Below are 56,556 nucleotides of genomic sequence, written 5' to 3'. Positions count from 1 at the left end.
TACTTGGTTTTGACGCATTAGATGAGAGTTAGAATGAGTTCTTCAGAACTAGCCACACACACACACACACACACAGAGACACACACACACTCCTTTAAACGCCCGACACTGTAATATCGATATGTTTATTTAATTCCCCATATTCTAGGATACATCACTTTAGAAAGAACAAGCTTGCGGACTGACATTACCACGGACAGAACTGCAAATTTAATGATCCCACTTTCCAACTGTGTTTTCAGATGTGAGCAAAACGATGACACGGCCATCGCCGATATAGAATTATAACGACTCCTTTCACCTCTCGCCAGGAGCTCTCCGCTTTATCTGCTCCCTCCCTCTCCTCCTTTGTCCTTCACTCTTCATATTCCTTCCTCCACCCCTCTGCTTGTTCTGCCCGTCTCCGATTCTCTCTGTAACCTTGTGAGTTTGTCTTTAATATTCATGGTGATTGAACCTGAGGGGAATTCCGCATGTCTCTCTAATTTATGTGGGAGAGGCTTCATTATTCAACCGCCGATTTAATATGCATCATAGGACTGGTGGGTGAACATGTGAGAGAGGAAGACGCTCTCAGACTCGCTGCGCTCCGAGGAGTTCAAACTTCTGAGGAGCTGACTGATGCTCTCGCCCCGAGGCACAGGACTCTATCCTCCTCTTTTGTCATCGCTGGCCCTTCCGCTGTCTCTCACTCTCTTTCATCCGCTCACACATCCACACATGTCGGATTGGTTATCAGGACATTCTGTGCAAACGTTGATGGTCCCGGGAGGATGCATCACACCAACTTTGAACCTGCTGACTGCAGGGAGTTACTCGTCCAAACAAATTATCATGTACAAAACCTCCCGTTAAACAGATTATCACTTTTGCCAATTGAGGTATTTTTTTACCTCTGCACAGTGGAAGTCTAGAGTTGGATGTTTCAGTGACTGTGAATCAGGGGGATGTTTCCTCTTTCATTCCAACACCTCAACATGAACATCTGCTCTATGTAACTTTAGGTGAATGGGTTCGATCTCCTGTGAGAGGAACTGACAGAGAGTCGCAGCTTCAACCGTCAGAATCAGGTCCAGCAAGTTGAAGAGTGAAGCTGAACTGTAGATCAGGTAAAAAGACTCAGAAGTTAGAATTCTAAACAGTTTGGTGGATTTGTTCTAGGGATCATGGGTAATATCCACCGTCCAGTCTTGTATGAGTTCAATGCATGGAACCCAACATGAATAATCACCACACGTGACTCTAGGGGGCGCTGTGGCAAACACAAGATCTTCTAGTCAAACCATATTCCACAAACTTTACCTTCAGCCGAACCAATTTGACGACATAAAATATCACACTTTGACTAAAGTTTGTCTTCAAAAACCTTCTCCGGTGATCTCGGGACACAAGGACACTTAATGCAGGGGCTGCAGCCAAAAGAGAAAGTAAAGATTTGTGCCTTAGAAAATGTCTTTGCTGGTTTTCTTTAGATCATAAAAGAACTTCTTTGAATTTGCACTTTGCAGATAACGCTGGCTGAAAACTTCTATTCAGCAAAATGCCAAAAATCTCTCTCTCTCTCTCTCTCTGTCTCTCTCTCTCTCTCTCTCTCTCTCTCTCCACATATCGTCTCGTACCTTTCGTCTTTCGTTGCCATATGGTTCATATTCACGCTCCCTCTCCCCGATGACACGTTCCCTCTGCGTTATCGCTCCCTTTTCACCTCCCGCTGCTCAAAAGGTCATTTGTATTCCTTCGTCAGGTCGGCAGGGCGAGCTTATCTCTTCTGAGGGGCCTTTGAAAAGACACCGATTCTGCATGGAAAGAAGATTCCAAAGGCAAACCTCAGTGACACCACCTGACACGCCGACAGACGGGGTTCAGAGCGAGGGCCAACTCGACAGCTGCCGGCGGCGCTTCCATCCAGGTTACGACGGGAGATGAAGTCTTCGGCGCTGCATCAAACAAAACCCGCTGCTCCCCAGTGGGCGAGGGGAGAGTCGGGAATTCCTAGAACACCGGGTCCTGCTTCCAAACATGTTAGAACACGGTGTAGCTTCTTGACATCCTCAGATACAGATGTTGAACTGTGTGAGGAGGAAGTATTTACTACACATGTCACCCATTATAGGATGTGTTAACAAAGAATGGCATACTGTGAGTCAATTAAGCAGCAGGGGGATTAAACCATGGAGTGTAAATAAAGAGGGAGGCTTCCTCCCACTATCAAGAAATGAGGCCAAATATCCCAGATACCAAATTTCCATTTTTCCACCAATGACGACACTTGAAAACGTCCCAACACAAACACTTGCATGTCAGATTTAGTTCCTTCTCATCCATTAATGTGACATGTGAAAATATATAGGTTGTAATTGACTAAGAGAAGAATACATCAAGGTGTAAAATGACTGATGCTATTTACTTGGAGGCAGCGCTCTCACTGTCACAGCAAGAATTTATGTTGCTTGATCTCATCATGAGTCATGTTATTGTAACATTGGGACAGAACAAGGATTGTAAATAAAGATGGACGACGTGTTTCCACTTCCTCTCTTTCTCCAGAAATGAATTGAAGGTCAACCTCAGCTGTCAATCACAACGTTCCACAATTACACAATTATTATGGCATGGGATGACTAATTAAAACCAAACTTGAGAGAGAAAAACAAACAAACATCCGTGTGATAAGAACTATGTGTGTTTGTAGTTTGCTCAATGTCTCATCCACTAACATGGAGAACGTGGGGTTTATAACCTATACTGCAGCCAGCCACTAGGGCACGATAAAGACACGTGTACAGAATAAAATGTCTTCCCAATGATGTGGTGTCATGTACAATCCTCAGTTAATTATAGTTATAAATTAGATTTTTTAATTACAAAAACAAATACGGGAGTCGTATCTTCCTGGAAGTAGAATAAGCAGCTCCTGTTAATGCATTTTGATTGTTTCTCAAGTGAAATCTGAGGATATTAAATACAAGCGTTATTAGTCACAGGCGTTATTTCTCTGCGTTGTTGCCTCCAACGCAACTTGTGTACAGGCGGCGGTGCAGGTAGGAAGAGCCGGGCGCTCAATCAGATGAAGGGTGTGAAGAAGATGGTATCTGGAGGAGGAGGAGGAGGAGGAGGAGGAGGAGGAGGAGGAGGAGGAGGAGGAGGAGAGGTGTCACTCACCCGTCTCCTCTGCGAAACATATAAATCACCGTCAGCAGCTTCCCTCAGATGTCAGACAGACTGAGGGAAGGTGGGGGGTGGGGGGGCGGGTTATATGTGCTGATAAAGAAACCCTCACAATCCCCTCGAATGATATTTTGCACAGTCACGTTTAAAAGTGTCTGTTTCTGTTTGGACGAGAACACCGACGTGTTTCCCTCTGGAGCAGAGGTCCCATCTCCTCTGAAACGTGGGGAAGCAATTTGTGCAAATCTTTTCTCCTCCTTCTCGTTGCACAGCCAATTATCTGCACAAACAGAATGTAGGTTATTACTTCTGTCGCCTCCATAGGTCCTGCCAGGGTCTGGGGGGTGTTGGATGTTGTTTTTTTTCATATACAATAGAGAAAATACAATTTACAGAAGAATCACATAAAAAGCAGCTGTGCCATTTCCATGAATAATAAAAAGGAAAAACCCATCTCAAACAACAAGTGTTCATTTTATAGCTGTTCCTTCCACCACAGAAAAGTGATGGAAGTGTGAGTGAAACCCACCGAGTGCGACCTGCGACTGCAAAACATCACAGGAACCTGTGGAAAGGTTAGAAGAGAAATGAAACCAGCACATGTTCCATGAATTTACCTTCAACTTGTGTGGAGCAGCTGGCACCGTTCTGTTGTGTTGCTGTAAAATCTACAAGGAGTCGAGAGGATCTTGACAACATTTGGTATTTGGAAGGAAAAGGGCAGAGCTGGAAACATGTTCTTTAATATATTTAACCCACGGAAACATTGTGCAGGACTCATTCACCCAAAAGATGTTTAAAGCACAGTCGATGTCTAGGAGCAATGGAATGTGTCCTTACTCATTCCAACATTCATAAACTGTGAATGTCCATTTCTGGTTAATATGAAGAATGGCTGAATTTAGGAAAGAACTCAGGATTGACGAAATGGGCGCGGAACTACTAGGGATAAAGTAAACTAAACAAACCCTTTAACAAACCATTATATTGGATTTTAGAAGAAGAAGAAGTGATGCACAAATGTAAAAAAGTGATGAGGACAACATTAGGTACAAATTGTGACACAGAATATACTTGCATTTTTGTGTGTAAACTGCCAATAGCTGAATCCAGAAATTGAATAAAGAACACATAAAAAAAAAGGAAAACATTAGCAACAAGATTTGCAAAACCAGATTAGGTCAACAATTCCCCTATTTGACCAACTCATGGTCTGACTAAGCTTTGCCTCAAGTTTAAATGGCTTCTCCCTCATGTTGTTCCCTGATATTAACACCACATAGATTTCTTACAGCAGAAAGTTCAGGTAACTCCATCACGTTGAGCCACAGGAACAAGAATCTCTCTTTTTTTTGACTGACCTCCATCAACCTGACTTCCCTGTGCCAGGAGAACCTCAGCGTATTCTTTGAGTTACCTAATTGAGGCTTGTTAAATTAAATAAATTAAAGAGGCGAAAGGAGGTTTGTTCGTTTTCATCAGTGGGAGGGGAAGAGGAGCTCTGGGAGTCGTGGACATGATGTCAGGAACCCGACAGCTCCTCAGTGCAGCCGAGTTATTGCTTTCAGCGCTTCAACTCAGGTCGAGTCCACAACTAACACGGAGCTGCAGAAATGAGCCTCTGTATCTGTCCTCGGTGTCATTTACTGAATGTGTGGAGACGATTAGTCCTGTCAGGTGCCGAGACAATTTGGGTGATAGACTAGTAATTTTGTTATCGTGTGAGCGAAGCTGAATTGGCCTGAGGATATTTATTCCCGTCTCTCTTGCGGAGTGATTAGTCGCCTCACGCCCTTCTTCTCCAGCACCAGTCGAGGAAAACCACCTCCGGGACGGCAGCGAGGAAAATTGCAGCGAATTAAAAGATGAATGTTGAACAAGAGCTATTTTCACTTTGACACATCCAAGGTTTCCAAGCTGAAATTTGAAAAAAAAAAATCAATTAAAGCCTTTTTGTAGGAACACAAGGTCTTTTTGTTGAGAAGAAAATACTAGATAAATATTTAATAGCTTAATATATTTTATAGCCTGTGTGTTCCCCACATATTCTTCCTCTTTTATTCAATCGTTCATATTAAGCAGCAAATGACAACTTCTACAGCAATTAATTGGTTTACAGATACAAGACGTTTAGTGAAGGAACAACACAACATTCTGCAGAACATGCAAAAACCTATAGCCACCACCTCTAAAGGTTTTTTTTAAACTTTATATCTAGGTCTTCTAGTCTCAGTGAAAGCCAATAAACATATTTCCAAAAGTGCTATAATGTGAAATAGCCCAAACTCTCTTCCTCGTGCGTTTATCATATCTTTTGTGACTATTTGACAAACTGAAGGTCTCACAGCTTAAATAATGAAAACATCAGTGCATAGATCAGACATAATTCATCCTGTAATATATTCAGATCACATCACAGGGATTTATTTGTGTAAACACTGATATGCTGATGAGCTTTTTGATGGCTATGCCTATTTTATTCTCTCTCTCACACACACACACACACACACACACACACACACACTTGACCTTTAACCTTTGACCTCCACCATCATCCCTCTGAATTAAGACACCACAGCAGCCGTTAGGGACCTGTACCACTTCCTGTCCCTTGGCGCGACCCCCAGATATGAAGTGTCCTTGTCACTTCACTGTCGCCTCCAAACAGAGCCACAGGGGGGAGGGCACCACTCGTTATGTTATCAGCAGCCATTGCACTGAAACAATACCATCTACCAACCACTATCAACCAGCATTATTGCATTGACACATCTGATGAATGCAGGACAGACTGATCTATAGAGAATATTGATCGATACACAGTTTACTTTGGTTATTTCAATGTAACGTTAGTCCTGTCTGAACTGAAAACCATATAACATGAGCCAGGAAGTTATTTTCAAATCATTAATGTTACCCGTTACTCTCACTCAGACTGTTTACAGGCTTGTGTTGACGGCGTGAATAGCAATATCCCTGAAATGCTTGTCACAGCGACTCAATGACATTTTAATTTGCTATTGGATTAAAGTACTGGAAGAGATTCTGTTGGATTTGCAAACAAATTCATGGTTATTTTGCTAGATTTCATATATTTATCGGCATTTTAGCCTCAACGGCCGCCATCTTGATTTGCTTCATCCATTAGTAAAGCATCTGTGAACTCCTGTCTCTCCCTCGTTTTTAGAAGTTCCAGAATACACTACTGTTGAAGAAGTGGAGGGGGCCTACCCATGCATCACATAGAGAAATTGGAACAACGAAGGGTTCAGGCCAAGTGGTCGGGCTAAAGGTTGAAACGTGTATCCAACCTTCACTCACAGGCGCTTATTCCCTTTCTTCTGCTACAGGTAGTAATGTGGTAGCACCCTGGATGCCTCGTGTCTGAAGGAGTTCCCCCTCAGACTCTGCAGCGTGAGCGACCATTACCATGCACTGACAGGTTCTGTGATAAAGAGCCACCAGTGTCGCCTGCATATGATGCAGAGGCCTCAGCAGCAGCCTGGACACGGACACATTGATTTATTGACTCACTCACGGACCAATCAGGGCTGAATTGTTTGTGTGGTGCATTGTTTGTTTAGATAATCGTGAGAGGGACAGAACTCGAAAGCTATATTTTATAATAAGCACTGAAAACAAGTGGAATGGTTGAAAAAAGCTTTGGGACAATTTAGGACATTTAAGTGTTTTTCAGATATTTGTTTGTTTAAACCGGTCCAATCCAGGAACTGGTCACTGCAAACCTTTCACTCATCAACTTAGCTGACTCAGCAGTTGTGTCTCCTGCGTTGATGACAGCAGTGCATGCTGGGTAGTGGGCTTACGGTATTATATGTGATGCCTCAGCACTGGAGCCTCCTGTACCTGGTTGAGGCTCCACTGGAAGCAGCCGTCACCTCTCAGGGAAAAGATGATTTACTTTCTTCTTCGGGGCGTGAAGACCAGTCTCAGGTTTTATCACCAACATTTCTGAAACATGCTGCGGCCACAACAACATATATTTACTCTCAGTCAGACTCAGTACCTCTCACACGATCTGAGCAAATCCCAAAGATAATTTGCGGGTACAGATTCCTGGATGCGAGCGCTCATTAATAATTTCCACTGCCGCCCCATTAAGTTTGATTTATGCTCGTGTGTCCTGTTGCACCAAAGCTGCGACATAGCCGCCTCCAGTGTGGGAACTGATTTATCTGCAGATCTCACACGGAGACGGCACAATGACGGAACCAGATGGATGTGTCGCACATCACCGACCCGGAGCGTGCTTTAATTACATGTACAGTTATATTCCTGCAACCATTAGCAGGTTAAATAACAGTTTAAATTGTTCGAGACCACAAAATGTGTGTAATGCTCCTGAAAAGGAAGATTAATGAGCTGCTCTTTAACTTTTCATTTGTTGGTTTCACCTTCAACAATCTCCACGAGCAGAGGAATCTAATATCTGGTAGTGATATTATGAGAAAATTAAATGAAAGATTAAAGTCTGCATTATAGGAGACATGTCCTTTTAGAGGAGGAATATCAGAAGATCAGCTTCTTTGCGTGTGTTGAGTTTAGGAACGTGTTGTTTAATTGCACTTTAGTTCAGGTTTCACAAATAATTCATCTTTTGTCACATTAGCATCACACAAAAATAAATATATTTTAAAAGATTCTGCAAGAAACTGTCTAATCGACATTATTCTTGATATCTTCTGTGCATATTGTATAAACCAAGCTCCAACTTCATCGATTTCTTCTTTTTTGTTTCTCGCTGCAGAACAGAACACGACGTGGATCCTTCTCCATGTTTGTTTCTCTTCAGATGTCGTGTTCCATCGTGTGAGTTTCTGTCAGATCCCAAGTCTCTGGAGCCGCCACCGAGAAACCGTTTCCCACAAACACCAGGTGTGTTCGGGCCAAATCCTCGGGTGTGTGCGTTCTGACGATGAGATTATTAAAAAGGCTTTAAATCTCTCATTATGTCTGTGAGCTCCCATGTTTTTTATTAGTCGGTTACAAGGTTAAATTCCTGTAGTGTCCACCAGGTCTTAAACACGGTCAGCTTTGAATTCCCGAGTGACCTCTGCATTTATTACACATCACAACAGCAACACTGGTTTTGTGCAAGAAGGATTTCATCATTTTGAAAAACACGGACACGCTTGCTGTGTCCCTGCATTACTCATTACTGCTGACCGAAGGTTGCTGACTCATGGATTAGAGGAAACACTGAGGAAATCCCTTTTCACGGAACCTTCCGGGTTTTAGATTTCTTCCATTTTCCTCCTCTCGGGGGGGAAAGAAGATTATTCGAACATTTACAACTGCTCTGTTTTCCAACATCGGTTCTGCTGTGATGTTTCCAGAATACACACACACACAGTGGAACGCCGCGGCACCCTTCCTCACAGACGTGGGAATTACCCTCACGCTGCTGCTCGGGCAGATAATGCAACGCAAATACGATCAGCCGCTGCCAATGAGCAAGAATTAGCATTTGCACATGCTAATTAGAAACGGCGATAAGGACGGGGAAAAGGAAACCGGGAGCGGTGAGGAAGTGGGTCGTGAACAAAGCTGACATTCTGATGGCGATAACCACAGCGATCCATTGATCCCTGATGGAGCCACTGATGAAGAAAGTGATGCAACTGGAAACCACTGGATTATTTAAATGCCAATATGCAGCTCATCCTCCACTCTGATGAGCATGTACCAGTGCAGTGGTGGGATTATGCAAATGGGAAAAAGAAAAAATTGAAGAAGCTGGCGGTTTCCCTGGCAGTCGACTTCAAAGCGGCCGGGACGGGAGATGGAATTAGTGCTCTGCCTAATCCCACTGGAGGAGGGTGGGAGGGGGAGCTGCACTTTATTAATGCACCGGCAAGCTTAATCAGAGACAGAGAGGAAGAGGAGGGAGTGGTTGGTCAAAAAAGAAGAAGAAGATAAGGTATAGGATGGTGACAGCATGAGAAAAGGGGGGATGTAAAGGAGGTGAGGAAGAGTGGGAGGGCAAGGAGGAGAATAAGGAGATTCAGACCGGAGGAGAGGATGTGTGTTTGTGAGGAAGAGGAGGAGGAGGAGGCGAGGAGGAAGAAGAAGAAGAGCAGCACAACGACAAGTGCATCAAAGAGAATTTTGATGACAGAGTCGGGAACCTGTGATTTCCCCAACACGTGTTCGTCTTCCTGCCAAAGCAGCACACCTGATCTCCTGTGCAGCAGCAGGAGGAGAACACAACCTCAAGGGCAGATCAATACGCTCACTGCAGAGGCTGCATGTTAGCAAGTTGTTGTCAATGTATCAGCAGCAACACACACACACACAAACACACAAAGAGACACAACATTTCCACTCATTCCTCCCTGAATCAAACAGCATGACTTTTACTATCAGCGATGTCACTGAAGATTATTATTGTTGTCGCTCGTCTCCTCGTGTTCAGAGCATGTTTTTTTGATGAGCCCTTATTGAACTGGCCTCTGTGAAATTATTCATGTGCTGGTGACCTTTGCTGACCATGTGATGAACTGGGAATTACTGACGCTGCACAGGATCATCTCTCTTCTTCTTCTTCTTCTGCTTCTTCTTCGGCTTGCTCATCGCTTCAAGTGTCACAGGATCACAAAGTCATCGGATCCATCGATCTGACACAGGAAAGATAACATGGTCACTAATGGCAGCATTAACATGTGGAGGTTCATGCTCCTAAGAGGATCAATCCTAATTATTCTTGGTGACCCCTGACCTTTGCTCCAGAATCACTATCAGACCAACATTACCCTCTGATTAGGGCCGTTTCACACCTGAAACCAAGGTTCATGACTGTGTTAGGTTGTTTACATTGGATCTGGTTGGTTCTGGTCTCAGATTGTAATTTAGGGAGCGCACTAAAGAATCGTGTGATACGTCAAACTCAAACAAACATGGCTGACCGTGAGAAGCTGATGTTTATTTGGCTTGTGATGTCACAACTAGTCCCAGTCACCCACTGGGACCAGTGCAGCCTCTGTGGAGGGAAAACGAAGCCATTACACATTTTATTTTACAGCCCTTTTACACCTGGAAACACATTACGACACATGAGAGGAGGGAAACACAAACAAGGAAACAGGAGTCAAGAGAAACCGAGGAAGCAGCTGCTGATGGACGTGAATGTGTCCAGTCTGGTCACTCTCTTGAAAAGGCAGCAACGCGAACGCTTCTGTAATTAAACACAAACAATAACTCAGTTATCAAAAGTGACAAGTTAATTTTTCACGTCAGCTGACTGAACCCGTGAATCGATTAATTGTTTCAGCACTAATTGCCTCCTGAGCTCATGCCGCTGACTGGTGGAGCTACGAGAGCGTGAGAATCCAATCAGTTATTTCAACATCGTCGTTTTTTTAAATTCAAGCAAATTCAGTTTATCATGCGGCGTGAAGCCATGTGCTCTTTATCCTGCTGGTGGACTGTCAGCAAACACCAGAGGAGAAACTAATTAGAGAAGACGGACGTGCCTCAGAGAATGAACATGTATCTGCTGTATTTATAAAAAACCCTCGGCTCATAGATCAGCTCCAGTTGGACTCACATATCGACACATAAATCAGGCCGCTGTGCCGCTGACTGTTTGATACACACGCAGTTTGATTCATGAATTTGCTGCCTTGAACGTCTGTATCACATTTTATCTGCTTGGGAGCCCCAGAGAGCTCAGGAGCAAGGAGCAGCCGCCTGCAGCTCCAGCTCAATCAATCAGACAGAGTCGGTGAATTTAACATAATTAGAAGCTGCACATGTATGAAATCTGCGCTGGATTTTTTTTCCTGCTTCTTGGCATGAAAATTGATTATCTTTGAAAATAAGAAAATCGATTCCACGTGGAAAGACGATGGTGCTCCCCTGCATTCTGAAGAGGCCCGTGGAAAACAAGCACATTAGCATTTAGCTTGAGTGGATGTGTCAGTTTTTTACATTGACAGAAAACAGAAGGGTCAGGACAGAGAGTGTTGTGTTTAACTGTCGGGCTGCAGACTCATCCTCGTGTTGCAGGACTCACACGTGTGCTGCAGGACCAGGTACAGCAGGACGATGCAGTGGACTGAGGGGGGGGGGGGGGGGGTGATGAAGTAGAGTTGCACACCAGCGCCTCCACATGGTCGTTTGGTTGAACTGCTTCACCGACTGCAGTCCATCTTGTCCACATCTCCTCAAGGTGAAATTAAAATTACACTTTGTCATAGAAGGTGACTTTGTTCATATATTTTCTTTCTGAATGAATCAGCTTTTGGCTCAAAGCTTTTTGGTTGCTCGTGATGAATATAAAGAGATGAGCTACACACTCACAGAGTGATGTCATCAGCCCAACATACACACATACACACACACACACACACACATACACACACACACATACACACACGGGTAAGGACTGCATTGCCTTACATTCATTTCCAAAACAAATTACCTGAATATTCTTCTCTTATTGTTAATTTCATTTATTATTGCTGTTATTATGATAGATTATCATATTTAAAATGACTCATTATCTTAATTTAACAGTCAGGGAAGAGGCCTGATTCTTTTATGTTGTCATGTAAACCAATCAATAACGGTTTTAATGAGGGACTTGGTGAATTTTAACATTCACAGGTTCCAGGTTCGTGTTTCAAATCACAATTTACATCTCAATCCATAATCTGGACCTGAGAAATGAGGTTTGGCCTCAGCAGGAACATGTAAACACACATTTCAAACCTGTATTAATGTATTTTTGCCTCAAACAAAAATTGGCATACAGAATAGATTCTTTATGAAATGGTTCCGGTGAATGCATTATAAGATATTTATCTATTTGGACATAACCATTCAGATATTTAGCTCTTGAACAACCCCTCAGAAAATGATCTGACTCTTTAGCCACTAAACTCTCGACCCTGTTCACAAGTTAAAGTCTCTAACTCAGAAACAACAGTGGAACCAAAACTCAAGTCCCTGAATGAAAGTGCAGCTCCTCTAATAACATCTCTCAGCTCATTGTTAAAGTTTTTTTCTCACTTTGTGTTCAGTCTTGTGTGAAGTTTTCCTCTGAGAGGATTACAGGGGGGGGGGGGGGGGGGGGGGGGGGGGTAAGTGGGGCCACGGGCCACAGCCTCTGTTTGAAGCTCCCTTCTTGGTGAAAGTCAATCAAACCCGCCACCAACACACATAAAAGAAAGAAACGACTACAAAGAAATGCAAAGTGACAACAAACAGGCACAAAATGACCTTCCATGTTTTTTTTACTGTCGCTGCAGCCTCGCTTCTCGACAGCTGGTTCCACGGTTCACCGCCCGTCAGAGGGAGCAGTGGACCTAGATTCATTAGCTGGACACTGACACAACGACAGGGGAATGATAATGTCGGTCTGTAGCTTCTGGGGGACAAATGGGCGACTGTTTGCTAATACAGTTAACATCACTGTATCATATACATATATTCATATGACTGGAACAGCAAAGAAAAAATTATAATATGAGGTTTTTGATCATCCAAACAGACGTCTTTTATTTATCATAGAAGAACTAGAATGTCCCTCAGTAGAACTCGAACCTCCACCAGGGTCCAGCACTCACTTGAATCAATCAGGCTGCAGCAGATCACACACGCTCAGATACCAGTCCACTACATGAGACAGATTTCTTTCATCAGGATCCAGGAATTAATCTCTGAGAGGATCAACAACAACGGAAATAATCTTATTTCACAATCTTAAAGAAAGTGAAAAGAATTCCTAGATCCACACCAACATGTTGGGATTTCCCTGATCTACACCGTACCTTTTAACTTTGGAAATGAATCTGGTAGTTTTGGTATAATCCTGCTAATTAACAAATAAACAAATTCAAATATAACCTCCTTGGTTGAGGAAATAACTGGGATATGAAATCTGTTTTGACCATGACTTGAAATCTGGCACTGTGTCTGGATTCTACTGCCAAATGAGAGGAAGGGCTGGTTTATTGGAATAGAGCCTAATTTTCTATTGGTTTAAAATCCTCCAAATGGTTGTTTAAACAGTCACAACTCATCCAAAACAATTTGTACCTGCTCAGCTAATTACATATTATCTGGTGATACCAATCAATAAATATATAGGGTGAGGAAATTGTTAATTTTCGTTTTTACAGGTTTCCATGTCCTTCAAATCCAGTTTGTGTTTGTCCTCTGCAGCTGCAGCCGTTGGCACGAATATCAGTGAACCCCTCCAGCCCCCCCCCCCCCCCCCCCCCCCCCCTCCAGCTCAGTTTGTAAAGGAGCCCGCACCTTTGTCTTACCTGTAAGTCATGTTTTCAACCGAGTTCTCCCAGCATGCATTTCATCTGACAGACTGCCTCCTCTGTGAAAGGTCGCAGGGGGGGATGTAAAGAAGCTGTGGGGGGGCAGACGTGTGTTATTGAGGCTCCACCCATACTGGATCCATTTCAGCCTCACATTCAACATCTGTTTGAATTATTCTGCCAATCAAATCAGATTTTATTCAAAGTACAACAGATGCTGCGTGTAACTGAAGTCTTCAGCAAAATAACAGTATTAACAGCATTTATTAGAAGAAACAGTTTGTAACATAATGGAAAAGTGAGTCAATGTTTACACATAAGAAGATGAAAATATTGAAAATTAAAAAGCACTATTTCCTGCTGTAGCTCGTTAAACCTTCAAAGTGAAACAAGTGTAGATCGAGACACTGAATATAAAGATGGAAAACACAACTGCTTCCCAAGCCACAATATCTCCACTGCCCCCTGGTGGCTGACTGCAGTGTTGATTTAAACACAAAACTGGTGCAAAGAAAATAAAAAAGTTAGAAATGTCCCTACGTGACAAAAAAGCCTCAAAGGGAAACAAGCTCTACGTCTGTAGAACGTATCGCACCATCATGTCGCTGGTTGTTTACCCTGCGAACATGTTGTTGTTTGTCTGAATCGGGGCGGGGGGGCAGATCCTTTGGGGCAGAAAGCTTAAGAAGCGCTGGGTAAAGTGAGGATAGCAGTGATGTGTCGAGCTGCAGCGCTGCCCTGCAGATGTGACTTAGTTCTCATTAGCACAGAGTTTGTGTGGAGCTGATCTGCACTAATCCACTGCTTTGATGTGACGAACACGATGCTCCACTTGTGTTATCATAACACACTGCAGCTCTGAAACACACTCCTGAATCTGGAGGAAACAGCCCTCTGACAAACTGCCTTTGTGAGAACCGGTTTCTACACTAGAGGACCAGTTTTCAAGTCCGAAAGTTTATTGAAAATAATCAATCTAAGAAAAGCTTATAGTCTGTTTATGGGTTTCCAAGCACAAGGAAAAGCAGAATTCCCAAACCAGATGAAGATGGTAAGTAAATAAAGTAAAAGACAAATGGGGGGTGAGTTCAGAAAGTCCAAATCATCTCCTTTCCTAACCACTACTCCTTGAGCCGGATGGAATACGTCACCAGGTCAAGGAAAGATGTGAAGGAGACGCTGTGAGGAGTTAGGAAAGGAGACGCAACTCTACTATTCTTCTCCTCTCAACTTTATTTATAAAAGAAGATTTGCACAGAATGTTCTGACAGCTATAATAAAGTTTCCTGTTCAAAACACAACAACACGTCCTGAAAAAGATGCATTCAGTTCATACAGAGGGAACATTGAATCTTTACCTTCTTACAGAGAATAACAACAGACATATTGTGTATTTGTTTGTGTGCATTCCATAATCAGGGGATTAAAATAGCCTATTTGATATTTGTGTTTAGTACTGATGATGACGTTGCGACAGAAATCTGAGAATCCGAGTTGTTTTGCAGAGAACTTGCAGAGTTGTGTGACACTTTCCTCACGACTAGCGACAACTCTTATAATGCACATTGTCATTTGATCCAAAATTCCTGTCATAAATGATTTATTACAGCTGTTTTAGATGTTAATTTTAACAGGCTCTTATACTGATGGCTCACTGACAGAAACCAATTTGATGCCTCACCTTAAAAACAAAACGACAAAACAGTCAATGTTCAGTTTTTTATTGTGTTCTCAAAAAGGACAACACAGACAAACGAAGCACATCGGTACAATATCCAGGAGTACTGTATTTTGGGCTTTACTGAAGAACACTGAAAATCATCAGCATGCAGATCGCAGTCTTCAAGGCAGCTTCGAAGCAGAATATACAGCAGCATGTAGCTAACTTCATCTAAAGGATCCGGAGACACGTCGGCCCTCTTACTCCAAATACCACAAATTTCTAATTTCACTATATCACAAAGGAAACTGCGTCTTTTTTTTTTTCAGCTGACCATAGCAGAGCAAAGGAAGTTGCAAGCAGGAGATGGAACCAGTAACTGACACTCAGTGAAGTAAAAGGCTGCGTAAATACTGACGAGAAGCGTTGACATTCACTTCGATGAGACAGAGATACTCCACACGATTCAAACACAATCAACAAGTGCAGGCATGGCAGCAAAAGAGAGAAAAGTAGTAGTCGGAGCCGTCGGCATCGAACGCACGATGTCGACGCACGTGTGAGACGAACACGGTGAAGAAGAAGAAGACGTGAGACAGATTTAAGCTTCTGTTTCATTTGTGGTTCAGTGAAAATCAAAAGTGCGACTCGGAGCTGAGATAATAATGATGCTGCGCAGACAGTGAAGGATTCTGGGGGTTTTCTCAGTGAAATTCAATAATGTTTTATAGACTTTCCTCACATTTCTGATGTTAATTAATCAACCATTTTACCTCTTAATTGATTAACTGGTGGGGAACTGGTGATAAACTGAATAAAGGCAGTGACAGTGACATGTGTCAGTGTAGATTCCTCTTAGAGAACTGGAAACGTTGAGTGGCTGGTCAACGTTTCCATCTTTAGCCTTTTAATTGTCACGTTCACCTCCCTTCTGGTGAATAGGGGTTTTGGGAGTTAAACTGTAATTCTGTTGTACGGTCAATGGGTGGCGCTGTGGTTCACGCAGCTCAGGTTTTTATAATCACAGAAAAACCTTTATAACACACTAGAGGAAAGAAAAAGTATTATACGATAATAACTCGGGGTCAAAGTCGACAGAAATACTTGAAGCAAATCACGTCTTAGTGGAAAAGATCTGAAACCACTTTCATTCCCAGGACACGATGACCTCACTGGTTCCCATCAACCCCCATCTGACCTCACTGAGGAGGACAAACAGGTTTTACTTTGACAAAGATGTTTCCTCCAAACCTAGACATCACGAGAAGCAGCCAGATGTGTGTTCACCATCATTAGGCTCATGATTCAGTTATATTTCATCTCTATTAAATAAAACAAGCAGCAGCAGCTTCTGTTCCGATCATTATTATTCCAGCTCGGAGTCTGAAAGCGAAACACTGAGGCTCAGAGATGTGCGGTGGAGTGAATGTAAATTATTGCTTTGGCTGATACAACAGTGGACACAGTGTCACATTCAATGAAGGGATTAATAGAATCAAACAATCGTGAGTGTGAGAAACATTCGTGACAGAATAAATGCATGGAGTCAAAAAAAGGCAAAAGATTTTTGTAAACCTGTAAAACTAACAATCATAAAATATTTTAAATTTGTTTTTTTCAGCGTAAATACGTAGAAGGGAATAAATAAGTCATAAATATTAATACTATTGCTTCTAATTTAAAATATGTAGCTCAACCAAACAGGTTATCTGAAAAAAACGTTATGAGAATCATTTAACAGGTTTACAAAACTTAGATTTGAGCTCATGAGAAACAAACTGCTGCTGTGATTTAAAATTCTCAACATTCGTGGTTTGCATGTGTTTGTTTCCTACTTTTATTAAAGAGCATGGTTTGTTAATTTGTGATTGTTGATTTCACATTCAGATGCTTTCACTGGCTCCAGCTTGTGCTTCATCTGGTTTGATTTGCTCTTCTCATGCTCAATTTCATTCGTTGTCACTTCATCTGTTGCTTGGGGAATATTGAAAGACTTTTTGGCATAAAACTAAATAAAAAGTAGAGGAGAAATCCAAGAGCTGAAGCTAGAGCGCAGGGAATCAGTCTGTAGTCCGTGATCGAGCACAAGCAGAGCCAATCTGAGCACAAGCAGTGACTTTGAGGGAAAGCATCACAATATCTGAACATGGAATCAATTGAAAAACCACATTCTTGAATAAAAGACGGGGTAAAAAACCCATAAACTGTATTTTGGCAACAAGTAGGAGTCTTAGGTGTTAATGTCATGTAGACATGACAAGAATCTACAGTACAATCTGTAGTATTGACCTCAAACAGGCGGAGTCGAGAGACGAGCCGGCCCCCGGATGTTTGATTGAATCAGCACCAGCTCCACTTCTCTCTCACTCTTCATTATGTACATTATTCCTCAACAGCTCTTCAGTTTAAATACAAAAACCCGAGCAGCTGATTGACAGAATATTCTGATCTGATGATCACTTGGGGTTAGATTCATTTTTTTGGGGCTCGGAAAGTAAAATTTGGTTTTGTTGTTAAACTAAGCAAAAGGTTTAAGTGAGGTGTAAAGGCTGTGATACAATCGTCATGAATCTTTAAAGCAACGGGTGACGATGAGTCTGTGGGGGTGTGGTGCAGCCTCCTCATGCACAGCTACAATCGCTATGGTCGTCTCTGATGCTGGTGGTCCGACGCTGCAGTGAGGGCGCAGAGGCAGTGTGTGTGTGTGTGTGTGTGTGTGTGTGTGTGTGTGTGTGTGTGTAGGTGTGTGTGAGCTGTTGGCAGTGACGCGACATGACGCTAGCTGGGACAAAGTGGGCGGAGCAGACAAGGACCAGAGCCTCCCCACATGTGTCCAGTTTTCTGATTTCTGATTTTCAGATGGCAGACACAGAGGGGGGGGGCTCTGCTGGGCTCAGTGGGGGGGGTGGTGAGGGTGTCAGTGTGTGTGAGTGTGTGTATGTGTGTGTTTAGAGGTTGACCAGGTGGAGGTCGGAGGCGGCGAAGTGGGGGCACAGAGCCATGTCCGGGTTCTTCAGCTGTCGCAGGATCCTCCGGTGGAACTTGGAGCGAACCCGGTTGAACTCCATGATGTCGCTGGGATCCTCCTCCACCCAGAAGCGGTGGAACTCCTGCATCAGGTAACCTGGGGGGAGAAAAGTCTGTCCTTCTTAACACTGGGTCCATATGGATCACATGACTACTTCCTCCCTGTCAATTTGAGATCTTGCAGTTCAATGTTTGGATTTTGCAGATTTGCTCTCATCAGTTTGTTTCGAGTTGCATCAGGAAGTGAAATTTGTTTTTAAAGGTTGATAAAGATGGACGACGCCTCTCCACTTCCAAAAATGAAGCCAAAATATACAGGATAGAAGATCCGCCATCTTTTGTTTCTGGTATAATTTAAAGCCAGAGCCTCTGCATTGGTGATCGGGGGGGACGGGACAAATGTGTCCCACTTTAAATGTTCATTCAATGTCTCATCTACTAACGTGGAGGAGAAAGGGCTTATGACAACTACTGCAGCCAGCCATTAGGGGGCGATCAAGATGATTTAGGAAGCTTTCAGATCACCATCAATTTTATACAGTCTATGGTTTATTGTTTTTTTCCAGCAAGTGACTAAAAAGTTAAAAACTACGAGTTGAAAATCTATGATTAGATAATTTTTTTCCACTTGACGGCAGCAAAAACCCCAAAGAAGTGTTATTCATCATGTTCTGCTTTGTCTGTTTTGATCTATGACTGTGTGGTCTATGTTCTCTGGATCATGTCTCTATTAAACACAGATGATAATAATAAAAAACCTAGTATATATTGTTTCAGTATATCCCAGTAGGTCCCACTCACAGAAGGTCTGCTGGAGGTGTGGCAGACTGGGCATCTCCGGGGCCACGTTGTACAGGTGAGTCTTCAGAGCTCCACTCACCAGCAGAGAGTGAGCCAGGTCGGTGATGTTGATGCCCACGATGGCAAACGAGTAACTGGAGGCAGGTGAGGAACACATGAGGATTATAACAGTGGGACAGGGAGCGCTGAACTGGGTTGGTGAGTATTAGTATAGAGATGAAACCAAGTTTATATAGATGTTGGTGTACATACATATCCCAGATTATCAAAATTCTCAATAACATAACAGAAGCAAGTAAAACAAAGGTTTCCTGGAAAAAGGATGTGAAAAATCTGACATATAGCATTTATCTTAAATATTTAATCTTTAACCTAATTTTGCTTTTAGAAGTTTTTGTTTCATATTTGTGTCCTGGTATCACTTTATATAACAAACAGGAAAACAAATATATGTTTTAATGCTTCTTATGTATGAAATGTGCCTTCATGGCAAAGAGCATGTGTCTAAATATGAATTTGTAAAAAGCAAATGTTACCAATAACGACCTTTTCCTTTAATAATGATAATATATATATAATAGAGCTGATCAGGACACACACACACACTCACACACACTCACACACACTCACACACACACAATTCTACACGCTCACATTCAATGGCCACGTTCCAGATCCCCTCCACTGCTTCATTGAGGACAAATCTGTCGCCCAGTTACAAACACACACACACACACACACGGTCGCACACACGCACACACTTACCCGATAGCCTTGTCAAGGTTCTTCTGTTCCCATTCAGGCTTGTTAATCTCACTGTGAAGGACACACACTTGAGTCATTGACAGTCTACATGTGAAACAACAGCGAGAGAGCCACACTGTGGACAGAAACTAACACTACAGAGTTTTAAGATAAATCACATTTTACGACCTTTCTTCTCAAACCGAGGACTTTCTGGTGTCTTCATTGTGACTTTGAAGTTTCACCAACGCAGCAACATTTTGTCTATATATTATGTATATTACTAAATGCAGTTTTGTTAAATATGCAAACTGTTGCTTTGCTTGTTTGTTTGAGGGGAAAATAACAAAAATGCACAATATTTTTCCTGAATTAGACACAGAACTGTCCCTGTCACTGTGGGTGGGATATTGTGTTGCAGCCCCACACTGGGATTTAGGCTGATAAAGTGTTTGCAGATGAATAATACTCAGCTTTAAACTGTGCGTAAAACATCAACTGAAAAAAGCGACAGAAAATGAATGGAGTGAAAAAGTGAATGAAAGTGAAAGTGAGTACCTTTGCTTTTGGTTTGTGCTCCTACAGTGAATGTGACAGACAGGAGGAGGAGGAGGAGGAGGAGGAAGAGGAAGAGGAGGAGGAGGCATGGGTAAAAAAGGTGGAGGTGAAGAAGAAAGAGAAGAAGAATCTTCATTTGTGAAATGAGACAAAGAAAACCCACTCAGCAGCAGCAGCAGTTTATAAAAGATCATGAAGAGAAACAATAAAGCAGAATGAATATAACAAGCAGAATATTGTGATTAATGCAGATTTATGGATGATAAAGTGCACGTTAAAATGTGTGGTAGAAACTCTGAAGCTGTAATAGTTGTTTTTTTGGCCACTACAGAAATGAAACCAAACCAAAACAGCTGTTATGTTATTGCCTGATTTAATAAAAATTGTGGTTTTATTATCATTTAAGTTGTGAAGACAAGTTTCTTTTCACTTTTCAGAGCTTTATGAGGAATTTAATGTTATGTTTTATATGTGCTTGCTACGATTTATACATCAAAACATTTAACCTTGAACCTTAAACTATTTAAATTCATCATGTAACCTGCTAATAATAATAATAACACAAAATACCTGGTGTTTTCCGTTAAAATACTTTGGCCATGTTTTGTTAAAAGAGGAGATGGAGGGTGGGGACGTACTTGTGCTTCGGCTGCAGGGAGTCGTTGAGCATCTGCAGAGCAGTGGCTTTGTCGTGTTCGGCAAAATACCTGCAGAGACACAAGAGAGGTGATTTATCTGAGGATCCCACTGAAGACTGCTTCACAAACAGTGTTTACAAATGGTTGAGATCCTTATTTCTTACAGCAGGTTATGGAGACCCAGCAGACCCATTCCTCTGAAGTCGGTCTTGGGATCGCTGCCTTGGAATCCGATCTCACACCACTGTTTAGAGATGCGGCCGGTGAGAGGTGTGTCGGGACGCAGCTCCTTCCACAGCTGCAAAACACACACACACACACACACACACACACACACACACACACACACACACAAGAGATCAAATAAATATGATACTTGATACGTGTTTTCTCAGAATGAGTTTTTAATAGTGACCTAAACTTTGATTATTTGCAAAACTATCAAATCAAAAGAAAGTTCCCTGAACCGAAAGTCTCTCTTTGCACTTTCATCCTGTGTCTCCTGCATGTATCACTCTCATCTACTCATTCTGTACTTGTTTTTCGGGTGTTAGTCCTGACACCTGATAAATTTATCCTTTTCAGTGGCTGTACCTTCATCAGCATCTCCTCGTGCTCCGAGTTTTCACAGTCGTACGGCTCCCTGCGCAGCTTCTCCACCTCCATCACCAGACTCCTGTAGCCCACGATCTGCAGCAGACTGGCCTGCAGAGAGATGCCCAGCCTGCAGGGACATGCATAGAAGCACAGTCTTTAACTCTGGACCATGTGTTGTGTTGTCATTGCAAAAGAAGCAGAACATCTTACACATTTAGTTTGAGTAGGAGATCTTCGCTTGTCCAGTTTTTGTTTTTTTGTTTTTGATTTAGTTTGTTTTTTGTTTCATTAATTTAGTCCCTTAATGGTTTGAGTTTGGTTTTGATAAATTCTACTGTTGTGTCCTTTCGATAAGTTATGGCCTCCACTGAGCCTTCGGGTTTATCTACTGATGTTTGTGGGGCCGTAAAAAACGTCTGTGTTAAAAGTGCTGTCGGTTCTAACCTCTAATTTACCACAAGTGATAAGAGGCAACACAAATGTGATGTAGTGTGATGTAGCGTCTCACTGTGGGTTGGTGTCAGGGTTGATCTTCTTCAAGGCCATGATGTCATCGATGGTCTTATCCACTTTATCAGGATGGACGCTGAGGGCCGACTGTAGCAGCTGCAGAGAACGAAGCATGAGAAGAAAACAGGGAATAAACAGAGTGGAGCTAGAAAAACTGTGTTTTATTGGAAAAGCTGTATTTCAGAGACTCTTACCCCATTCTTGGAGTACCTCAGGGACGACTCTGGAAGGAAAAGGAGGCAAAGTGTAAGGAAACTGCAAATCACATGAAAAAAATCATTCTTTGGATACTTATTTTGGTTCATGACAGAAACAAAAACCCGGAAAAGACGTTGGATGAGTAGAAAAATGAAGGATGGAAACTAAAACATTCACAAAATAATCATGGAACCTAATTTTCACTCTCAAGTTTCAATTGAAATCCAGATTATCAAAAATTAACCATAAATATTTAAATACAAATGCAGTGAATATCAGGCAGTATCTGAGCGCACCAATCTTCAGGGTCCTGCGGGCTCCATGCTTGTTGTTGTAGCAGATCCTCTGCAGCTCGCAGCGTCCCGTCAACTTCCTGGCGACAAACTTCAGGCCCCGCCACAGCAGTTTACAGTAGAGGAACACGAAGAACTGGGTCACCACTCTGAAGAGGAGAAGGGGGGGGGGGGGATGAGACTGATTGAGAGAGTAACTTCAATGGAGGAAGAGGCTGCACAGGGAAAAGGAAGTCAGAGAATTGTGCTTCACTTCTCGTCTACCAGGGGAGAAGTGCCTCGGATCAAAGTGGGCTATTTTTACAGGTGACACCGAGCTGGAAAATGTAGACGTGTGTCCTGGGAAATGCAGAATGACCCATTAAGAAATGTGGAACCCCACTGAACTCTGGGAAACAAGACCGGAAATGATTTTACGATCCTGTGTTAGAGAAGATAAAGCGAGGGGTTATTTCCCTGGACCCTGTATAAGTAAGTTTATTATCATCATTACTTATCATTTAATCTTGAAGGCCAACATTCCCTATCGTTGTTGGTTTTCCAGAGGAATGGAGTTTACAACCTTTTCAGGCAGAAATAAATCCTTCTGCTGCCGAGGGATTAGTGCAAAACATCATCTTCCATGTCAACAAAAAGAAGAAGGGAAGAGAATCACAGCTCCGGTCCTGGAGGATTAATTCCTCTCTTCTACAGCCTGAGACGAGGGCGGCATGTTAAACAGCTCGTAGAGACTCTCTGTCATTTTCTTAACCTTCAAGGAAGCGGGGGGGGGGGGGGGCTGCAGGATTCAAAGGTTACACAGCAGCCGAACGACTCCAGGGTTAAAACACAGGAAAAGTGACAGTGGACCTGCCTCCTGATCATCAGTTTTGATTTAAAGGGAACATGCATTGACTCGTACTCATACAGATCAGTTTACTAATGATGGGGAAAACTGATCTGAGTCACTTTCATCCCCTGACGCTACATTCGGGCTGTTTTGGAATCTGCCAAAGTCATTAAAAGTGCAACACAAATCATTTGTACATCAGCGTGTTGTTACCACGTTCATCTTGGCACATTAGTATAATTACTGTAAAACAAACACAGTCATCAGCGCAAACAATTTGGCAGCTTCAGCCGGCTCCACTGTTCATTAAATGAAACTGAGGATCAAAACAAAGGGAGTCGAACCGAAAGAGAAACCCGGGGGCAGGAATCACAGGGATTCATGGGAAATGTAGAATCTGTAATTTTCCAATGATATGTTAATGTCTAAAATGAATATACATGTTAAAATTGACAGATTGATGTTGAGGTTTGATTCTGATATACGACTGTTGGTTCATAAAGCACTAAATGGTTAAGGAGCAGGTTGGTACGGGGGTGCAGTGGATGGTACTGGATGGAACCTGCAACCGGGACCTTTCTGTGTGGAGTTGGCATGTTCTCCACATACCTGCAGAGGTCAATCAATCATAAAGGTGAACTCAGCCTCTTTCCCCATCATCATCAGCTGGGATTAGGCCTCGGCCCCTCGAAGCAGAAGTGGTAAAGATCATCGATCGTATATAAATACAAACCATTTAAATTCAAATAGAATCTGGGACTGTTCTCCTCCTGACTTTGTTTTACTCTATTTTAGCGCAATTCCACTTTTTACAGTGTTTCTCTTATGTCACAGATCAAAGCCTTGTTACGCCATTGAGTTTTCTTGTAGCTCAAAGCTGCAGCAAAACACCCAAGAATATAACAATATTGTAATTTTATGAATGCATACACAAGGATCTTTGGATTAAAATGAAAACCTTGCAAATACATGATATATAACTTATAATAATTGTAAATAATTAACACTATATTCTACTGCTAATCATACGATTCATTACATTCTCCTTTTAAACTTGAAACAGTCTTTTTATGCATATACATGTATATCTTTTTATACATAATGCACAAATACATCCTTGTGAAATCGTTTTTTGGTCTTTTTTCTGTTATGTCAAATTGCATTACTGGGTATGATCTGTTTTTTATACACTTTGCTATCTTTGCTCTAAGAGATAAAGTTTATAATCATTATTCGTACTATTGTTGTTGTTGTTGTGTTGGTATCTTATCTGTCATGTTTACTAAAGCTCATGTGTCTTAAAGATGCAGATAAACAGACCCAGCACAGAAATGCACAGAGCTGAACTATAAATAGAAACAGCAGCAGAGGTTTGTACATGTGCTCCATGATGAAGAGGCCTCCTCCCACAGAGGAACCGTATCAAACCCATTTAACAGCCACTTACACAGCATCGATCGAGGGGAATCTTCAATGGGAGAACTGGGAATTGCCGGGTCCACCACAGTGTTTGGTGGAAACATGTCATCGTCCCAGCAGATCGATGATAAAACACAGCGAGGAGGTGCTGGCATTCACAGTGAATTGTCAATGAGGCTGAAGCGCCGGAACAATGGGGTCTTTACCTGAGGAAGTGCTTCATGTCTGCGGCTGGGAGTCCTCCGGGGTCCTCGCTGAGCTGAGGGTCCGGATCCTAGAGGCAGAGGAGCGGACAGATTCAGTGAACGAGGCCGAAGAGACGCGCTGCGCCCGGGCCCGCAGCTCCGGAGCTGTCCGCGGTGCTGGACGAGTAAAGCCGAGGTTAATCTGCGGCGCTTCGCTCGAGTCTCCTCCGGCGTGTGTTCGATCAAACGACACAGAAACACAACCGACACACAATATTCAAGCTGCACGGAGGAATATTCCTCCTTCTAGAGACCAACGTGATCCTGTGAAACCAGGCGACTGCTGCTCGATCGTCTTCCTGCAAGCAAACACTACGCATAATAATCCCCAGCAACAGAAACGAGCCCCGCACAAACAAACGCATGCAGTAAAAACCTGTACAATCATACAAGACGTGTTTCTTCTCACCGGGTTTCTCTACAAACAGCACCAGGTGAAACGAGCGGTGTGGATGTGGCGGAGCCGCAGCGTTCAGTCCTCTTCACTCGGCTGCTACAGTCTCCTGCGTTTCCTCCATCATGATGACAAGTGTGTGACCGAGGCTGAGCAGGTCGCGTCTAAAAGCTGCAGCGAGGCAATGCGGTGCACGGCACACAGGGTGCACACCTCCGGCCACAGCATTACGGGCCATTTGTTGATTGTTTAGAGGAAGAAACGATCAGAGAATTCTTTAAAAGCCAGTGAGATTGTGTAGATTTTGATCTTTCATAAGAGTATGTTATGTTAATAGGATAAAGGTGCATTTAGAATCTTAAACTAAGCATTTAGCTGGTAGGGACCAAAAACTGAGCAAAAAACACTAAGTTGGAGTCACATTTCTCAAATACAAACTCTAATGCAAAACTCATTAAAAAAAATCATTAACTTCTCTCAAAACACACAATGTTTAGTTAATTTGGCCGCGAGGGTCATCAGTCTGTCACATGCCTTAAAGTCAACTCACACACCCCAAACAATATCAGACTGATCGATGAGTTTTATTTGAAGCTTTATACCGAATAAACAAACAAGCACATTAAATATAAAATGTAAAAATGGATTTTAAGTATAAAATAAATAGATAAAAAACTCTGCTGCAGGCAGACGTATTTAACTCTTAGCGATACCAGGCAAAGGTCAATGAAATCCATGCATAAAGTGTATCCGTTGAAAGTTAAACTGAAAAAAGATACAGTTGAACGTAACAGCACAGTTCTGACTAGATGTTAAAATCCCTTGTTTGCACAAATGAGATCTCTGATGGGTTTTCGAGTGAGCGCCCTATTTTCTTTACATTTGGCTGATGGGGCTCTCGATGTCTCCAGAGGGAGTCAAAAGGTTTACCGGCTTTGGAGTGAGGCTTCAACCCATCGAATAAAATATAAAATATATTAATGTTAAAAATGGAGAAACAAGACAAATCGCCAATCAGTTTGGAGACAAAAAAATACCAGTGACCAGACATAGTGATTGTGTTTAACACGTCCACAAGGAGTGCAGTAACAGAGGATCTATAAAACAGCATAAATAACAATTCATAATGTGTCAGTGGTAACTGCAGTGGAAGACATGCGATGTCTGAAGTACAAGAAAACGTGCACTTCTGTAATAATCTAAACGTTAGAGATGATGTTCGCCCACTGAGCAATGGTATAAAAATAATCTTCTCACTCTGACACATCTCAGTGTTGCAGTCTAGCTGCGTTTGTCTTCCAAAATAAAAGCCCTTGTTCTGTCGTCAGTCAGTTTGCGTCATAGTGCAGCGACGGCGGTGAGCGTCTCGTTCCTCTCAGAGTCTGTGTCGGCTGCCAGCAGCTGGTCGGAGGGGCTCCCGGGGGGGGGGTCCGCGGGGTCGTCCTCCGGTAGAGCCGTGTAGGTGGGAATAGCGTTGAACATGATGAAGCCCACAGTGATGACCACGAACGAGATGATGTACAGGAGTGAAAACTGTGGATGAGACGGCAGATAGGAACGTTATCAACCTTCTCAAGAGGACAGATTCAGTTTCTGAGCGAGGCTCCTCCTCCCCTGTCCATGAAAACCAAATCATATTTAATAATGAAGGGCCTATTTCTCAGGCCCCTGGTGAAAATAACACGCCTACAATTATATAAGAACAATCTGGGTGTCTATGTAACACTTCTGAGAGCTCGAGTGGGACAGAGTAAATAAGGGGTAACGAAATAAAAATAATTGAAAGTTTTAATTTCCGCTGAAACAGAAATGTAACATCCAAGACTGAATATTGAATAAGAAGCCCAAAATCTCCATCATCCCAAAGCACAACATCCGAACATTATCTGTGCCAATTTTTACTCTAACAAAATAAAGCAGAGCAAGGTTAGAGAGGTTTTATTGGAGCTATGTTTAGACGTCATCGCCAAATCGGCCATTTGACTCAATCTCTGCCATTTGAGATTCTTTAAAATCATTTATTTTAAGTATTCATTCATTCATTCATTAATCTTTCATCTAAGTATTCATCTCAACCATTTCATTTTGGAGCAGCTCTGGATTATTGGGCGCTGGGATATTTCTTCCACTTTCTTTAACTTGTTGAGATAGAATGTTAACCATGGCAGAGTTATGCCAACTTCCCTTCTTTATCCGACTCTTTTCAAAACAACTAAAAAGTTCTGGAGCTCATTGAACATGAATTAATACCTGTCAGCAACACAGTGATGCTTTTTACTGAGACTCACTTTGTAGTGGAAGAGAAAGAGGCCACAGAAGAGGCTGAAGAGGTCGGCGGTGAGCAGGGACAGGTTGACGGCAGTAGCGCTGGTCATCTTCACCACCACAGGCATGAAGCTGTACAGGGCGTACATGCACAGGGCGTAAACTGCAAACAGGACGGCTGCAGATCACAGGAAAAAGAGTTAGACAGTGATGAAACTCCGGTAGCAGTCATCAACTATCAACAACACTAATTTAACAAAACAGACGTTTCACTTACAGATACGAACGTCCCACTTTATCGCTCCTACTGCAGGAATTTCCAGTACAACTCTGAAAAGTCAAGAAACATAAATGGTAAGTAGAGATTAGTTAGATTCAGCTTTCTAACATTACATAGCCACTCAGAACGGACAATGTGTTACAGAATCCTTTTTGCACAAGGTCACAATCTTGTTGAGTCGAAAAGTTAAATAAAAGGTTCTTACAGCTGAATGCCGCTGATCAGGGTCCCGAACAGACCCATCATGCCCAGGAACTCGATCCGGCTCAGGTTCTTCACCGTGTGCTCTTGACACACGTTGGACACCGCATACAGGACGGCACTGACGAGAACCAGACCGTCACCCAGCATCACGTCACGGGCTGCACACACAAGAGGGAAGACAAAGGTGGTTCCTATTCTTATATAAAGAACCCGTGATGGAAGCTTGGGAACGTGGAGAGGACGTTTTGTTCTATAACAACCTGGTCTTTTAAAGATAAGATGACTTCTTGTCAATTTGTGTCTGACCTTCACAGATGTTAAGGTCATTTTGTGTAGAGAATAACACACATTTGTATAGTTTAAATCAGAAACTGCACAACAAGTCACTGCTACAAAGCCTGATCACATTCATATAACAAATATAAGTGATGAATAAGTGTTCTTACTGGATCCTTGGTCTCTTCCGGCCTGAATGTCCGCTCCCACCATGGCCCCCACCCCCAGCAAACACACCGACACGGCTACAAAGTGAACCAGCCTGTAGCGAGTCTTCAGCAAGAACCAGGAGAGCAGCATCAGCACCGGGATCACAAAGCAGTCCAGCAGCTGAAACACACAAAGACAACAGGGAAGCTCTTAAAATAAGAAGAAGTCTAAACAGAGTTTGGTTCAGTTAGACAGGGATGATGGGTAATATCCACGGTTCTTGACAATGATTTAATAAACCAGTAAAGACAGTAAAGAGTCCTCCTACCTGGATACTGGTCAGCGTGGTGTACTGGTACGCCTTCACAACTGCATAGTTTGCCTCCACATCTGCCAGACCCATCACAAAATACTTCCACCACTTGGTTTTTAAAATGTGTATGATGTTTCTTTCACCTGCAGGAATGAGAGAGGTTTACTTCAGAGTAGGAGAGAGAACGAGGGGGAAACATTTTCATTTTGGTTCATGTCTTATTATGTGAGAAAAGCTTAAAGTGGAGAGATGTGTCTGGTGAAGTGAAGAGAAATACTTCAAGATGACAGGCTCTCTTGTTCTCTTAAGCCCCTTTATAATTGGATAATTGTGTCATGTGATCCGATTAAAAAAATTCTTCAGCTAAAGAGAGGAGCTGGTGTCACCATGTGATATAAACTGGGATCAACCTTAAGTTTCATGGATTTAAAGAGAGGTTTTTTATTCCTAGTTCCATAAATGTTGAACCAAAGTGACATTAAACCATCTTACAAAAATATGTTTTATGATTGATGTGATTTAGATGGACTTAAATTGTTAATTTTTCAAAGCTGCTGAAACTTGTGATCAGTTACTGAACACGGATCGGGGGTCCTGACCTTTGCGTGTGAGCAGGATGGTGGTGTAGACCAGCAGCAGCAGGGCGTAGTTCAGGAAGCTCTGCAGCATGGGCGTCTCCACGCCGGCATCGGCCAGGTACTGACAGCTCACCGCCGTGCCACAGATCAGCAGAGACAAGACCTGGCCCATGAGCACGGTCTTCAGGAGATGCCTGGAGAGTCAAGGGGTGTTGAGCTGATATTTGAAAACTAAAACATCAGGCACGTTTTCATTTTTGTTTAGGGGTCACAGCAGAATAAAAAGATTGCTGACTGGGAATAAGAGAATGTGTTTTAGCAGAATTTTCTCTGATAAACTCTCTGTTATCTAAAGGAGACATATTATGCTTTTTCACTTTTTCTCTCCTCTAGTTTGTAAAATAGCATTTTTGTGAATGTAAAAGTCTGGAAGTGGTTGTGACCAATCACAACAGAGTGGATCAGCTGGCCAATCAGAGCAGACTTGGCTATATCAGGAAGCGGCTCTTAAAGAGACAGGAGCTAAAACCCAGTGTTTGAGACAGAGGCTGGACGACTCCACCTATAACAACGATAACTCAAATACTCATAATTAATAAAATGAGAGAAAGCACTGATTAATGCCTCTTACAACATCACAGAGCACAGGGTGATACGTACAAATAACAAAGTCAGTTATGAAAATAGTTGTCCATCATTTGTTTCTTTCCTGACTAAACAGTTAATCTCCTGCTTATTCAGTGAGTTGACACATAAGACAATAAACAATTTAGCGTAAGAACTGGTGGAGTATTGCACATATTACTATGACATATCTTTGAAATACTCACCATGTGAAGACATCCCTCAGGTTGTAGCTGTACAGACCACAGGCCACCCTCCACTTCCCACACCGTCTCTCCTCCTCACGTCCTTCCATGTCTCTGAGACCTAGAGCTGCAGAGACAGAGAGACAGACAGATGAAAGCCAACACAGGCTAGTTTTCACTTCCTGTCTTCATCGGACTGATCAAGCAGAGCAGAAACAGAATCTGCACAGGAATGTCATGTGATTATTTAATCTTCTTTCATCTTTCAAAAAAAATTACGGTCACAGAAATGATGGTCCACGATGAGCAGGTACTTCTGGGGACAACTAGAAACAACCTTCACATACAAACATCTTTATTCTTTATGGAATGAATACTTACAAGTAAAAAGATGATTCATACGAACTGGATTTATTTTGTGGTTAATTCAGAACTGGCTGCAGCAGTTTGATGTTAAACTCACAGGCTGTGTTTGCATTGCACGTTGTGGATTGTTTAACCTTCTGTTTAACATTTTAAATAGAAACTTCTTACGCCGAATTTAAACTTAGCCCTAATTGACTTGAGTTCTTTTTTAAATTAGGATAGAACATGAATGAATGACCGGCAATAACCAAAATAATTGAAATGTTATACTTTGTCCAATGGAGTTCGGATTAGCGCGTTCTACAAATGGCTAAAGATTAATGTCTGGAAGTTCCTTCGGTAGAATTAAAAACACTGCGTGTGTACGAACCTTTTCTTCTTCTTCCGTCATGACCAATTTTTGCAGATGTGATTATTTCTCACGCTTAATAATAATTTATCCTCCACGCGGAGCTGGAGCCCCTCCTCACTGAATCAGCCTAACTTCCTGCTGCCTAGCCCCGCCTCCTGGGCTCTGATTGGTTGAAGAGCACTCAAACTTGATCTGGTGCTATTGAGTATTTAAAAGGAAAGGTCACTAATTTACTGTTTACTTAACGAAGTATGGAAACACATCTCCACCACGATACACATCATGTAGGTCGTACTGATGAGGAACGGTTCTGCCAGGTCTGATCTAACCATGGTTAGCTAACTAGAAAAGAATAAGTCAAGAGCTGGTTAGAGTATTTCTCTTTTTCACTAGTACTGGATTGTGAAATAAGACTTTCATCAGATGTGCAAAAGCAGATGTGTGACATGAACCGTAGTGAATATAAACTGTAAGAGTCATTTTTGACCCATGTGTGTAAAAGTGATTTAGACACAATTTACGTTTGTTCATAAACTAAGAAAGGAAAAAAGGAAATAATGATCAAAAACAAGATATTTAATGAAAACGTAGAATATTAGATGTTAAAATACATTTAGTTTAAGGATATAGCAGAGAAACACTACATGGGAAATGAATACGGGTGATTTCTGACCCATGTTGTCCATGTCGATTGTTTAGCTCGTGTGTCAAAGGGTTAAAGTAGTTGTATTGAATTTGATGTGTTTGTAAACAAAACAACTCAAATGAATCCCATTCAAATATGTAATTCAAACCTCAAAGTTTAACATCTGTGTGAAATCAGTGAAAGAAGTTGAAAATTCTGATCTGCCAGTTTGTGCTTCCTCAGTTGAAAGATTGTAACATTTTCCAAAAGCTGCTGAGAGCTGAGAGGAACGTTCATGCGTTTTTAATTTTTGTGGGGAGGCCGTTGCACTTCACCTCCGAAAATATCTGGCCGATTTACTTCCTAATTTACTTCTTCATTTTATAAAAATGTGTCTTTACTGTCTAAGTCTACAGAAGTTGCATCACAGTGAAATAAAGCTTTATGTAAAATGAAAGAATCCCCTTCTCTGACAATGGTTATTCAATCCTCATTGAGTTTAAAATCCCCAGTAGAAACAGGCCCAGTCACAAAATATTAATTACATGTTACTTCAAAATAAAACATGAACCTTAGTGATTCTACATGTAGAAACGTTTCTTTAACGTTGAATCAACTTCAACCAAAAATAAACTTTTCATGTTGAATTAACAAACATTTCTGTCAGTAAACACGAGGAAGATCAACAAACAAGACAATAACACTTTCAGGGATAAACAACAAACAAACCAATCAGTTCAAATCATTCTATTTCTCAGACTTTGAGCAGAGTGAACCCTCTTTAAGATATAAAACAATACAAACACAAACACAACAACAAGCTTTTCCTCCAATAGAGAGGCATGTTCTGGAAGAACAAGAAGTAAAGAGACTGTTGGACTCACCGAACGTTCAAAGGAGAGAAGAGTCTGAGATCTGCTGCTTGTTTGGAGACTGAGCTGCTACTGGACCAAATGCTTTGAGACCATCTCTCCACAGGGAGGCGCTATCATGACTTCTTCTTCTCAGTATTTATAGGGGAAAAATTCCCTCACAAACTTTTTTGTGGGAAACAATTGTCAAAATGAATAAATTACTTTTAATTTCTAAAAACATGAGAAAGAAAATCCACCAGAAGTGTAGAAATATGAGACTTTTCTAAAAATCGAATTTTATTTTCAGAATCTTAAGCCATAATAATGTATTCCCTTGTGCTGTTCACCAAACCTGCTGGTGTTATCCTTATTCCCCTCGCCTGTGTGGGAAAGCATCTGACCGAGCCTATCATACAGAGAAAGAATGAAGAAACATCATGAGCAGAAACAAAAACCGTCCTTGAAACTTTAGAAATAATGTTTGCTTATCTCCAGTGTTGCTCCCAGTGTGTAACACACAGCTAGCCACAGTTTGCCTTTTACTCTTGCTCTCCCAGTTTTCCCAGACTCTGCTGAAAGTGGACTAAAGGTCATAAGACCTGAGCTAAAGAGTATAAATAGATAAAAAGACACAGTAGATGTTACCACCACTTGTACTTCTGCCCAGACCAGTAATGTTGCAGTAGGATACTTCGAGCTGTATAAGTAGGATTTCAGAGATTTCAGTGGAATATTAGTAGCAGTATAAGTGAGGAAACAAAGACAGAATGTGAAATACTCACCTTAAGCTACCTGAGGTTACCTCAATAAAACAATTTTTAAAAATCCAAACACTTATGATATGCATCATTAAAAAATAAACAAGCAAACACATTAAATTAAACTGGACTTTTAAATTAAATGTATCTGACTATAACTGGTTGTGCAGTGTGAGATGTGAGCACAATAATGGACATTATTGGAAGATGATACATAAAAATATGCTTTTTAATGTTTTTCATTTGCAGCTTTTCCCTATTTTTTTTCAAATAGTTTTTATCCCTGCTCATTTTCTTTTAGATTATGACTTCTTTGGGTCTACATCTTTTCAGTAACAAAAATATTGTAAGATTTGATTTACATATTATTTTCAAAATTACAATTAGAATATGAAGAGGATTATCAATTATTTATTAAACATTTCAACTAAAAAATATGTTAATAAACAATGTCAAATAAAAAAATGTGTATAAAGGGTTGTTTTGTCGTTTTTTGATGTTTTTATTTCGTGACATATATATTTAAAATGTCTGTACATTATCTTTTTTATTTTAAATATTGTTAGACTTTATATTGGGTCTTACTGAGAACATCTTATATTTCTGTCTTTTCTACACATACAATCACAAATATTGTTATTTATGTCAAGAATAAGACAATTAACATATCAAGCCCACAAAAAAAAAGAACTTAAACTTTATTGAGAGAAGAAATATATTCACGACGATCAGATGTGTTAAACGTCTCTTTCATTAATTCACATTAAATAGATTTACTAATAAAAAGTTAAATCTCTTATTTTTAAAGTGAGATAAGCCTCATCTCTGAACGCTGCGCAGCTCTCGCGAGGTTTCACGAGAGGATAAGTTGAGGGGAACATGGCGACGTCTAATTTGCTGAAGGTAGGAGCCACTTCAATTCAATATCTTCGCGTTGCCCGCGGGCTGGAGCCGGTGTCACCCGCGGGTTGTGGGTTCGGTGTCCAGCCCGGTCCCCAGCGGTCAGCCCCGCGGAGCCGGACGTGTCTCCGCTGTGCGCGTCCACTCCTGCGGGCAGCTGGGAACTTACCTCTGGCTAACTGGAGCTACGTGCACCTCACTGGTTTCCAGCTAAACACAAGCAGCTCAACGTGAAGGGGCTGATGACGCGTGTTGTTAGCTTCACCTGAAGCTCAATTACCACTACAGTGTGTGGGTGTTTGTGGGTGTGGGTGTGGGTGTGTGTAGGTGTAGGTGTGTGTGTGTGTGTGTGTGCACGTTAGCAACAGACCCTGGCATCATCTGTCAGTGAGTGTCTGTAGCTGTGCAGCTCCTTGTGGGTCGAGCTAAAGCTGCTACAAGCTACTGTCTGTGTATTTAATCCTCTGCTGGTGCCTCGCTAACAACGCGGAGCTCCACGGGCACGTAGGGCTGCTACAGGCGAGAGGAGGAGGTGGCACAGGAGGAGGTGGCACAGGAGGAGGTGGCACAGGAGGAGGTGACCCAGGAGGAGGTGACACTCCAGCCAGGAGTCACTCCCTGCAGCTGGGTGCAGCTCTTAGAGAATCACACTGCGGACCAAACACTGGTCTCCTCCAAGGGACACTTACATCTGTGTATGATGGACACACACACACACACACACACACACACACACACACACACACACACACACACACACACACACACACACACGCACACACAGACACACACCCACAGCTAAAGTCTGCATGGGAGCACACATGTCAGCTGTCCCCACCCAGGGGCGTTGCAACAGGGTAGGCAAGAGCAAGAGTTCCCTGGGGCCATGAGCTGAGAACCCCCCCCAAGACAGGCTGATTACATTAGTCCACAGCAAGGACAAGTTTGTGACAAGTGTGGGTGAACATTTAGATTGTATTCAAACAATAACAATGTTTGTTAACTGATTATTAACCATTAATCCGTCCAGTAGAACTCTAGTTGCTTCAATGGCCCTTTGGACCATCTAAAAATCCATTGGTCCCAAGTTTTTAGCATCTTAGGCAGGTGGGCGTGGGCATTACTTTCTTTCTTAGCTGCACGCCATTTCCCGCAAACAAAAATGGCATGCAGCTTCCTCAATCACAGTAATCAACCTTCATTAACAAGCCAGGCCTATTTCAGTCCTCGGCAGACGGCTTAATACTGGGTTTTAATTCAGAAACTGCAACCACGGCTGAGAGTTACTGCTCAGATAGTAACAATGTCCAAGGAACAGAGCGGTAGATAGTATTAATTCATCTATATGTGTGTGTATGATGTTTGTGGAATGGTGATGGATTCATAGGTATTGAATCGCGCTCTTGTTGGCAGCACCTTTTTTAATTGAACACAAACAGCAGCTGGTTTGTGATTTATTCCGATCAGTGTCAAGTGGAAAGACAGATCATGATTAGTTATAGACATGTTAGACACTTGGCTCTGAAACCTACCGTAGGTGTTCAGTTGATTCTGGTGACTGTGAAGGCTGAAGTGTATGAGTCATATAATACTGAGGAAATCATCCACAGCCCCCGCGCCTCTATGAAAACATCTGCATTTGTTTCTGCACATTTCTCAACTCACTGATTCAAGGTTTTCCTGGATTTACTCACCAATTCATCTTCTGGAACAGCTTCATCAGAATGAATAGAAGTCTGTAATAATGTTTCACCACCACAAGTGTACTGTACTGTACTGTAAGGAGTTGCATCTATATTTCAGATAATTTATTGACAGAATGTATGGCAATGATTTCAATGATTCCAGTTTGTCAGGTGGAAGAAACATCTTTTATGATAATCAAGTTATTTAATAAATAAAATAGAATACACAGTTGTTTTCCTCACTTTGAGTTTGTACAAAACTGGATCTGTTTCACAATAAGAGTAACAGGCATATTAATCAAACACTGAACCAAAGTCAGAAGAGTAATGAACACATTAATCATTGATCAGGACAAATTCTGTACATAGGGTTTAGACATACTGCACTAATTAGATATTTACTATATTTTGCTGTTCTCAATACAAAATGCTGCTGTTTTTATGTTTGTCGTGTTATTTCATTGTTGTTGAGCAAGTTAAAAATTGGCAGATATTAAAGATAGTTTAGAAAATGGGTTAAGTTCATAGATTAGGATTTATAATTAACTATTTTATGTTCCTTTATGTTGTCGGTGTTCATGAACAGTTTGAATAACAGAGTCCACTTCCCTCCGGTGTGTTTCCAGAACAAAGGCTCCCTTCAGTTCGAGGACAAATGGGACCAGATGCGTCCCATCGTGCTGAAGCTCCTACGACAGGAGTCCGTCACCAAGCAGCAGTGGTTTGACTTGTTCTCGTAAGTTCACTCTGACGCAGCGGTTTTCACCTGATAACCAGTAGAGAAAGGACAGGTAACATGGTTCCCTCCTCTCGGTTTTTCCCTCAGAGACGTCCATGCTGTGTGTCTGTGGGATGACAAAGGTCCAGCTAAGATCCACCAGGCCCTCAAAGAGGACATCCTAGATTTCATCAAACAAGCACAAGCGGTGAGACCAGGACAAAACCAGATCTTTGTCCCATCATCTGTGAAATTATTCTGTTAACTGTATTCCTGGTGTTCCTTTATTTCCCCATGCGTCCACTTCATTTGCATCCTAAGTGCTTTAATTAGCTCTTAGACATCTCCACTCCAGCACTTTTTACTTTTCACTGCTCTAGTACGGTTCCTCTTGCTTAATATCTGTGAGTCTGTTACATTCTGCAGGAGTTAATCAGCCCTGTACCTTTTGTTTCTTAATCTTTCTCAGCGGGTGTTGAGTCATCAGGACGACACAGCGCTACTGAAGGCCTACATAGTGGAGTGGAGGAAGTTCTTCACGCAGTGCGACATCTTGCCCAAACCTTTCTGCCAGCTGGAGATCACTCTGATGGGGAAGCAAGGGAGCAACAAGAAGTCTAACGTGGAGGACAGCATCGTCCGCAAGGTCAGAAGCTGCAGGAGAGAGTAAACAAGGAGTGTTAACAAATGTCTCTCTGTGATTCAAAGAAACATCTCATGTGAATACAACTTCATGTCTGTCCTCTTTGTGCAGCTGATGCTGGACACGTGGAACGAGTCCATTTTCTCCAACATTAAGAACAGGCTACAAGACAGTGCTATGAAACTGGTGCACGCTGAGAGACTGGGAGAGGCCTTCGACTCCCAGCTGGTCATCGGCGTGCGGGAGTCCTACGGTGAGAAACACTAACCCAGGTTATCTTATTGTTTACATATCCTAACCCCGAAAGGCCCTGTTGTTCAATGAGAGCGTTAGATAATCACATTCAGTAGAGATCTCACTGTAAAGTCAACTCCCTCTTCTCATTCAGACAAACTTTATTCTCCATATGTTTTCTCTGTTGGTTTAATATTGACTCAAGATATTAAGAACAATAAGTGCAATAATTTTAATAATTAACTTTATTCGATTAATCCACATGTCTTCATTTGGTGTACTACAGCATTAAAGACATCTAAATTGTTCTTTTGCCTAATAACGCGTCATGTAAATTATGAGCACAGCAAATCCTTGTTTTTATCTCGTGAAACATTATTTCACAAGATATGTTTTCGAGCTTGTAGCCTTTAAAAGGGCTATTGCTCACACGTGCATGGACGTCCTGTTGCACATGCATCATACAAACAGAATATAAATAAATAAATAAATACCCTTCTCCATAAAGCAACCAGTGGTCAAATAGTCCACCGGGTACCTTCAAGCTGTTACACCTCACTCAGATCTTTGGTTGTGCAATGTAATTTTTACTATTTTCTGGGATCTTTTAAATATTGTAAGTTGAATTTGACATCTCTGTGTAGTTCTCATACTTTTTCCTGATCCAGACTCATGTCGACCTTGTCCTTTGTTCTTCTCTGTGCAGTGAATCTTTGCTCCAACCCCGACGACAAGCTGCAGATCTACAGAGACAACTTTGAGAAGGCGTACATGGATTCTACCGAGCGCTTCTACAGAACACAGGCCCCAGCTTACCTCCAGCAAAATGGCGTCCAAAACTACATGAAATATGTGAGTGAAGTATGAGTCATAGATCTATTTCATTTAGAGGCCCTGGAAAGAAATGATCTCACTTATCTTCTTACTATGACTGATAGCATCATAGATAGATGTATTTAATGCCTGGTGATTAAATATGTATCTGAGAGTGATGATAAACATTATATTTTATTCAGTCTCCATCCAAAAATGGGATAATCAAGCTCATAAAGATGAGAATGTAAAAATGATCTGCTGCTGGTCAGTAAATAATATAAAACATGTGAAATTACTTATGTGGCAACAATTTTTCTGCTCTGGAAATTATTTTCGCTGACTCACTCACGTTAACTTCTGTCTCACAGTTAAATTTCACAACATCGGGCTGAAACTCGAGTCTTTTTAAAACACAGCAGGGACCAGAAATATTCAGGTCAAACTTTAACACCGTGTTTATATGATTTTGGTTTGAGTAACCATGCAAAAGTTTTTAACTCTCCATCCAAAGAAACACAGAATATCAAGGCCATAGAGATGAGATGTTATGTGAAATCGATGTGTATTTGTAATAATTGTGTTGTGTGTGCTTTGTTGTGTGTTCTCTCCAGGCTGATTCAAAGCTGAGGGAAGAGGAGAAACGTGCACTGCGATACTTAGAGACGAGACGGGACTGTAACTCTGTACAAGCAGTGAGTTCTACACATCGTCCATCTGAGCCATTAAAAATAACAAAACTGTAACGTGTGCATTTCTCCTGAGTTGTTCCTCCTCTGCTCATCTTCCCAGCTCATGGAATGTTGCGTCAACGCTCTAGTAACGTCCTTCAAGGAGACCATCTTAGCCGAGTGCCCGGGCATGATCAAACGCAATGAAACCGAGAGTGAGTACGGCAGGACCGCTCCCACCAAAGGCACAGCCAGCTCAGGTTTGCACCAGGGAATACACCTGACCCAACCCTCTTGTCCAGCATCTTGTAGAACATGTATGTGTGTTTCCATCAGTCTTCTTACTGTGTAATGGTCCATGTGTCGGGTCTAGCCATGATGAAGTCCTCAGACATCAGACAAAAGCTGGAAGTGGGGAATGGAGGTAAGATATACATCATGGAGTGAAGGGGATAGGAGAGTGTTGGGGTTTTTAAAAACACTTTAAAGTTTGTAATTAGAATTTTGCTTCTGATTTGACCTCTTTATCAACACATCAATTAAATTAACATTCATACATACATCCATGTTTTAATGTTGTGTCCTCAAATGGCCGTTAAGTTAAGAAACACATCACTTGCTCTTAAAATCCACTTAATCTGACAGATGAGCTCATATAATATGTTTGTTCCCAACACTTGTCTTGATTCAAAGATAAAACACAACACAAATTGCTCTTAAGATAACATTTTGAATATAGATTTTCACGGGAGACATAATGTGCTCTGTGTTTGTGCTGCATTAAACACACATTGTAATTTGCAAATTGCATTTGTATGTGCATGTGTGTTTGTGTCTGTTCTTGTGCAGTTGGATCCAACCAGTGGACTGAGAGCAGCCATAGTAATTTAATGTAGCCTGTCCTCTGCTAGTTTTATGACGCGGTGGCCAAATAAAAGCTTGGTATTTAACATTGTTTATACTTTTAGTGCTTCACCGAGACAAGCCTGGGAACATTAATATTGAATTTCCAGTCTAGGACTCAGGATAATGGTTATTTTTATTATCTAGCATCTATGGGTTTTTTTCAGGCTATAGAATATAAAACAAATCGATAAACATTCACCTAGTGGGATATTTCAACTCACCATGTCTGACCAGTGTCATTCAGGCTTTTGTGTCTTTGTGTAATTGTATTTTAAGCAGTTACACTGACTCAAAGTAAAGACAGTTCCTCCTCCACAGAGTTACATCTGATGTTCTCTCTGATGGACAAAGTGCCCAGCGGGATCGAACCCATGCTGAAGGACCTGGAGGATCACATCATGAACGCTGGCCTGGCGGATATGGTGGCCTCAGCAGAGACAATCACCTCCGTGAGTGTTACACACAATAACAAGTTGATATCATAGTTATAGAGGCGCTGAGTTCCCTCCTTCTTAGCTTTGAGAATACTTGAGGCAGCGCTATTAATAAAATGTCTTCTCTTCTAATGGTGCATATGAATTTAAACTCTTGGCTTCATCCTCTGTTCTTTGTTGCAGGACTCAGAGAAATACGTGGAGCAGCTGCTCACCTTGTTTAATCGCTTCAGTCGACTGGTGAAAGAAGCTTTTCAGGACGACCCACGCTTCCTCACAGCCAGAGACAAAGTGAGCTCCACTCCTACTACCAGTACGCTGTGGTTGTAGGAGGCGCTTGTCAGATCCTTAACTATTTTCCAAACTTCTCCACAGGCGTACAAAGCTGTCGTGAACGACGCCACTATATTTAAGTTAGAACTTCCTTTGAAACAGAAAGGGTAAGAGTCGAGATCCCTGTGTGAGATCCAGCTTCTGATGCCTGACTGCGCTCTTTGTTATTATTCATTATTCTGCCCGTTTGTACAGGGTAGGTCTGAAAACTCAACCAGAGTCAAAATGTCCAGAGCTGCTGGCCAACTACTGTGACATGCTCCTGAGGAAAACGCCGCTGAGCAAGAAGCTCACGTCTGAAGAGATAGAAGCCAAGCTCAAGGAAGTGGTGTGTGTCAGGAAGCACTTGTGTTCAGTTGTATTGTTTTTTTAAACAACATATGTTTTAAAGTCATCTGTGTGCTCATTTAAAGCTGCTGGTGTTGAAGTACGTCCAGAACAAAGATGTGTTCATGCGCTACCACAAAGCCCACCTGACCCGACGCCTCATCCTGGACATCTCAGCGGACAGCGAGATAGAGGAGAACATGGTGGAGTGGCTCAGGGTGAGGGACACGGCTGGAGATCACTTTATTTTCTACTAATCTGAAGAGTCGTTTGATTGCAGCCATAAAATACCAATGAAATCATCGCCTATCAAAACTGTTGATTGTTTATCGATCCGAAACAGGAAGTAGGAATGCCCGCTGACTATGTCAACAAGCTCGCCAGAATGTTTCAGGACATCAAAGTATCGGAAGACCTCAACCAATCGTTCAAGGAAATGCATAAACACAACAAACTGGCTTTACCAGGTGAGCGGTGCATCTATCTATGTATCCACAGCATCGTATACGTTAAGGTTGGAAACCCTGTTTTAAAGTGAAGAAGACGTCCATGTTCGTTCCCTCGCAGCGGACTCGGTCAACATAAAGATCCTAAATGCCGGAGCCTGGTCGAGGAGCAGCGAGAAGGTCTTTGTGTCTCTTCCCACGGAGCTGGAGGATTTGATACCAGAGGTAGAAGATTTCTATAAGAAGAACCACAGTGGGAGGAAGCTGCACTGGCATCACCTCATGTCCAACGGCATTGTGAGTGCAACTCTACAAGTTCCTGTTCGAAGCTCCACTCCTTGAGATTGAGTCTTGATCCGTTTTGCTCTCTCTGTGAAAGGGACTAAACATAATGTTCCCTCATTTCTCTAGATAACATTCAAGAACGAGGTGGGTCAGTACGATCTGGAGGTGACCACCTTTCAGCTGGCCGTGCTGTTTGCCTGGAACCAGAGGCCCCGGGAGAGGATCAGCTTTGAAAACCTAAAGTTAGCCACCGAGCTGCCGGACGCAGAGCTGCGACGCACTCTCTGGGTAAAGAAAGAGTGTTCCATCATGTCTTTCACAAACTCACCAGCAGGTTCATGGTTCTGATCAGATTTTATTCACTGAAATGCTGTTTTTGTTTCCTCTCTGAACTCGTCTTGTTCTTCTGAATCCTCCCAGTCTCTGGTGGCGTTTCCCAAACTGAAGCGTCAGGTGCTGTCGTACGAGCCGGTGGTGTCGTCGCCCAAAGACTTTACAGAAGGAACACTATTCTGGGTCAACCAGGAGTTTTCTCTCATGTAAGGAACTCAACGTTAGGAGCAGTAGCTGTGCCTCAATTCAGGGACCGTCTCATTGCAGCTCAGCTCGTAGGCTTGAGTCCACCGCTAGTATGTTCAACATGCCTCTTTATAATTCAGATATTTGTCCAACATGTGAAAAGAGAAGAGATTTAGTCTGTTGTTTGTGGGACTACTCACTTGCATTCGGGCTGAGTCGACACATAAACCTATAAAACACCTGTCATGCTCCAATACGTCTTGGACTCGACTCGGTTTGGCTCCGGTCAGACGGAAACATTTGGCCTGATGAGAGTCTAAATGTGGATGTAACACAAGTCAAAATCAAGTTGGATGGAGATTTGCAATGACGCAGGAAGTCAGTGGTTTTGTTTTTTCATTTAATCTTTCAGAAAAAACTCCAAGGTTCAGAAAAGGGGGAAGATTAACCTGATTGGTCGGCTGCAGCTCACCACGGAGCGAATGAGGGAGGAGGAGAACGAGGGCATCGTCCAGCTCAGGATACTAAGAACACAGGTATGGAGACGAGCTCGCAGCGCCCATCCCCCCCCACACTGTGAATAAACATTATCGTCTTACATTTCCCATCGTGGACTTTGAACAGACATCTGTGGTTTGACGTTACACTGTAATCCATCTGTTTTCCCTTTCTCCACACTCCCTCGCGTCCAGGAGGCGATAATCCAGATCATGAAGATGAGGAAGCGCATCAACAACGCCCAGCTGCAGACGGAGCTGGTGGAGATCCTCAAGAACATGTTTTTACCACAGAAGAAGATGATCAAGGAGCAGATCGAGTGGCTGATCGATCACAAGTACATAAAGAGGGATGAGACCGATATAAACACCTTCCTCTACATGGCCTAGCGCGACACGTCGGGATGACTTGTGTTGACTGTGGTTTCAGTGGATCACGCCTGATGGACACTAGAGTACTTCCAGGCTTCCCGTCCTCTATTTAGAATAAAAAAATCCAATACATTCAGAAAACTTGTGCAGGGAGGCATGCATCTAACACTGAGACCTATTTAAAAACTAAAAAAAGTGGAACTTCCTGCCTTAAAGTTGTACAAAGAAAAACAAAAAAAAAGACAAGAATGCAAACGTTGCATTTGGGAGTCTGCACCAGGCGGTTCCACGTGTTTTTAGATGGAGGGAGTTTCCTTTGCTGTCCAGATGAGGCCGCTCAATGTTAATGGTGAGTTTCTGATGCCATGGTTGTGTCGTCTGGGCGGCTGCTACAACAAGTCTAGAGGCACGCCGACAGGGAAGGAAGTTTGGAGCTCAAAATATCTGCTGTCCAGTTTTTAATCCACGTCAAAACCTGCACCGACTTAACCGAGAGAGAACACAGCAGGGGGGTGCTCGTCACTCGAGGGCGCCGAATCGGTGCGTCGCCGAGGCCCTGGCGCTGTCGGGACACTCTGGGGTCAGAGGTCAACCGATCAAGCTCTTAATCCAGACAGTCAGTGTGTACAAATAGCCAGATAAGCACTTCACAGTTTGCCGGACTGAGCCCGACAGCGACGTAGACTCCGACTCTTAACCGCGTCCAGCCTCTGTCCCTTGGGTTTACAGAAATAAGGACAAGGTGGAAAGGAAATGAGCATATTGCTGTAAATCCAGAGTCTGTCTCCCTCTATCAAACGTGCCCAGAGGCAGAGGGGGTGTTGGGAGTTGAAACGGGAGCTCAGCTCATGTTTCTGCAGGAAGCCTGGGAGAAGAGGCTGAGGTCAGTATTACACATGGTAAATACTACAATTCAAACTTTATAGGAGAGAGTACCATGAGATGTGAATAATGAAATGGTTAAATAAACAGCACCTTATTATAAAACAACACGCTGGCTTCTCATTCATCCTAGTTCAGGAAAACAAGTCTTACTATATGTTTTGTTTATAGTTTGGGGAAATGTTTTAAAGGGAAATTCCGCCACTGATTAATTGTTTTATGTTAAGACTTAATTTTAACCCCTTCCCGCTTGTAATTTAGCATTTTTATACACAAATAAAATGATCACAATCCACTATAATGCAGCTTTAAGTAGATATAAGGACCTTTTTGAAGTGTATATAAATCTACAGTATTTTCGTATATTATCATTTATCTGTAAAGAGCAAAGTCAACCTCGAGTTGTAACGGTCAGGATAATGTAAAGATAATATGAAGGATATTCTCTCATCATTAGACACAAACATAAGTAGCAGCAAAGAAATACACACAACAAATGTACATAAACACACCTAAGCACAGTATTAAACCAGTGGAGGTTGACCAGGAGATGGTGCCAAACCAACACATCAAACTATTGCAGGAACCAAGCAGCAGGTGCACAACCTCCTCATAAACAACCTCCACATAAAACTGATTAAAAATTTGTGTTTTACTATTTAACCTTTTTCTTGTGTCACATATGTTGTATTGATGTGGCTTTTAATCTGATTGTATTGATTGGTTTATGTTCATTTAGGATATATTGTATTGTATAAATCTTTTTTCTTTTTTTACTTTTAGTCAAATTCTTCTTTTTCAAACAGTAAAACTTCTTATTTTGAATCTGTAAACAATATGTCCAGAAATTACTTTTGTATCAGATAATATTTACGCTACTGGTTTCACAAAAATAATGGCATGAAGAATCCAGGTCCAGTTAGAAAATACACGTATCTGCTCATGACTCCATCAGGTTTTACTATCGGGATCTGGATTCTTCAAGTTTTACTCTAATGTTTTGACTTTAATATTTAGTATTTGACTGTAGAACATCCTTATTGTCCAGAAGAAGCTTCCTGACACAGTTATTTCTGCGGATATCTGTATCATTTTATCTGTCCAACATAAACATAGTGTTTTATTCATCTCATGTGTTTTAACACTTTTAATTAGATGGATATTTGTGTTAATTACTGCACATCTCATCCTCTTGTTTATAACAGCAGCTCTGCGCATGCTCAGTCTGCTAAATCCCCCCCCCCCCCCCCCCCCCCCCACACACACACACACACACACCACCACCACCACTTGAACAGAAAACACAGCACTTCCGATTTGTACCTTCAAAATAAAACACAGTTGGGCACCTTCTTCCATCAAAAGGGATTAAATCAGGATTGTTTTTACTCAAGAAAAGTTGGGACCTTGTTCTGTGGATGTTTTTAATCTGTAAAAGAAAGAACAGGAGACTTGTATCAGAGAAACATGATCTGAAGTAACCGTGTGAGTTGAACAGATGTATACTGATCATCAATTAGGGTAAGCTAATTAGCTTCGGCTTATTTGTGTTTAAAACCTACATAACCCATGAAAACCTGTGTTTAAAGACATGATGTACGTGTTTTTTTAGATTTAAAGTTTTTTTTTACATTCCCATGACACCATTATCTTCCATGTCCACCATGAACAAACCTGCTTTAATTGTCTACAGAACCTGAATGTGAATTATCACTTTTTTTAGTTTATCTCTGCATTAAAAGGAATTTATCATTACCTGTCAGTTTTTTTAATGATAGTAAGCACAGAGGAAATAGTAATAGAGAATTCGGCTCACTTAACGTTCCTAGATGTGAACAAATATAGGCTAAAATAACAGTTTTCATTCACAGAAAGGTCCAATATTTACATTATTTAATATGCTCAGTGTCAAAATGATGTTAATCTACCATGGATGTAAGGAAGCACTATTAAAAATGTCTCATATTAAATATATCATTCGTAATCACATTTTGAAATCTAAAAACAACTGACGTGAGTGATGATTTTACTTTGAAATCAGCTGTGCTCTTCTCCCGCTCCCCCCCCTCCTCCCCCCGGTGTTGTGCTCGGCAGCTTGACTCCTCCGCTGCGGGGAGGAGAGGAGGAGAGAGAGGGGGAGAGAGAGGAGCTCCTCCAGCGGACCAGGGAGAGAGAGAGAGAGAGCGAGGGAGAGAGCGGTGAGGAATCCCAGCAGCCCCCCCAGGAGAGCGAGAGCCGGACCGGCTGGACCCCCGGAGGAGGACCCGAGAGGGAGCCGCGTTGCCACGCGAGAGGCCTCCGTCCAGGTAACCGGCTCGTCGCGCGTCTCCCGGGCAGGTGCACGAGGAGACGGGGCTGCAGAGGAGGATGGAGATGGGGGGGCTGCAGGAAGCGGCTGCTTAAATCCCACAATACTCCTAAGAGCCTGTCCCCGACTGACCGTGGATTCATATGTGGCCTCTGTGCGGGGAGGAGAGGGAGAGGGTGGGGGTGGGGGAGGTGATGGGGATTGGGATTGGGATTGGGATGGGGATGGGGGGGGGGATATTTATCCCGACACCGTATTGCTCCGGTGAGAAACGAGCTGTGCGCGTGCACTCTGCGCATAAATAGCGGAATATGTGTTGATATCGGAGCCGCAGCTGCTGCTTCACCGCCTCTGGTCGCTCTCCATCAAAACACACGTTCATTCGGTGCAGGGCAAAGATCGAGCTTTAAATGTTGAAGATAAAGAAATTGAATCTTGTTTTTTTTGTATAATAACAACATAAAGCCCTGTATGCACCTGGGATGTGCACGGTAGTGACCCCCTCCACTTGACAGGTTATGATTTATCAATAATATCAGTATAATATTTCCTGCAGGGAAGCCTGGATGTTTACTAAGTTTGGCTGCCAGCTGCAGGGACTTCTTCTTCTTCTTCTTCTTCCTCCTCCAGCAGCTCATCTTTGTGTCTGAGTCTGGAGTCGGCTTGCCACTGCATGAGGAGCAATAAATTAATAATTTCACAAGTGTATTGTTCTGCAGCGCACCAGGGGGGGGGGGGGGGGTGGGGGGGTTGTAATAAACGCACATTAATAGTCTTGTGGGGAAGCGGACGCCCTTTGTTATTTACGCGACTTGCCAGGCGTGATGTCTCTGCAAGTGGGGTCTTGAGACTCGTAGTGTTTACGAGGGGATTCCCTGGGATTTGAGATCAGAGAACTTTTGACACCGGCTGTTTTTAAACCCAGATATGAGTCTCGCTGTCGTTGTATCCTCACACACAATGTAGGATGATGTGTTACATTAAAACAACTGCAGTAATCCTCCAATACAGATGTTTATTAGATATTTAGAACCCTGATGTGTCTCGGTCCACTTCTGTTTAGATTCCTGAGGATGAAGCAAAGCCTTAATCCAGTATTCTCACTGTAATATGAGCCTAATTAGTGATAATGCTCATTTGACGGAGAAAAAACAATCTGCTACCTGATGGAACCTCAAGAAAAGTATTGTTTAATCAGATTAAATGTGACTTAATGAGCAAGAACACATCAATTCTACCTTTTTGCGTCCCTACAGGGTGAAATAATGGTTATAAATCTGATATTTAGACCACAATTATTTTGCTAATTGGTTGTAAAATCAATATACTTATTTAAACAAGTCAGAGTGATGTGCATCATCGTTGGAGCCGGACGTAACGAGGTGAAATTGAGCCGTGTGGACTCATGTATGTCGTGGGCAAGCCTACAGGAGGAGGCACTGCAGAGAGGAGATCACGATGCTGGGAGGATGGGAACACTGGGATAGCCCTCCTCCCTGATGCAGGAGGAGGCGGTGGGGGTGGAGGTGGTGGAGGAGTGTGTGGGTGAGGGACGGTCTGGCGCACCCCTCCCTCCCTCCCTCCCTCCCTGCCTGTCTCTCCCCTTCTCTGGTATACTGGTGCATTACTGCTCCCTGTCCACTTCTCCGAGAGTAATCACCCTGTCAGCAGAAGCAGACTCAATCACTCACCCCCCCCCCCCCTCACCCCCACCACTGCCACCGACACCAGCATCACGGGAACACACTCCTCCCTGATCTCTGACCAGTACGCCGCCAGAGTCTGTTGCTGCCCGCTGTGCCCGTTAATGATGTGAAACAGTTTTGTGAACAGCTATAATCAGGATTTCTAATGGGGGAGCAAAAAAAAAACATGTGTCAACAAACCACTATAATATTCTTGCTGGGGACTTGAGCTGTGGCTGTGGACCTTGTTGGTCCTTATCCCTGATGGTGTTGTTGTTATAGCCCATAATATTCATGTGCATGTTTCATCAGTCTTTGGATTTTAGCAACTGGATTTCAGCAGGAGGAAGTTAGAACCTGTGGAGTTACTACAGACTGTAAATAGAGATGATGCATCTCGTCTTTCTCCCAGAAGTGAAGCAATATCCAGAATATGAATACTGCCATCTTAGTGATGGGGGGGGGGGTCAATCACAGCTGTCAGTCATGACGTTTCAACCTGGTTTTGTTAGCATCAAATAACTGATTAAAACTAGATTTCCTAGTAAAATGAACACTTGAACATCGGTCAGTGGGACCAGAATGACCCAGTTGCATCTGGACATCCTCTGGAATTGTCCTTTCACATATGGAGAACACAGCTGGAGATTATCCGGGTCGTGAAAAATGTCCACGACACTCAAGGGAGGGGCGGAGCATAACACATAAACATCAGCATCGGCTCTTTTGTCCAAAAGCTTTCAAATCTATTTGTTTTTCCAATTTCCACGACTTTATCGGTGTCTTCTATGTGTACGGCTGATCTTTTCCATGCTAGTGGTCAGTGTGACGCTAAAGGGAGGTAAACAGGAAATAAGCTAATCAGATAAACACAGGTTCACCAGCTACCTCCTCCCTCACGGCTCATTTGTCAGGACAGGACCTGTTTTTGAATTCCTGTGATTTGATTAGCCTGCGTTAAGACACAATTGGATTGGATGGTTCTTCTCCTGCAGCAACAAGGACCACAATGCAATTTGGTCATGCATGACGTCACCACATTCAAAGTGATGGAGCGTGTCTGTCGAAGCCTCTGAAGCTTGTGTGTTGTTTGTGTGTGTGTTTGTGTGTGTGTGTGAGAGTTGGTTACAGTTCGGCTGCAGCTGTTTCATCATGTAATTAACAACACATGGAAAATACCATTCTAACCTGAGTGCTTCATTAGCTTCCCTTCTCTTCACGGAGCCTTGCTTGTGAACTTTGAGTCTCTGCATGCGCTGCGTGTTGCAGGTGAACTCACAGTAATGATATCACATTACCCCGGCGCTGGTTTACTCTCCTACATGAGTAAGTGCGCTTGTTTGTCCTCCATCATCTCAGCAGTACCCCCCCCCCCCCCCCCCCCCCCCCCTCGCGCCCTCAGCAGAACCCTGTGCTACCTTTGCCAGGACGCTGCACAGTGCCCTGCTACAGCGGCTGAATGAGATGAATGTTGACATCTGCTGACCAGCAGTTCCTCCTGCTCACTGAGGCCGGCCGAGCAGAACGAAGAAGCTGAGGCAATTTGCAGTCCGGGGCCGACGCTCGTGTGTTGTCACAGCCACAGCCTCGTGGACGGGTGCCGGGGCCGGGATTCGGTTTGTGGTGACTCCTCTGACCTCGCCGCACAAAAAAGTCCTCGATCTCACAACAAGATGACGAGCGTCTGATTCTGTTCAGTAAAAATCAGTGGGACGTTTTCTCAGAAACGGAAAACAAGCTCAGGGAACAATCACTGTCACTGTGGATCCACAGTGGAGCTAATGATACTGCATTAGACGCTGCACTATTATGTCCACAGCGTTCCCATCTGTTGGTCGGGGGGGGGCACTTTGTTTCCTCCTGCTCTGCTCCTCGGTGTATTGAACATTGATTGATTGGACCCCCCCCCCCCCCCCCCCAGCTCCTCCACCTCTCTCCTCCACCTCTCTCCTGCAGGACCCCGTCATTTCTGAATCATGACTCTGTTGTTTTGGGTCCAGAATCCTCTGTCAGTCATTTTTTCATCCTGTGCACATTTCTCCCCAGCAACATGAAGTTTTCTCATGTTTCAACTCGTTCAAACATCTTCTGTCATTGTCAGTTATGGTTTAGAATTATTAGAGCCCAACCACTTTGGATTTTGAGAGGGAGCAGATACCGATAGAAATCTTCCCCTGATGTGGATTCACAGCAAAATGAAATGGGTTCTTCCCCTGATCCAAACCACATCCTCCCATTAGGTCTGATGGTCATCTATCGAGTGGGGATTACGTAATCCTGCTCACAATCAAAAAAACAAACAACATCCTTGACAGAGATTATATTTCCTAAAAATGTCCTAAAATGTCGAATTGATGTTTTACAGTTTAACCTTAAACTTCACCACAAATACATAGAGCTGTATCATGAATATTAATATGTTAATATTTAATATGTTGACATAAATTCACATCTTCCCTGCGTTGTTTGTTTTGTAAAAGAAAAGCTTTCATCTCAGGGGATTCCAGCGAACATGCACACTGACACAAATATGTCATAAATCGTCCGAGCTCTATTTATTCAGATCATCTTTTTTTCCAGTTTATTCAATATGATGAATGAATCTGAATTTTGCCGACATCAATACTTTCACTGTCCATTAACTCTTCAGAAGTCGGCCATGTTTTCAGCCACATCAGGACCGTATCCTTCCTGTCTCCAGATTATGTTTTTTCCTGCAGCATTGCATATTTTTTTATATTGAGTTTCCTCTCAGATCCATTAAATATTCTCCATCTGTGTTGTTTCCCCACTTGTAGACGAGCTGGAGTCTTATATCATCACAGATCACGTCCCCCCAAACATCTGTCCGCAGTCCAGCTGCATTTTTCCTCTTTTTCTTTCACCCACTAAAGCATCTGTGACCCTTCATATGTTCCTGAATGTGTTGAACCTTCACATTTTTAAGATGCACATGTTAGGACGGTCAATCGAACTTGTTTTCAAGCCTTTTGTTTCTCACTCGGAGCTTTGAAGTCGGGCGTGAACAACTCTCACGTGGATGCATCGCGTCCCAAGATGCTGCTCAACTTGTACAACGTGTACGTGATTAAAATTAATTGGGTCAAAATAAATTAAGATGTAATTACTTAGATTTGTCACATGGACAGACTCCAAATGAAGGTGAATGTTTCTCTGTATCTGCTACATGTGCAACTAGGGAACTGTTTGTTGATATGTTCTCACCATATTAACCTTATATGGTCATAATACTTCAGATTTCAGCTGCTGTTTAAAAACAAAAACTCCTGGAAGTTCAGAGCGTCATGGCGTTGGACTCACTGGTCCCAGGTTGGCTGGGCTCCTTCTGCTCAGAGTGTGCATGTTTTCTCCGTGTCTGGTTCTCTGGGGTGTAATCGGTACATGTGAACGGGAACAGTTTGTCTCTCTATGTTGGTCCTGTGATACACTGGTGACCCCCCCCCCCCCCCCCGTCTCTCCCAGTGTCAGCAGGGATTGGGCCCAGTTCCTCGTGCAACCCATTAAAGAACAAGCGGTACAGATAATGGGTGTATGGATAAAAATAAAATGAGATCTAATTACGTGGATTTGTCAGATGGACAGAAGCGTGACTCCAGATGAATGTGGAGGCTGCTGCTGGATGTGGAACCAGGCGACTGTTTGTTCATGTGTTCACCACATTAACTCCATCAGGTCGTCAGATTCTCTGTTTTCTGTTTGTTTCAAGATGGAAAAACTGGTTTAAAACCGAATTCCTTGGAAGTTCAGAGAATAATCAAGAGTATAAAGTGTTTTCTGACAGTTTATCATCATCTAGCTTGTGGCCCTCATACAGAGCAGTGCTCCATCCTGAGTTTACCACGGTAGTAAAGGCCTCGTGCTCCATATCTCCTCGAGTTTCGCTCTCTGCAGGTAACGCCACCGGCCGTGTGCAGAGGCCAGATGAGAGCACGGTTCTCCCCGGTGCAGTCACGAGCCAAGCCACCCGGCCATCTGTCAGATTTGGCTCCCGACTGCGACCTCCTCGTTCCCCCAGGAATTTACTCATCGCTCGCTCAAGAGTCAGCTAGCTTGTTAATTCCTCTGAATTGCAGCGCCTGGATGTTTTCTTTAATCAAGCTCGGAGACTGTGCAGACCCGAGTTAATGAGAACAACGTGGACCAGGTCTTATTTGTGACGTAGGCCCGCCCTTCCTGAGAGGTTTTATCATAGAGAAGTCTACTTAGAAACAAGAGATTAGAGATTGTTTTGAGGGCGTCACTGAGGCTCATGTTTGAATCTACCTGTGACAAGTGATGTCTAGAGCTTTATGATGCTTCTCCAGACACAGATCCCTGCCCTGCCCCTGTTTTCCACCTAAATCTGCTACAAGTATTGGATTTCCCTCCGTGTCAGCTGTTGACGCCGTCAGGTTGATTCTGTTTGAAAGGTGCAGTCGTCGTATTTCACACGGCTCCTGTTTGTTCCCGTTAATTTGGCGTCCGTCCATTTTCTGTTCATCTTCCTCTTCCCCAGACGCTGGATGTCATTGAGCACTGCTACAGGGTGAACAGGTCAACTCACCCCAATTAAAAATAACTTTAGTTGATAGTGCTGCTGGGTAATAATGTGGCATTAGGAGACTTAAGCTGGATTTGGTTTTATTACTTCGCTGCTCTGCCGAGTGCAGGCGGGAAGATAAATTTAGATTTCACACTTTTGCCATGTGTTACATGCACTGACTACAGGTTTTACATTATTGCATGTTTTTGTGCCTCATTTGGTTTTGTGACTTATTTCGAATTATATGTAACGTTAGATTAATCTGCTTATTATTGTCTTGATTAATCTATAACCGTGTTGTCTCTATATTGAGACTCAATACTCTCAAGTAACAAAAGCCCAAGTTTATGTTTTTCTGTTTTTCTGACCACGGTTTAATTTCCAGAGGTTTTCAGCTTAACAACAAATCCAGAATTATTCCCTCCTGAGCAACCAGATAAATATTTATCCCTAAACCAGCTCACTAAAGGGTTAGGAACAGAAAATTAATAAAAAATGAGCTTATAATCATAATTCTATGAGCATATTTTTAAGTTTACATCATCATTTTGACAAGATGCTTTTGATTACATTGAAATATGACAAATCTTTCAGTAATGGTATTCTTTTTAACAGTTTTAATTCAAATTTTTTAATCAATTTATCAATTTTTACTTGAGATCTCTCTGAAACCTTCAGTTGCACTGTTATAGCATGTTGATTTAGAAAAAGGTTTTTAACCTCTTAACCTCTAAAGGTAAATTCTCAGTCAGAAATTCAGATGAACAGCCGGCCTGTTCTGATTGGCAGATGTTGAGTCTTGACCTCGTTTTAAAATTCATAAACCTTTCCCCTCCATGTTCATCTCTGATTATTCATTCAAATCAGGAAAACTGCATCCAAGAGTTATTTATAATGTATTTTAGTTCCGACTGAGCCATTTAACCCAGGGACCCACCGACCTGCTCCACCTCTGCTCATGTTCATATCACATCTGTACACGGTCGGGTTCAAATCAGGTCTCATGCTTTGATGAACAAGAATCCTGATGAAGAATGAAACCCACAGCACGATGTCCGGGGAACTAAGCCCCTGGATCTTTGTGTTCTGAGTCCCTGAGCCAGAAAATGTAAAGTACCTCATCTCATTACTGCAAAAATCCAATGAATCAAATACTGAGGCATTCATGTCGATTCTTGTACAGATCAGATCAATACAGTTTCATGGATTGTGTCCAACGAAAGCCAAATTAGCCAAACTATTGAATAAACAACTAAAATGCCCTTTGTCATGATCTATGGCGACATTTTAAAAAGGGCAGTAGAAGGAAAAAAAATCCAACTTCCTTTAAAATCTGACTTAAGATCAGGAGAATAAAAGCACTTGCAATGTGATTTAAAAAGTGTCTGGATCGAACCATTAGTTGTTAATAGGTTCTTTCTTGGCCCGGGTCCCGTGCTTCCACAAAAATATCGTCGAAATATGGTTTGCATAATCCAGCAGGAAATCAGAGAGGTAGACGTGAAACCATAACCTCCTCGGCGGTGATAATCATCACAATGAACAATCGTATGTGATGTAGCTAAATAAATGGTTTGTCTTTGTCCTCAATCCAACATTTCATTATTGATCATCCCTTCACCTCCATCTTAGTTTAGCCTCCACTCTCACTCGCTCTCTCTCCCCCCCCCCCCCTGCTGGTTCTCAGCTGACCAACACGTGCACGGCTCCTTCAGCGCACGGCGGTGATAATTAGGCCCTGGAGGACATCGGTGAATTGACAGATTGATCATTTTGACCCAGTGAATCGAAGCTCTGCTCAAGGCAGCAGCGCACATTGACTTTCTATTTCCACTGAGGGCTTTTACTGTTACGGTATTAAGGTCTGCTGGGTGCCACTGTCAGTCAGCTGTGTGTGTGTGTGTGTGTGTGTGTGTGTGTGGAGGAGCATTGGTGTGGGACGGTAAATTGGTTTTTAAAATGCTGAGAGAAGCTTCATTTTTGGTTGGATGGAGTGAAAGTGATGATATGATGTTATCTGTGCATGGGGGGGGGGGATTTCATTGTACAGCGTTTGTCCTGACTGGTTGTGTCTCTTTGTCGTCCCTGTTGTGTGGCTCAGGGCTGCAGGATGTTCACTTCAGTGAAGGCCTTCGAGGGGCAGCAGTACTCCACCCTGAAGAGGCAGTGCCTGCAGAGCGGCCTGCTCTTCGAGGACCCCCGCTTCCCGGCCATCGACGACTCGCTCTTTATTCACGGCAACAGGATCGGACGCGTGGTGTGGAAGAGACCTCGGGTAAGTCGGGCTGGGCCGTGAAGTCATCATCTCAGCCGGTCTGACAGGAGCTTAAAGACGATTGTCCGACTCTGACAAACCAGTCTGGACGTTTGTTAATGGCCATAATGTTTATAGGTATCAGCACTTAAGATTGTTTTCCAAGTGTGTGGAACAGAACATTAATGAGAGCAGATATATTAGTGTCTTTCAAACTTTATTCATTATTAATTGATGATGATAATGGAGGTCGATTTCAGGTCTGGAAAGCAAAGCCAATGCTGAAGTATGTCTGAAATCTAAATGAAAGAGTTTATGGTCTCAGTTTCAAATCTTCAATGCAGCAGGATATTCATTTTGTAAATTATAATGGTCCCATTTAAATTCAAATAGACGATAAAGCCCTGTATGCTTTGGGGAATGGATACACTGGGTTGGAATTGGTTTTAAAAAGCCACAGAGAATAGAAAATGATTTAAACTGACATATACAGTTTGTCAAATTTCAGTAAAATAACAACTTGTTAGCTTCATGGTCAGGTTCTCTCAGACTTGTGAAGATTCTCAGTCCTCCAGGTATCTTCAGAAGTTGATCAAGTGTACGCAGGCAGCTGGACCTGTTTCTGTTTGTTTCACCTCTCACATCCAAGAGGTGTGATGCTCTTGGTTCCATCAGACCAGCGTCCTCTAGTTTCTATTTAATGTATTTCACCGAGGGGAAGCTCTCGTCTGGCCGTCTGCCACAAAGTCCAGATCGGTGGAGTGCTGCAGCGATGGTTGTCCTTCTGGAGGCTTCTCCCATCTCCACACAGGATCTCTGGAGCTCTGCCAGAGGGACCATCAGGCTCTTGATTATCTCTCTAACCGAGGCCCTCGAGAGAGATTCTGCACGTAGACACAGCTGCACACACAGTCCTGGTTGTAACCACACATCGTCCATTTAAGAATGAAGGAAGCCTCTGTGGCTCCTCAATGCAGCAGACCTCTTTGTTACTGTTCTCTGAGCTCTACAGGCAGTTCAAACTCTATATATGGCATATTAATATGTCAGGGATTTCCCAAGTAACAACGTAAACATGTTTCACAATTGAAATTATCCTCTGTAGAGCTCACACCTCTGCCAATGCTCAACTGTTCGAATTTAACGGTTTCCCTTAAGATCAAGCCTGAGCCAACAAAACAATGAAATCATAAAGAGTTTTGTTTGCTTATCAAGTTACACAAATGGTTCCTTGGAAAATAGATGAAAATGTAAAACTTAAATTAACTTAATTTAACTTATTAAGGGCCTGCAGTGAAAGATCAACAAAGGGGAGGACATAAAGAAACAGAGTGTATGACTGACATGTTGTATGTCATATATAACTTGTATATACATGGACTACTTGTACGCCCTTATTACCTCTGGTCCACCCACTGCTCAAGTCCTAAACTAGAGGGACTAAACCATCCCTGCTAACTGGACCATTGAGTACATGGAGAAAACCCCAGAGCTTGGCTGACATGTCAGGTAATAGTGTCACGTGTCACTTTAATTTTATTGTTTCCATTGAAACCTTCTCACCAGGGAGCTCTCAGGGGCGAGGTGCCTGCAGGATACCAGTCTGATGATCTACAGTGTGACTAATCATTCATAATTCACCACACGGCATTATGTCAGTACTCATTAATCGCCGTTTCACTCCTTCTCCCTCAGTCGGGCTCGTATAAGCCGATACTGTACATGTACGTTTCGTTTGGCACATGATGTCGGACGCGGGGGCCTCGGGATTCAGAGAGCCGACTCCCCTGCCTCTGTTACCCCCCCTCACACAGCAGGCTGTGGCTCTGGATGGAGTAACCTCCTTCTGCCTGTGTGCCGCTGCAGCCACAGCCAGCGTGCATTGCCATGGAAAC

The 56,556-nt window shown here is 42.7% G+C and overlaps 4 protein-coding genes across 10 annotated transcripts in view; 2 read left to right on the top strand and 2 right to left on the bottom strand.

Moving 5' to 3' along the window:
* Positions 1 to 18,039: 18,039 nt before the first annotated feature.
* Positions 18,040 to 24,960, bottom strand: elmod1 (ELMO/CED-12 domain containing 1). Of its 2 annotated transcripts, XM_053441366.1 has the most exons (11): positions 24,944 to 24,960; positions 22,493 to 22,638; positions 22,193 to 22,221; positions 21,997 to 22,094; positions 21,486 to 21,615; positions 21,056 to 21,189; positions 20,892 to 20,960; positions 20,254 to 20,274; positions 19,717 to 19,767; positions 18,952 to 19,085; positions 18,040 to 18,247 (listed from the first exon to the last, which is right to left on the bottom strand). In XM_053441366.1, the coding sequence occupies exons 1-11, from the start codon at positions 24,958 to 24,960 to the stop codon at positions 18,072 to 18,074; spliced, it is 1,005 nt and encodes a 334-aa protein (XP_053297341.1). In that variant the 3' UTR covers positions 18,040 to 18,071. The 2 variants fall into 2 exon arrangements, with proteins under 2 accessions (XP_053297341.1, XP_053297342.1); XM_053441367.1 differs by lacking the exon at positions 20,254 to 20,274.
* A 979-nt stretch (positions 24,961 to 25,939) lies between these two features.
* LOC128456930 (solute carrier family 35 member F2) lies at positions 25,940 to 31,120 on the bottom strand. The gene is made up of 9 exons (XM_053441365.1): positions 30,988 to 31,120; positions 30,273 to 30,378; positions 29,464 to 29,636; positions 28,880 to 29,007; positions 28,572 to 28,731; positions 28,127 to 28,283; positions 27,919 to 27,971; positions 27,665 to 27,819; positions 25,940 to 26,909 (listed from the first exon to the last, which is right to left on the bottom strand). The coding sequence occupies exons 2-9, from the start codon at positions 30,359 to 30,361 to the stop codon at positions 26,715 to 26,717; spliced, it is 1,110 nt and encodes a 369-aa protein (XP_053297340.1). The 5' UTR covers positions 30,362 to 30,378; positions 30,988 to 31,120; the 3' UTR covers positions 25,940 to 26,714.
* A 2,942-nt stretch (positions 31,121 to 34,062) lies between these two features.
* Positions 34,063 to 43,979, top strand: LOC128457501 (cullin-5). 6 transcript variants are annotated; one of them, XM_053442213.1, is made up of 20 exons: positions 34,063 to 34,109; positions 36,418 to 36,527; positions 36,618 to 36,717; positions 36,979 to 37,155; positions 37,264 to 37,405; positions 38,093 to 38,238; positions 38,814 to 38,894; positions 38,992 to 39,130; positions 39,244 to 39,294; positions 40,095 to 40,225; positions 40,394 to 40,501; positions 40,586 to 40,650; positions 40,739 to 40,871; positions 40,957 to 41,088; positions 41,214 to 41,337; positions 41,438 to 41,613; positions 41,728 to 41,889; positions 42,022 to 42,140; positions 42,533 to 42,656; positions 42,813 to 43,979. In XM_053442213.1, the coding sequence occupies exons 1-20, from the start codon at positions 34,086 to 34,088 to the stop codon at positions 43,005 to 43,007; spliced, it is 2,439 nt and encodes an 812-aa protein (XP_053298188.1). In that variant the 5' UTR covers positions 34,063 to 34,085; the 3' UTR covers positions 43,008 to 43,979. The 6 variants fall into 6 exon arrangements, with proteins under 6 accessions (XP_053298188.1, XP_053298187.1, XP_053298192.1 ...); XM_053442212.1 differs by having other exon boundaries at positions 41,414 to 41,613; XM_053442217.1 differs by lacking the exon at positions 39,244 to 39,294 and having other exon boundaries at positions 38,992 to 39,085.
* A 10,538-nt stretch (positions 43,980 to 54,517) lies between these two features.
* The window catches only part of capn5b (calpain 5b), a 10,915-nt gene continuing 8,876 nt past the window's right edge, over positions 54,518 to 56,556 (top strand). Inside the window, 1 exon segment of the mRNA XM_053441992.1 lies at positions 54,518 to 54,682. Coding sequence (XP_053297967.1) covers positions 54,518 to 54,682 — 165 coding nt within the window.

Source organism: Pleuronectes platessa, chromosome 15 (genome assembly GCF_947347685.1).
Source record: "Pleuronectes platessa chromosome 15, fPlePla1.1, whole genome shotgun sequence".
Classification (NCBI taxonomy): domain Eukaryota; kingdom Metazoa; phylum Chordata; class Actinopteri; order Pleuronectiformes; family Pleuronectidae; genus Pleuronectes; species Pleuronectes platessa.
The sequence above is the reverse complement of the archived record's forward strand: the minus strand, read 5'-3'. Positions and strand labels throughout refer to the sequence as shown.

Excerpts from the sequence above, each read along its gene's own strand:
- elmod1 (XM_053441366.1), bottom strand. Across the intron at positions 19,768-20,253 it reads AGCACAAACCAAAAGCAAAG|TGAGATTAACAAGCCTGAAT; the intron begins GTACTCACTTTC and ends TGTCCTTCACAG. Across the intron at positions 19,086-19,716 it reads AACCTTGACAAGGCTATCGG|TTACTCGTTTGCCATCGTGG; the intron begins GTAAGTGTGTGC and ends ACCTGCCTCCAG.
- LOC128456930 (XM_053441365.1), bottom strand. The coding sequence starts at position 30,361 with ATGGAAGGACGTGAGGAGGAGAGACGGTGTGGGAAGTGGAGGGTGGCC. Across the intron at positions 27,972-28,126 it reads CTGATCAGCGGCATTCAGCT|AGTTGTACTGGAAATTCCTG; the intron begins GTAAGAACCTTT and ends TTGACTTTTCAG. Across the intron at positions 27,820-27,918 it reads AAAGTGGGACGTTCGTATCT|CCGTCCTGTTTGCAGTTTAC; the intron begins GTAAGTGAAACG and ends TGTGATCTGCAG.
- LOC128457501 (XM_053442212.1), top strand. The coding sequence starts at position 34,086 with ATGGCGACGTCTAATTTGCTGAAG. Across the intron at positions 36,718-36,978 it reads TCATCAAACAAGCACAAGCG|CGGGTGTTGAGTCATCAGGA; the intron begins GTGAGACCAGGA and ends AATCTTTCTCAG. Across the intron at positions 41,614-41,727 it reads ACCTCATGTCCAACGGCATT|ATAACATTCAAGAACGAGGT; the intron begins GTGAGTGCAACT and ends TCATTTCTCTAG.